Source organism: Mobula hypostoma, chromosome 10 (assembly GCF_963921235.1).
Source record: "Mobula hypostoma chromosome 10, sMobHyp1.1, whole genome shotgun sequence".
NCBI classification, from domain to species: domain Eukaryota; kingdom Metazoa; phylum Chordata; class Chondrichthyes; order Myliobatiformes; family Myliobatidae; genus Mobula; species Mobula hypostoma.
The window spans coordinates 35,452,407-35,524,495 of record NC_086106.1 but is presented as its reverse complement, the minus strand read 5'-3'; the positions used below and the strand labels follow the sequence as shown (position 1 = coordinate 35,524,495).

Here is a 72,089-nt window from a genome sequence, read left to right as displayed (position 1 = left end):
GTCGATGGAGGACAGGAACGCAGGTCAATGGTCGAGGGAGGACGGGAACGCAGGGCACTGGTTGAGGGAGGACAGGGTGCAGGGCACCGGTCGAGGGAGGACAGGGAGCAGGGCACCGGTCGAGGGAGGACAGGTAGCAGGGCCCTGGTCGAGGGAGGACAGGTACGCACGGCCCTGGTCCAGGGAGGCCAGGTAGCAGGGCCCTGGTCCAGGGAGGACAGGAACGCAGGGCCCTGGTCGAGGGAGGACAGGTAGCAGGGCCCTGGTCGAGGGAGAACAGATAGCAGGGCCCTGGTCGAGGTAGGACAGTTATGCAGGGCCCTGGTCGAGGGAGGACAGTTACGCAGGGCCCTGGTCGAGGGAGGACAGGAACGCAGAGCCCTGGTCGAGGGAGGAGAGGTAGCAGGGCCCTGGTCGAGGGAGGACAGGAACGCAGGTCACTGGTCGAGGAGGACAGGTATGCAGGGCCCTGGTCGATGGAGGACAGGAACGCAGGGCCCTGGTCGAGGGAGGAAAGGTATGCAGGGCCCTGGTCGAGGAAGGACAGGAACGCAGGGCACTGGTCGAGGGAGGACAGGTAGCAGGGCCCTGGTCGAGGGAGGACAGGTACGCAGGGCCCTGGTCGAGGGAGGACAGGTATGCAGGGCCCTGGTCGAGGGAGGAGAGGTACGCAGGGCCATGGTCGAGGGAGGACAGGAACGCAGGGCCCTGGTTGATGGAGGACAGGAACGCAGGGCCCTGGTTGATGGAGGACAGGAACACAGGGCCCTGGTCGATGGAGGACAGGAACGCAGGGCCCTGGTCGAGGGAGGACAGGTAGCAGGGCCATGGCCCAGGGAGGACAGGTAGCAGGGCCCTGGTCGAGGGAGGACAGGAACGCAGGGCACTGGTCGAGGGAGGACAGGAACGCAGGGCACTGGTCGAGGGAGGACAGGTAGCAGGGCACTGGTGGAGGGAGGACAGGTAGCAGGGCCCTGGTCGAGGGAGGACAGGTACGCACGGCCCTGGTCCAGGGTGGACAGGTAGCACGGCCCTGGTCGATGGAGGACAGGTAGCAGGGCCCTGGTCGAGGGAGGACAAGTACGCAGGGCATTGGTCGAGGGAGGACAGGTTGCAGGGCCCTGGTCGAGGGAGGACAGTTATGCAGGGCCCTGGTTGATGGAGGACAGGAACGCAGGGCCCTGGTCGATAGAGGACAGGAACGCAGGTCACTGGTCGAGGGAGGACAGGTAGCAGGGCCCTGGTCGAGGGAGGACAGGTAGCAAGGCACTGGTGGAGGGAGGACAGGTATGCAGGGCCCTGGTCGAGGGAGGACAGGTACGCACTGCCCTGGTCGAGGGAGGACAGGAACGCAGAGCCCTGGTCGAGGGAGGACAGGTACGCAGGGCCCTGGTCGAGGGAGGACAGGAACGCAGGGCCCTGGTTGATCAAGGACAGGAACGCAGGGCCCTGGTCGATAGAGGACAGGAACGCAGGGCCCTGGTCGAGGGAGGACAGGTAGCAGGGCACTGGTGGAGGGAGGACAGGTATGCAGGGCACTGGTGGAGGGAGGACAGGTATGCAGGGCCCTGGTCGAGGGAGGACAGGTATGCAGGGCACTGGTGGAGGGAGGACAGGTATGCAGGGCACTGGTGGAGGGAGGACAGGTATGCAGGGCCCTGGTTGATGGAGGACAGGAACGCAGGGCCCTGGTCGATAGAGGACAGGAACGCAGGTCACTGGTCGAGGGAGGACAGGAACGCAGGGCCCTGGTCGAGGGAGGACAGGAACGCAGGGCCCTGGTCGAGGGAGGGCAGGAACGCAGGGCCCTGGTCCAGGGAGGACAGTTACGCAGGGCCCTGGTTGATGGAGGACAGGAACGCAGGGCCCTGGTCGAGGGAGGACAGGTATCAGGGCCCTGGTCAAGGGAGGACAGGTAGCAGGGCCCTGGTCGAGGGAGGACAAGTACGCAGGGCCCTGGTCCAGGGAGGACAGTTACGCAGGGCACTGGTCGAGGGAGGATAGGAACGCAGGTCACTGGTCGAGGGAGGACAGGAACGCAGGGCACTGGTCGAGGGAGGACAGGTAGCAGGGCACTGGTCAAGGGAGGACAGGTAGCAGGGCCCTGGTCGAGGGAGGACAGGAACGCAGGTCACTGGTCGAGGGAGACAGGAACGCAGGGCCCTGGTCGAGGGAGACAGGAACGCAGGGCCCTGGTTGAGGGAGGACAGGAACGCAGGACCCTGGTTGAGGGAGGACAGGTATGCAGGGCCCTGGTTGAGGGAGGACAGGTACGCAGAGACATGCAACACAGACCGGGACCCCTCCAGGGGAGCAGGACTTGGGGCCGGGGTCTACACAGAGTCAAGACCCCTCCTAGGGAGCAAGACATAGGGCCGGGACTCGTACACAGAACAGAGAGAGACAGTTCCCAACATAAGGTAGCGGCAAACGGCCAGACCTACCTAGAGAAGGCGAGGACACAGAGTCTGTATAAAACAACGGTAGACGGTTCCGATCGTGCTCCGGCAGTTGAACTTGACAGCGGTGCAGGCGAATGTTGCACACAAGGGTTACAGGCGAGGCAAGGCTCCAGGGGAGGCAAGGATCCAGGTGAGGCAAGGCGAGGCAACGCTTCAGACACTGGTTGCAGGGCAAGACTTCAGAAGGAAAGGGCAGAGAAGGGATTCACACAGGGGGTTTGGACAGGATAATCCCGCAACTGAGACTGAACCAAGGAGCTATTTGTGTCGCCAGCCCAAAATGTGAGTCAGCTACCTCAATTAGAGCACCCAGCAGAAAAAGGGAAAACGAGAAAATCTAGAATAAGGAGTGATGGACCGGACCATGAACTGGAATCCGGACTTCACGGACTGGACCATGACAGTTACAGCTGTATAGAACTCTGGGCAGACTTCACTTGGAGTACTGTGCTCAGCTCTGGCCACCTCACTACAGGAAGGATGTGGAAACTATAGGAAGAGTGCAGAGGATATTTACAAAGATGTTGCCTGGATTGGGGAGCATGTCTTATGAGAATAGGTTGAGTGAACTCAGCCTTTTCTTCTTGGAGCGGCGAACAATAAGAGGTGACCTGATAGAGCTGTGTAAGTTGATGACAGGCATTGAACATGTGGATAGTCAAAGGCGTTTTCCCAGGGTTCAAATAGCTAACAGGAGAGGATACAGTTTCAAGTTGCTTAGAAGTAGGTATAGAGGAGATATCAGCGGTAACTTCTTTTATGCAGAGAGTGATGAGTGCGTGGAATAAACTGCCGGCGACGGTGGTGGAAGCAGATATGATAGAGTCTTTTAAGAAACTCCCACATAGGTACATGAAGCTTAGAAAAATAGAGAGCTATAGGAATCCTTGGGTAATTTCTAAAGTAAGTACATGCGCGACACAGAATTGTGGGCCAAAGGACCTTTATCGTGCTGTAGGTTTTCTATGTTTCTATGTTTCTTTGAAAGTGGCTTCACAGATTGATAAGGTGATTGAGAAGGGTTAAGGAATGCTTGCTTTATTAGTCAAGGCGTTGAGTTCAAAAGTTAAGAAGTAATGTTGGGACTTTATTTACATCTGAATAGGCCACATCTGGACTATTCAGACAGTTCTGGTTGCCCCACTATAGGAAGAATGTTGATGCTTTGGAGAGATTGCAGGAGAGGTTTAGCAGAATGCTGTCTTCCTGGGCATGTGTTATTATGAGCGGCTAGACAAACCTGAGTTGTGTTTTGTTGGAGCAGTGGAGTCTGAGTAGAGATCTGAAGGAGATTTACAAGTTTATGAAGCCATAGATAAAGTAGGTAGGGAGTATCTTTTTCTAGGGTGGAATTATTTAATACAAGAGGGCATGCTTTGAAGGTGAGAAGGGGTAGATTCAAAGGGGATGTGAGGGCTAAGTTTTTCTTTACTCAGAGTGGCAGATGCCTAGAATGTGCTACCCGGTATGGTGGTAAATGCAAATAGGCTTTAAAGAGACTTTTAGATGGGCATATGAATATGAGGAAGATAGAAACATATGGACATTGTGTAGGTGGGAGGGATTAGACTTGGTGGGGCGGGGTGTTGATTTACTGTTTAGCTGTTTGAGCACAATATTGTGGACCAAAAGGCCTTTTCCTGTGCTATGCTGTCCTATGTCTATATCGCTGAAATGCAGTGAATTTCAGTCATCTTGTAGGCAGAGCATATCTAGGTGTTTTACGCCATCTGTGAGGAATACAAGATTCAATTACATAAAGCCATACAGCACAGAAACAAGAGCATTGCCCAGCTAGTCCACACTGACTAACATTTGCATCTAACCTAATCTAGTCCACAGCTAGACCACATTTATCCAACAACACTGTAGGAGGCTGGAAAACAAATTGGAGGAGCTTTTGCTGACATAATCACATCATACATCAAAGTTGCTGGTGAACGCAGCAGGCCAGGCAGCTTCTCTAGGAAGAGGTACAGTCGACGTTTCAGGCCGAGACCCTTCATAGTCTTGACAAAGGGTCTCGGCCTGAAACGTCGACTGTACCTCTTCCTAGAGATGCTGCCTGGCCTGCTGCGTTCACCAGCAACTTTGATGTGTGTTGCCAGAATTTCCAGCATCTGCAGAATTCCTGTTGTTAATCACATCATAATTAGGCAGCTGTAGAGTGGAGGGGAGCAAATGTTGTGCCTCAGTTTAAGTAGGGCAGGAAAGAAAAACATGGGATACACTGGCAAGTCTACGTCCATCTCAGTAAGCTACTGGGGAGGATGTTGATATTCATACATATGGAAAGAGAGTTTGATTGGGGGTAGTTGGCAAAATTTTTTGCATGGGAGATTACACTTTTGATGATCTGATCAAGAAAATCGATGTTTAGGGCGGTAGACATGGTTTATGTGGACCTTTGATAATGTTTCACATGTAGACTGCTCTGTTACATTGAATTATATGGACTCCTTAGCTGGCTAATTGGATACACAATTGGCTTGATTGTAGAAAGCAGGGATCGATATAGAAAGGATTTTTCAATGGACTGAAGACCGATGATTAGTGGTATGCCTCCAGGGTCAGAGTTTAGCTCATTATTGTCATCAGTATCAACGATTTAGATCAGAATGTGCAAGTGGTTCTTAGTAAGTTTGCTGATGATACTGCAATAGGTTGTCAGTGAAGAAGATTATCAAAAATACAGGAGGAATCATGATAAACTGAGGAAATAAACCAAGGCATGGCAAATCGATTTTAATTTGGATAAGATGGCATTTCAGAAAATCATATTCAGCTGGGACTTTCACAGTGAATGCAGGGGCTGCAGAGTGTTGTAGTACCGAGGGCATTGGAGTATATGCTCAAGTGGAGTCACAGGTGGATAGAATGGTGAAGAAGGGTTTTCACATTCTGGCCCTCATATAGCAGGGCATTAAGTGTAAACGCAGGAAAGTCATGGAGCAGGCACTGGTACAGGGCACAGGTAAGGCTACACTGGGAGTAGGTATTCAGTTTTGGTTGCCCTGCTCCAGAAAAGCTGTCATTAAACTGCAAAAACCAGAGAGAGAGAGCGATTGGAGAGAGGGGGAGAGAGAGAGGGGGGTGCGAAATTGGAGAGAGAGAGAAAGATTGGAGAGAGAGAGAGAGAGAGAGAGAGAGAGATTGGAGAGAGAAGCAGTTAAGGGGAAGGAAAAGTTTTGTTTCAAGCTCAGCCAGGTCCTCAGACAGCATAGGCAACACATTCTTTGTTGATATACTGTAAGTCAGTTCCCAATATATCAGGAACTGTAGAACATATCACTGGCCAGCCTCCAAAATTTAATGTGACTCTCGAGTACAAGAAGTATAATGATGAGGAGCTATCTGAGATGGCTGCTCGTTTTAAACGAAGGTCTGGGGAATCACTGACCGAATGGTTCCTCTGCTTGTGGGATGATGGAGGTGCTAGTATAACCTTTTATCCTGAAGAACTAGCAAGGCTAGGGTCATTAACCTCGAATTCTCGTATTAATATTGATATTCTCGTATTTGGAGTATTGTGAGCAGTTTTGTTCACCAAATTACAGGAAAGATATTAATAAGATTGAAATAGTGCAGAGAAGGTTTACAAGGATGTTGCTGGGACTTGAGAAACTGAATTACAGAGAAAGGTCGAATAGGTTAGGACTTTATTCCCTGGAGCATAGAAGAATGAGGGGAGATTTAATAGAGGTATATAAAATTATGATGAGTATAGATAGAGTGAATGCAAGCAGGCTTTTTCCATTGAGGCAAGAGGAGAAAAAAACCAGAGGACATGGGTTAAGGGTGAAGGGGGAAAAGTTTAAAGGGAACATTAGAGGGGGCTTCTTCACACAGAGAGTGGTGGGAGTGCAGAATGAGCTTCTAGATGAAGTGGTAAATGCGGGCTCACTTTTAACATTTAAAAACTTGGACAGGTACATGGATGAGAGGTGTATGGAAGGATATGGTTCAGGTGCATGTCAGTGGGATGAGGCAGAAAAATGGTTCGGCACAGCCAAGAAGGGCCAAAAGGCCTGTTTCTGAGCTGTAATGTTCTATGGTTCTAGATTGGAGAAAGAGATTGGAGAGAGAGATTGGATAGAGAGAGAGAGGACAGATAGAGAAAGAGAGAAAGATTGGACAGATAGAGCAGATAGAGAGAGATAGAGAGAAAGAGAGAGAGAGAGAGAGAGAGAGAGAGAGAGAGGGAGGGAGAGAAATTAAAGAGGTATAGAGATAGAGAGAGATATAGAAAGATAAAACGAAAAATCGCGGTCGAAAAGACAGCCATTCGCGCGTTGGAAGCCAAATGGGTTTATTGTGTATTCGCTTGCCATCGGATCAGTTGCAAGAACGTGGCAAACATGAATGCTGCCGGGGGATCGGATGATGAATCAGTTGCATGTGCACTTGCCACATTCTCGCAGTCGATCTGATAAGGTTTAGAGTGAGATTTGATACGAAAATTAATGACAACTTTTTCTTCGTCCGTATATTGAATGAGCTGCCAGACGAAGCAGTTGAAGCTGGTACGTCAACATCATTGATAAGACAGGTGGCTGCATGAATATGAAAACATTAGAGTAATGTGAAACTGGCCTAAGCAAGTGGGGTGGGTGTAAATGGGCATAGTGATCGACATAGGCAAAACCGAAGAGCCTGTTTCCCTGTCCTTTGAATATGTGCCTCCATGAAAACAAGGGGAGAGAGGCGGCGGTAACGTCAAATATGATATGAGGCTGATATTGTTCACACAGAGAATGAAGAGTACTTGGAATTGAGTGCCCGAGAGAGTAATTGAAGCGCGGTCCTGATCATATTTAAGAGATATCTAAGCAAGAACTGAAATGTCTTAGTCATCGAAGGCCATAGCCTATTCAGTCCATGGTATGTGGGTATGTAGAGTACTAAAATTGTGGCGGATTAGCGCTCAGAGGTCGGTCTGTACGGCTCAATGATTATGTGACTACGACACTATAATTCTATTACCCTATAAAGTTAACTGTCAGGCTTACCCAACAGACTGTCTTTAGCCTTATGCGATTTTATTGAAGATGTTAGATCAAATAATAAATAATGTCCTGATTTGGCACATTGCAGCTTTCAGGTTTATTGATTTCAAATGTTTCAGGTATCACCCCCTCTTTTATTTCAAATTCCCACCACACAATCTGTGTCTTTCGTCCTTTTCCTGCCTGCAATTTCGCATTAAATTGGACTCCCATTTATTAGTCCTCCAATACAAAACTGCTTCCTGCTACCTCCGTCATCACTTTAGCTTATTCTCTCTCGCTGTCTCCTGTATTTCACCATTTCTCAAGCCTTCATAATGAGCTGTCTCTTCGATACTTCTATAATCACTCTTACAGCTCTGAGCTTCGCGGATCAATAATTGCAAACGACAATGTTGTCTCTACATATTGCTTCTAAATGTATTTTATAAGTAATTTTTTAACTGAAGACTGATAGGCAGACATCAATTATATGGACCCTTGGGGTAACTATACCAGCAAGATCTGGCGCTCCTGCTTCCTTAGGACGATGTGAAAGTAGCAAGCATCAAAGGATATGGAAGCTGGTCAAACTAATAGCTAGGGAGAAGATCATTCATGATTTGCGAGACGTTAGAACATACAGAGTCAATTCCTACTCTTCATGTATGTTTGCAAATGGGGACTTCTTTACAGACCAGTGATATACATAGTTTTACTCTTTTGAAGTTATGTTTCACAGCTTGATACTATTTGTAAATCTCTGAAGTAACCTCAGTAAGCAGACATTGCTACTGCATTATTATAACACACGGTGCTAAAACGTTATAGGACCATCAGACCATAAGACATAGGAGCAGAATTAGGCCATCTGGCTCATCGAGTCTGTTCCACCATTCAATCATGGCTGATCCTTTTTTTTCCAATATCCTCCTTAACCCCAGTTACTGGCCTTCTGCCCATAATGCTTGATGCCATGTCCAATCAACAATCTATCAATCTCTGTCTTAAATACACCCAACGTCCTGGTCTCCACAGCTGCATGTGGAAACGAATTCCACAAATTCACCACTCCTTGACTGAAGAAATTTCTCTGCATCTCTGTTTTGAAAGGGAACCCCTCTATTCAGATTTGTCCTAGATTTTCCCACCATGGGAAACATCCTTTCCACATCTACTCTGTCTAGGCCTTCCAACACTCGAACTGTTTCAATGAGATCCCCCCCTCATCCTTCTAAATTCCATCGAGTACAGACACAGAGCCATCAAACGTTCCTCGTGTGATAAAACTTTCATGCCTGGAATCATCCTTGTGAAACTCCTCTGAACCCTCTCCAATGCCAGGACATCTATTCCAAGATGAGAGAGCCAAACTGTTCTCAATACTCGAGGTGAAGCCTCACTAGTGCCTTATAAAGCCTCACTTTCACAACCTTGCTTCTGAATTCCAGACCTATTGAAATGAATGCTAGCTTGGCATTTGCCTTCCTCACCACCGACTCGACCTGCAAGTTACCCTTCAGGATGTTCTGCGCAAGGACTCTGAAGTCCGTCTGCATCTCAGATTCCTGCATTTCCACTCCCCCCCCCCCCTTTAGAAAATACAAATATATTCCATATTAAAACTGGGAAACATCGTCTTTTGGAATCATATAAAAGTGAAATTGATTGCATAATTTATTTAAACAATGCAATTAACCCTGATGCTAATATAAGCTCGCATGTTTTTTTCACGGCTGTGTCTACCATTGTGATGTCACCGAATATGCATGTGTAATGAGTTCAACTGTGAATAGTAACACTGCATAATTGTGTCTCCGGTGCTTTGACATCGGTTAAATAAGAATCCTTTTGAAATCGAGCAAGTGGTCTCGAGATTACTGATTACCGGAGAAAATGCATGCGCCGCCGAGAGGGCCGATCTACGCCTTTTACTACACTGCTCTTGCTGTTATTGCTATTCCAGGTGAGGTATTCCAGCGGGTTTTCTGCATTTTTATGAAGTTACAGTTCATACAAGTTGAAACAAATGTAAATGACGGAACTGAGTTGCACTGCCCTACAGCAATGCGCATAGCACATTCTCGAGTTCCGGGTATAGCACACCCTAATAAGCTTACACCCCAGTGATGTGCGTGCACATTAATCTTGAGAAAATTCCAGAATCCATTCACCCCCGGAGATTTAGCGATTGAAGTTTTAGGAACATTTGCATAATTTGCTTATTTTAGTCCTTTCAATGGAGAGGAATTTGAAAGCAATTGAGGATTTGATATAATAAAGATAGCCAGTTCACCTGTCGTGGGAATCAAGACAATGTTAGAAAAGTTAGTACATTTAGAAATAAACCTCATACGTGAAGAGATGGTTAGAAAGGAATTCTTCACGAAGTCGTCTAGAATTTTGGAAGCCACAATAGCTGTTATGGCGAGGCAAATTCCAAATCACTCCTCAACTGATTAATTTTTGATGATTAGCATCTCTCTCTCTCTCTCTTATATGTATCGTATACATACGGAGTTGAGTCACAGATCACTTTTTATGAAGTTCTGCGTGAAGCAGTCTCGAAAACCTGAGTGGCCGGTTTTGTTTAATGTTGATAATTGGACGTCCCTGGTAAGGCAGAATTTACGCCATTGCTAATTGTTCTGGCAAGGAGAATGTGGGTGGCCCTCTTAAACAGCAGCAGTCCATTATGTGTTAAGAAGTGTGTCCCTGGTTTAGACCTGCAATGAAGAATGTAAAATTAGTAAGTCCAAGAGGTGTGCAAATCGGAAGAGAAACTGAAAATGCTAATTTTCTCCATGTAGCTGTAGCCTTCTTGGTCGTCGTGGAACATGACTTTGGAGTATTCTCGGCAAGGAACTGCAATGGGTTTAATATGCGGCGGATGCTATCTCCACTGTGGTAATATACTCATAGTGGCAGATGGGAACTGGGTGGATATAATATTTAGGTGAAGAGATTCATCAGAATCCTGCCTGGCAGGGAGCGTTCCATTGATGAGGAGAGATTACAGAGGGTAGACCCGTCTTCCCTGGAGCATATGAGGTTAAGATGGGACATATATAAGGGTATAGGTAGTGCGGGAGCAATGGTGTGGCACTGATACGTGCATATTTTGGAAAGTTTTACGTTGCAAATCTCACATTACGCATATTAGCGCTGAGCCTGGTCAATGTTATTTCAGCGTTTGCTATCGTCAATGTAATCATGTTATGTATTGTTTCTATTTTAGCAACGTCAGCTGCATTTTTCACTGACTTTGTTAACTTATGTTATCAATTTTCTATTCCCTGCTACAATTACAATAACATATCGGAATTATGCATAATAAAAATATCAAGAATGAAGCGTGGCATTTTAACAGCGACGTTAGTTATTTCAGTGCCTACATTTGGATCTAACTTGTGTTGTGAAATCTTTAGAGAATTTCGGTCACTGTTTTACTTCTGCTGTGATTGATTTCTCTTACTCCTCATTTTTATTCACTCTCTCTCTTTCTCTCTCTCTCTCATAATATACAGTTAATTTCACGGCCATTCTGATCCTGTGCAGAGGAAAGTGTGGACTCTCAAGATGTATCACTCGGTACCTCGTAGCCATGGCGGTGACGGATCTTCTGGTTATCATCACTGCTGTTTTATTAAATCGGCTTCCTGGCATTTATTTTCCTGGCAGTTTCATGTTTATTACTCCCGTTTGCAGTGTCAGCATTACTTTAAACCATGTCACAAGGGACAGCTCCGTTTGGTTAACAGTCGCTTTTACCTTCGATCGATTTGTAGCCATCTGTTGCCAGAATCTGAAAACAAAATATTGCACCGAGAAAACGGCGGCATATGTTATAGGAACGGTCTGCACTGTGGGATGCGTGAAAAGCATACCTTGGTATTTTATGCACGTACCGATCTATGTTATTGACAATGTCCCATGGTATTGCAGAGAGAAGTTAGCCCGTTATACATCGCTTCTTTGGAAAATCTTTGATTGGTCCTCACATATCTTGACCCCTTGTCTCGCGTTTTTTCTTATTCTCTTATTGAACGTCCTAACAGCCAGGCATATTCTCGCAGCCAACAGGGCTCGCAGGAGACTCCGTGGGCAAAGTAATGGGGAGAATCACAAAGACCCAGAAATGGAGAGTAGAAAAAGGTCTATGATTTTGCTCTTTGCCATTTCCGGTAGTTTCATCTTGCTGTGGGTGACGTATCTTGCGCTATTCCTCTACAAGAAAATTACAGGCGATTTCCAAATCAAAGGCATTTTTGTAGAAAGTGCTAATATGCTCCTGCTTTTCAGTTACTGCACTAACACGTTTATTTATGCAGTAACTCAGAGCAAATTTAGGCAGCAGTTTATGACTCTGGTACATTGCCCACTGAAACTCCAACGTAAGTTGTAATGTTAACTTAAGGAGTAGTACTTCCATATTACAAAACCACACGTCTGCCTTGTGTTTAGCAAACCTCTTTTTTTTTCTTAAACATGACGAGCCTGTGCATCATGAAAATAAACAAGTTTATCACTTGTACCAATGACACACGGGAAAGTTTTTACATGCTATTATTAAAACGGAAATGAAACTGTTCAATTTGTATTACTGACTTAATCGTATGCAATCTATAATTCGATAATTCCACTGACGCTAATGAATGGCGGGTCGATATATCCTGTTGTAGATACTGGTTGGCAAGGATAGTTATGGAATTGATAGGGTGGATGAGATAAAATCGTTCTGGGACAGTGTGGGGGCATGGAAGGGAGCCAGCTGAAACAATGAAAGCAACGCCAGTGCGCACACTGCTCATCTAATCCGTGGAATATCTGCGAGTCGGGGCAGGTGGTGGAAGCGGTGCTTCGGATTTTTGAATTAAGCATCTGTAAGAATGGATTTCGGCAGAGCAATAACTGGAGGTGATCAAGTTCCACTCCAATCATAGTGCTCCTTGCATCATAGCAGGTTTATTTTTATCTCGGTTTTTCTAAGAACTGAGCATTAAGGCACATGTTTTACTGACAGTTTTATTGCATTTTTTTTATTTCTATAATCCAGTTTGCAAGTATTGAGTGGGTCCACAGAGAAATGGCATTAATGTTTTACATTCTTGATAACTTTTTATCGGAATTCTTCTGAATATTCATAAATCTGAAGTACTACCTGTAGTTTATTTTCAACTCTTTCCATGGAAACTGAAGGCAATTATGCTATAAGCATCCTTGAATCCCTGTCTACCTATGTTGCAACTTTCAGACATCCCTTGGTGCCTCTGTCAACAAAAATTCCCAGAACGCAATAGTCACTGTGTTCTGCATGTTCTAGCCTGATTTACCTTATTAAAATGCATCACTCCATACTTAACTGAGTTAAATCCCATTCCCTATTCATTTTCCCACTTTCCCAAATGATCCCGTCTAAAACTAGAAGACAGACCTAAGATGAGAGAGGAAAGACTTCATGATGACCCGAGCAGCAAACATTTCAAGCAAAGGCAGGAGCGTATGTGGAACGGGTTTACAGACGATTCTGGAGGCGGATGCAGTTACAATTTTAAGATGTGTTCGTTACATTATACTGGAAATATTTAGTGGGATATGAGCCCTATTTGATGGGATATGAGGCAAGTGCAGGCAGATAGGACGAGATCAATTAGGCAAGTTGCGTTGAAGAGCTTCCTTACATGTAGAATAACTCTGTAACTCTATAAACCAATGCTTAGATTCATTTTAAGTTGATTGAGTGAATGCTAAAAAAGTCTTAGTGAGTACTTAATGGGTACTTTGCTTCAGCATTTTACAAAGAAGACGACATAGAGGACAGGAGGTCATTGCTGAGTGCATGAGAATGTTAAGGTGCTTAGAGGTCAAGGAGGAGGAATTGTTGGGTCTCCTAATGAACATTAACGTGGCTACGTCCTCAGGGCATGATGGGTATTATCACAGGTTATTGAAGGAGGCAAGAGACAAGATTGCTGGGATCTTGAGCAGTATGTTAGTGTCCTCTATGGGCACAGGTGAGGGCTCGGGGGACTAACGAGTGGCTAATGTTGTACCTCTATTTCAAAAGGGAGCAAGGGAAAATGCTGGGAACTCTGACCGGTAAGTCTCACATCAGTTGTAGGGAAATTGCTGGAGAAAATTCTTAGGGATAGGATAAACGAAAAATTGGAACCCATGGCCTAATTCAGAAAAGGCAGCACATCATTGTTTGGTCAGATCAGGTCTTACCAACTTGATTGCGGTTTTGACAAGGTGACGAGAGAGATCAAAGATGATAAGGCACTGGATGTTGCTCCTTGGATTTTAGTAAGGGTTTGTCTGTGTCCCTCATGTGAGGCTAATCCTGAAGATTAGTATGCATGGGGTCCACGAGGATTTGGCTGTTTGTCTGGCACAGAGCACACAAAGGGTAGTGGTTGAAGGGACTTATTCAGGCAGGAGGTCTGTAATTCGTGCTGTTAACACAGATATCTGTGCTGGGACCTCTGCTGGATATAAATGACCTGGATGAAAATGTAGATAAGTGAGTTATGTTTATGGATGATACCAAGATAGGTGGAGTTGTGGATATTGTAGAAGACAGTGTAATATTATGCAATATAGATCCATTGCAGATATCAGCAGAGAACTGGCAGATGGAGTTTAACCCAAATAAATGTGAGCTGTTGCACCTTTGTTGGGAAAATGCAAGGAGACAGTGCACTGCTAATAGCAAAACAGTGTTGCTGAGCAGAGAGATCTTGGAGTCCAAGTTCATCGCTCCATGAAAGTGGCTCCACAGATCGATAAGGTGGTTCAGAATGTTATGGAATGTTTGCTTTATGAGTTGAGACATTGAGTTAGAAGGTCAAGAAGTAATGTTGGAGCTTGATTTACGTCTGATTAGGCCACGTCTGGAGTACTCATACAGTTCTGGGTGCCCCACTACCGGAAGGATGTTGAAGCTTTGGAGAGGGTGCAGAAGAGGTTTATTAGAATGCTGTCTTCATGGTCGTGTGTTATCATGAAAGTCTAGACAAATTTGGGTTGTGTGTGTTTTTTTTTGAAGCAGCAGAGGCTGAGTGGAGATCTGAAGGAGGTTTACAAGTTTATGAGAGGGATAGAAAAAATAGATAGGGAGTACCTTTTTCCAGGGTAGAAATATTTAATACAACAGTGTATGCATTGAAGGTGAGAAGGGGTATGTTCGAAAGGGATGCGAAGATTAAGTTTTTTTTTTACTCAGGGAATGGTGAATGCCTAGAATGTGCTGCCTAGTATGGTGGTAGAGGAAATACATCAGAGGTTTTTAAGGGACCTTTAGATAGGCACATGAATATGAGGAAGATGGAGGGATATGTACTTTATGTGGGTGGAAGAAATTAATTTTTGGGTGGGGGTTGATTTGGTGTTTAGCTGGTTCAGCACAATATTGTGGGCCAAAAGGCCTGTTCCTAGGCTATGCTGTCCTATGTCAATGTCAAATACAGTAAATTGCACTCACCCCAGTAGGCAGAGCAAATCTAGGTGTTATACGCAATGTGAGGAATACGAGATTCAATTACATACGGCACAGAAACAAGAGCTTCATTTAACATTTTCATCTAATCTAATCTAGTCCATGGTCTGAACAGCTTTTTCCAACACTGTAGAAGGCTGGAAAACAAATTGCAGGAGCCCCGGCTGACTTAATCACATCATAATTAGTTGGCCGTAGATTGGATGGTAGCAAATGCTGTGCCTCAATCTAAGTAGGGTGGGAAAGAAAAATATGGGATAGATCAGTAAGTTCAACATCTGTGGTAAGTAAGCTACTGGAGAGGATGCTCATATTCATACATCTGGAAGGAGAGTTTGATTGGGGGTAGTTGGCATAGTTTTATGCATGGGAAATTATGCCTTTCGATGATCTGATCAAGAAAATCTACGTTTAGAGTGGTAGACATGGTTGATGTGGACCTTTGATAATGTTTCATATGTAGACTGTTCTGTTACGTTGAATTACATGGACTCCTTGGCTGGCAAATTGGACACACAATTGGCTTGATGATAGAAAGCAGAGATTGATGGAGAAGGGATTTTTTGTCGACTGAAGACCTGTGACTGGTAGTATGCCTCAGGGCCCATTATTGTCATATGTATCAATAATTTGGATCAGAATGTACAAGTGGTTGCTAGCAAGTTTGCTGAGGATACTACAACATGCTGTCAGTGGAGAAGGTAATCAAAAATAGAGGAAGAATCATGATAAGCTGAGGAAGTGAACCAAGGCATGGCAAATACTTTATACTTTATTGTCTCCAAACAATTGATACTAGAATGTATAATCATCATAGCGATATTTGATTCTGTGCTTCCGCCCCCGGATTACAAATATTAAATATTAAAAATAGTAAAAATTAGTAAATATTAAAAAACAAGTTATAAATCATAAATAGAAAATAGAAAAATGGAAAGTAAGGTAGTGCAAAAACAACCGAGAGGCAGGTCCGGATATTTGGAGGGTATGGCCCAGATTCAGGTCAGGATCCATTCAGCAGTCTTATCACAGTTGGAAAGAAGCTGTTCCCAAATCTGGCCATATGAGTCTTCAAGCTCCTGAACCTTCTCCCGGAGGGAAAAGGGACGAAAAGTGTGTTGGCTGGGGGGGTCGTGTCCTTGATTATCCTGGCAGCACTGCACCGACAGTGTGCAGTGTAAAGTGAGACAAAGAACGGAAGATTGGTTTGTGTGATGTGCTGTGCCGTATTCACAATCTTCTACAGCTTCTTTTGGTCTTGGACAGGAAAACTTCCAAACCAGGTTGTGATGCACCCTAGAAGAATGCTTTCTACGGCGCATCTATAAAAATTACTGAGGGTTTTAGTGGACAGGCCAAATTTCTTTAGTTTTCTCAGGAAGTAAAGGCACTGGTGGACCTTCTTGGCAGTGAACTCTGCTTGGTTGGACCAAGTCAGGTCATTTGTGATAATGGACTTTTATTTGGATAAGACGGCATTTCAGAAAATCAATTTCAACTGGGACTTTCACAGTGAGTTCAGGGTCTGCAGAGTGTTGTAAAACAGAGGGTCTTGGCGTACATGCTCAAGGTTCATGAAATTGGAGTCACAGGTGGAAAGAATGCTGAAGAAGGCAGGGAAGTCATGGACCAGGCACTGGTACAGGGCACAGCTGAGGCTACACTTGGCGTGGGTATTCAGTTTTGGTTGCCCTGCTCCAGAAAAGATATTATTAAACAGCAAAGATTACAGAAAAGATTTGCAAGGATATTACTCAGACTTGAAAGACAAAGTTACAGGGAGAGGTTAGACAGTGTAGGATTTATTTCTCAGAGCATAGGAGACTGAGATTTGATCTCAAACAGCTGCATGAGACGCATAGAAGGAGTGAGGCTATAGGTTTAAGGTTTAGAGAGAAAAACTAAATAGAAACTTGAGGAGCAACTTTTTATTGGAAGTTTTTATACTTTTTATAGTATAACTATAACTTTTTAATAGGGTTCAAAGTTCAAGTCAAAGTGTATTTATTGTCAAGGTAGTGTGCAATATGAGATTTGTTTTCCTCACTGGCAGCCATGAAAGAAAACAACCATGGAATTAATCTGCTACTAATTGTGCTCCTCTGTTTGTTCAGTATGTCATGAAGGGGGTGAGAGGGATTGTCAATAATGCCCTGCAGCTTCTGCAGCATCCTCCTCTCAGACACAAAACCCATGGAATCCAATTCCACCCCAGAACAAAACCAGCCTTCCTGACTAACTTATCACTTAATCGTTATCTGACTCAAAAATGAATCCTGATAATGTGTCTTAGCCTGAAATACTGACTGCTTAACTTCTCCATAGATGCTGCTAGACTTCCCGAGTTCCTCCAGCAATCTGTTTGTGTTGCTCTAACAATTAGTGGCTAACATGGTACCAAAGTTCTTTATCTTGGTCTCCAAACTCCCTAACTCCCCACCTCTTTCCCACTTCAAGGTTCTCTTTAGCGGCTTACTCTGATGTATTATCTTCAGTGATAATGTTTCAAATTTTACTTGTTCACGTTCAGCAATTAGTGTTGCTGCTGCACAGCTCTGCTGACCCCCAATTCAACTTTAGTCTCAATTTCTGTCTGTGTAGATTTTGCTTATCTTTCTTCTTGCCATGTTTTTCCACCAACCCAATGCCAACACAAACAGTTTTCCAATTTCATCTCACACCCCAGAGGTGTGTTTATTGATTACTGGGCAAGTATAAGTTGCTCCAAGTTTGGGTGAGTTGCAAAAGAAAGATGCAAGGGAAGGGATGGAATTGGGCAAAAAAAATAGACTATTATGAAATAGGTAAGGGAATGAAAACGTTCTCAGCAAACACTTAAGCCACACACTGTAGCTCCTACTTATTTAATTTAATTTTTAATTTAGAGATAAGTACAGCAAGGATACAGGCCCTTCTGGCCATGCCATACAATTACATCCATATGACCAACTAACCTAATAATATGTAGGTCTTTGGAATTTTGGCGGACACCCACATGGCCACAAGGTCAACATGGTTAGAGGCAGCGGCAAGAACTGAACCCAGGCCACTGGCTTTGTAGTAGCGTTATGTTAACCACTATGCCACCGTGCCATCCAACAGAAAACTGGAGGGGGGGGGGTTGGATCTTGCAAGGTTTCAAAGAACTAAACAGCCTCCTGCACGATGAGAATTTTCTGATATACGGAATTTGCAATGAAACTGAGAAAAGAATATTTTAATGAGATGTTATTACTTGAAACTTCTACAGCACCACGTCTAATTTCCGCAAGTATTCTTTGAACTTCTGATAATGCTCACTATTTTCTACCTTTCGTATTAGTTAAACCAGATTGGACCTAGTCTGTACCTAGACTGTAGTATTAACACGAGAAATCCTGCAGATGCTGGAAATCCAAAAATGTTGTCTAGCCTGCTGAGGTCCTCAGTCATTTGTGTGCGTTACCTATTACATTAAGTTATTTTCCCTCTTACCTGTAAAATATCCCATAGACGGCGGGGCTTGCCATGGCCGTGTGACTACCCAGAATCTCTAGCATTCTTGAAGCTACCCAATCAGTAACCAAGGGAAATTAACGCGCATGCGCAGGATAGGTTTCACTCTGAGTTTGCGCAAGATGATCTTTGACGATGGACCGAGGAGAAGCAAAAGCTGGTAGGTGAATGCGGGCGCAGCGGGCAAAGGGAGCCGTGATCGGGCTGGGATATTTATAAATGCCTGGTGTCGGCGTTGGAATTCTAATGAAAACTTACTGTCAGACTGTTAGCTCCCCATTGACAACCTGATATTTCGAGTTGTTTGGTGGAAAAAACAGATACCGTCTGGGGGGCGGGGCGGGGGGAGAGAGATCGATAAAGGCGCGTGCGCAGTAATTGTGTGGCGTATGGACCGTCTTCAGGGTCATTTTGAACAAGGTCCTTGTGTCCGGTGTATGCAATTTTTTTCGAAATTCATAATTAGTAACCGTGGTACATAGAGAAGCTGTAGTTCAGAATCTGGTTGCATGTTGCTTAGCAGTTGGACAACTTTCTGGTGATCCAGGAAGAAGTATCGACCATATCGAATAGAGAGGGACTGTAATGCATGCGTGGCTGTCATAATAATGCAGAAAGGAGTGCGCGCTGCTTTGGTTTGCTAATGAAACATTTCCATCATCTTGACTGATGAGGAGGTTAGTCCTAGAGCAGAGAAGTGAGAGACAGTCAATGCTGCAAATTGGAATAAAATTATAAATAAGCTGCTGGAAAAACTCAGCAGTATAATCAAAAGGGTGATTGAAATCCACATCAGGACTGGGTGAGTAGAGGAAAGATAGCCAGTATATAGAACACCGAAGTTGGTGGGTAAAGGGGGAAACCAGATAAGTGAGCAATATTGCTCAGATGTAGCTGAGGGGGAGGAGCAGAGTTGGAAGGGATAGGGAAAGCAAATCAAAGAGGAAGGAACCCAGGTAGATGTGTATGTGTGTGATTAGGCAGGGGGAACCAGGTAGTGCTGGGTAAAAAGTTCAGATAGCAAGGTGATGAGAGATGGAAAGAGTGAACAAAGGCAAAGAGGCTTGTTGTATTGGTGACACACACAAAATGCTGGTGGAACGCAGCAAGCCAGGCAGCATCTATAGGAAGAAGTACAGTCGACGTTTCGGGCCGAGACCCATCGTCAGGACTGGTCCTGAAGGATATCGACCCAAAACGTCAACTGTAGTTCTTCCTATAGATGCTGCCTGGCCTGCTGCATTCCACCAGCATTTTGTGTGTATTGCTTGAATTTCCAGCATCTGCAGATTTTCTTGTGTTATATTGGTGAGTTCCCTGAAATTCAATGCTTGTGCCATTGAGTTGTAGGCTACCTAAATGGAAAATGAGTTACTATTCTTTAAATTTGCATTTGGCTGCAAGATGACTGCAGCAGGATGAGGATAGTGGCCAAGATGGATACAATTTATACCAAGAGGAAAAAGGCCTATGCCTGTGCTGTACTGTTCTGTGTTCTATAAATAATTGATTGCTAATTTAAGCAACACACATCAAAGTTGCTGGTGAACGCAGCAGGCCAGGCAGCATCTCTAGGAAGAGGTACAGTCGACGTTTCAGGCCGAGACCCTTCGTCAGGACTAACTGAAGGAAGAGCTGGTAAGAGATTTGAAAGGGGGAGGGGGAGATCCAAAATGGTAGGAGATGACTGGATGGGGAGGGATGGAGCCAAGAGCTGGACAATTGATTGGCAAAGGGGATATGAGAGGATCATGGGACAGGAGGCCCAGGGAGAAAGAAAAGGGGGAGGGGGGGAAACCCAGAGGATGGGCAAGGGGTATAGTGAGAGGGACAGAGGGAGAAAAAGGAGAGACAGGAAAAGAATGTGTATATAAATGACGGATGGGGTACGAGGGGGAGGTGGGGCATTAGCAGAAGTTCGAGAAGTCAATGTTCATGCCATCAGGTTGGAGGCTACCCAGACGGAATATAAGGTGTTGTTCCTCCAACCTGAGTGTGGCTTCATCTTTACAGTAGAGGAGGCCGTGGATAGACATATCAGAATGGGAATGAGAATTCCTCATGATTGCTAATTTAATTGGTTTGGCACAACATTGTGGGACAAAGGGCTTGTTCCTGTGCTGTACTGTTCTGTGTTCTAAAAAGCTGATGTTGGAATGGTCATGGAAGATTTTAATATGCAGGTAAATGGGAAAATCAGGTTGCTCCTGGATCCCCAAGAGAAGGTATGTGTAGAATGATTAGAAGCTAACATTTAGAGTAGCTTGTGGATGAGCCCACTAAGGAATGGGCAATTCTAGATTGGGTGTTGTGTAATGAACCAGATTTGATAAGGATAAAGGAATCCTTAGGAAGCAGTAGCCATAGTATGGTAGAATTTACCTTGCTGTTTTAGAGGGAGAAACGGAAATCAAATGTATCAGCATTACAGTGGAGTGAAATAAACTACAGAGGCAGGAGAAGAGCAGCTGGTCAAAGTTGATTTGGAGGGGGATACTAGCAGGGATAACGTCAGAACAACAATGGCTGGAGTTTCTGAGAGCAGCCTAGAAGGTGCAGGGTAAATTGCAGGTCGATTTGGTGGTGAGGAAGCAATTGCAATGTCAGCTTTCATTTTGACAGGATTAGAATATAAAAGCTAGGATGTAATGTTGAGGCTCTGGTGAGGCCTCATTTGGAGTATTTTAGGAAGATTTGGGTCCCTTGTGTAAGACATCCCAAAAAAAAAGCAGCATTCTAAAGGAAAAATGATGTAACCATGGCTGTCAAGGGATGTGAAAGACAGCATGAAAGCATGAGAGGGCATATAATGTAGCAAAAATTAGTGGGAACGCAGAGGATTGGGAAGCTTTTACAAGCCAATAGAAAACAACCTTTTAAACAAAAAAAGTAATAAAGAGAGAAATGATTAAATATGAACCTAAGCTACCAATAATATCAAGGAGAATACCAAAAGTTTTTTTTTCAGATATATGAAGAGTGAAAGGGGCAAGAGCTGGTATTGGACCACTGGAAAACGACACTGGAGCGGTAGACTGGGGGACAACGAGATGGCAAAATAACACCAGTGGAATGCCAGAAATTTAAGTATCAGGAGCAGAAGTGAGTGTAATTGCTATTACCAAGTGACAAGTGAAGTTTATTGTTATTTATCTACATGCATGTATCTAATGTATGTAAACATGTAATGTATATAGAATTGAGACAATGTTTCTTAGAACCAGCATGTAAAGCGCATAACACACGATAACTTAAGAATGTGGGGATAAAAATCTACAGACGAATCACATATTAATGCACTTTAGTTTGTTATTTATATTAAATATTATAACGTACAGAACAGATTAACCAGTGACACCAAGTACAGTGCAGTCAGGAGTTCAGAAACCTAATGGCCTGGGGGAAGAAACTGTTTCAGATCCTGACCGTCTTGTTTTTATGCATTGGAGTCTCCTGCCTGATAGTAGAAAATCAGAGGATGCTGGATAGATGGACGGGATCTTTAATAATACCAAGGGTCCTGCGTATGCAGCGCTCTTGATAACTGTCACCAATGGATGGTGGGGAGACCCCTATGATGATCTCAGCTGTTCTCACGGTCCTTTGTAGGGACTTCTGGTCCAATGTTCAACAGCTTCCATAGCAGGTGGAGATGCAACTTATCAGTACGCACTCAATAGTGCTCCTGTACAACACAGTTAAGACTGGCGGGGGGGGGCGGGGGTAGGAGCCTTGCTTAATCTTCTTAGGAGGTGATAGTAAGGGACCAGATGAGCTCATCTGTGATGTGAACTCCCAGGGACTTGGCGCACTTAACTCTCTTAACGGATGTATTCGCGGGGGGGGGAGGGGGTAGTTTGTCTGCACCTTCCTGAAGTCGACAATAATTTCCTTTGTCTTCACCACATTCAGGCTTAGTTTGTTCTTCTCCCATCAATCCACCAGCCAATCCAGTTTTTCTCTATACTCCATCTTGTCATTGTTCTTGAGAAGGCCAACCACTGTTGTCATCTGAAAGCCTGATGACACGGTTTGAGCGGGATCCTGCGATGCAGTCATGCATCAGCAGCGGGCTGAGCTCACGGCCTTGGGGAGCTCTGGTGCTCAGCGTAATGGGACAAGAGACGTTGCTGCCCACACGCACCGACTGTGGCCCCACTGTTAACAAATCCAGTATTCAATTGCAGAGTCAGGTGTTGAGACCCAGCAAGAACAGCTTCCCCACTAGTTAAAACAGCAGTCTGGCACGTGAGACTCCATTTTCCAGGTGGGACAGGACATAGTGGAGGGCAGAGGCTATTGCATCATCAGTGGATTGATTAGCAGGAGGTGCTTGGGAAGCTGTAAGATCTGAAGGTAGATAAGTAACCTAGACCAGATAGATTACACCCCAGGACATGGAAGAATGTAGCTGAAGAGGTTGAGGAGGCATTTCTGGAGGACCGGAAAATTGGGGACATCACTCCACGCCTTAAGGAAGAATAGCAGGAAATTATAGGCCAGTTAGCGTGGCTTCAGTAGTCACGTCTAGTGAAGAGCTTTAAAAACCCAGTCTCTATAAAAGAGGGGTACCGTCTAGCACAGGGGTCCCCAACCTTTTTTGCACTGCGGACCGGTTTAATATTGAGAATATTCATGCAGACCGGCCGACCCGGGGGGGGGGGGGGCGGGGGGGGGGAGGGTACGGTTGCCAACGGACAAGAGTAGCAGTCAAATACTTTGTGTTTACCCCGAGAAAGACTACAATGACCATGAAGCCCTGTGCGGGAACCAGTGCGCATGCGTGACTTGCACATGCCTGTACATGCCGATTTTTTTTCTACAAATCGTTTTCGGTGATTCTGTTCGGGGGGGAGGGGGCTGTTAATCACGACCGGAATATTGGTGATAAGTGGCTAATACACTCAATTTTCATTTCTAAAACGGTTTCTGTAACAAATTTAATATTAAACACACAGCGCACATTTTCCTTGCATGAATATAGTGATAAGTCAATTATCGGGGAGGACAAGGGAGATTGAAGTAAGTGTTGAACAAACTTCCAGTAGAAGTGGTAGAGGCAGGTTTGATATTGCCATTTAAAGAAAAAATGGATAGGTATATGGACAGGAAAGGAATGGAGGGTTATGGGCTGAGTGCAGGTCAGTGGGACTAGGTGAGAGTAGTGTTCAGCACGGACTAGAAGGGCAGAGATAGCCTGTTTCCGTGCTGTAATTGTTATATGGTTATATGAGTCACTTATAAGTCAATAGCATCATAACATTTTAAGTAACTTTTGGATATTAAACACACAGCGCATATTTTCCCCGTATGAACATATAAAATCATTGCAACACACCAATATCGCTGATCAGTGGGAGCCCTGGGCTTGTTCCCTGCAACAACACAGTGATGGGAGACAGCAATACTCGAAGGGGGTTCCCTATGTCCAGTCTATTCTGCAATTTAGTTTTTGTTGGATTCATTGCAGAGATATGTTGGAAATGGAAGCAACATTTTCAGTGCTTTCGTGGCTATCTCAGGATATTTAGCCTTGACTTTGATCTGGAATGCTGGCAGAGATGTTATATACTTTTCAGCCCGTTGTCATTTGCAAGCTCGAGGAGCTTTATCTCCTTCCCGCGCTGACATGGATGACGCACGGGTCATGATCTCGCGTGTGTTCAAGCTCAACAGAGGGCATGACAGGGAATGTGGAAAGGTGCAGCTGACTCATATCGTTTCCTCGCGGCCTGGTAGCACGTGCTTTGCGGCCCTGTACCGGTCCGCGGCCGGTGGTTGGGGACCACTGGTCTAGCAGAGCGGTAATCATGAAAGCAGTCATCATCGGAATAGTAGGGCTGTGGCTCGACAAGGCTTCAGCGAGAACAGGCGGAGGCAAGGTAAGTAGGGTAAGTTCATTGCTTATTTCCTATTTTTCTTTTCTGAACTGACTCTTGAGAGAATAGGGGGTATATCTGCAGAGCCAGTGTTCTGTTCTGTGTGTCAGATGTGGGATTCCCAGGAGACTCCCAACCTCCCCGATGGCCACATCTGCACCAAGTAGATGGAGATGCTCCTTGGAGACTGTGTTAAGGAACTGGAGCTGCAACTCAATGACTTTCAGCTGGTTAGTGATAAACAGGAGCTACAGGGAGATAGTCGCCCCAAGGCTACAGATAGATGGGTGTATGTCAGGAGAGGGAAGGGAGAACATCAGATAGTGGAGAGCACCCCTGTGACCAACCCCCTTAACAATAAGTACTCCATTTTGAGAATTGTTGGGGCAAATGACCTACCTGGGGAAACCAACAGCACCTGTGCCTCTGGCACTGAGTCTGGCCCTGTAGCTCAGAAGTGTAGGGAGCTGAATTGGATGGCAGTAGTAATAGGGGTCTCTATAGTTGGGGGAGACGATAGACGATTCTGTGGACGCATAAAGGAAACACTTATGGTAGTTTGCCTCCCAGGTTCCAGGGTCCGCGATGTTTCTGGACACCTCCACAATATCCTGAAAAGGGAGGGTGAGCAGCCAGAAATCGTGGTACATATTGGTACCAATGACATGGGTAGAAAAAGGGAGGAAGTCTTGAAATAAAATACAAGGAGGTAGGAAGGTGGCTGAGAAGCAGGACCACAGTGTAGCAATCTCAGGATTGCTGCCTGTGCCACGTGACAGTGAGAATCAGAATAAAATGAGATGGTAGATAATGCGTGGCTGCAGGGAGCAGGGATTCCGGTTTCTCGATAATTGGGTTCACTTCTCGGCCAGGTATGACCTGAACAGAAGAGACAGGTTGCACTTGAATCCAAGGAGGACCAATATTCTCGTGGGGAGGTTTACTAGAGCTGTTGGGAGTGGTTTAAACTAATATGGCAAGGAGATGGGAACCAGTGTGATAGAGCTGAGGATAAACCAGCAGGTTTACAAGTAGATGATGGGTGTAACATGAATGAAAAGAAAGACAAGCCAATGATTGGATACAAATGCAGACAGAGCAAAGAGATAAATTGTACCGCAAAGGCAAAATTCAAAAGGGCGAAGAATGCAGGACTGAAGGTGCTGTATTTAAATGCACGTAGCATTCAGAATAAGGTGGATGCACTCGTGGCACAATTACAGATTGGTCAGTATAATGTTGTGGGCATCACTGAGTCTTTGCTGAAAGAAGGCCATAATTGGGAGCTTAACATCAAAGGTTATACTTTGTATTGATAGGACAGGAAGGATGGCATAGGCAGTGGTGTGGCTCTGTTGTTAAGAAGTGAAGTTGCATCTTTAGTAAGAGGTAATATAAGGTCAGAAAATGTCAAATCTTTGTGGGTAGAGTTAAGAAACTGCAAGGGTATAGAAACCATTATGGGAATCGTATATAGGCTTGAAAATTGTAGCCAGGATGTGGGTTGAGATTGCAAAGGGAGCTGGAAAAGGCATGTAGTAAGGGTAATGACACAATTGTAATGGGGGACTTCAATATGTAAGGGGATTGAGAAAATCAGGTAGGTGTTGGATCGCAAGCCATCGAGATAGCTTTTGAAAGCAGCTTTTGCTTGAGCCTACTTGGGGAAAGGCTGTCTTAGATTCGATGTTGTATAATAACCAGATCTTATTAGGGAGCCCGTGGATGTTGTGTAATAACCAAATCTTATTAGGAGGCAATGATCATAATATGATTGAATTCGTACTGCAATTTGAGAGGGAGCAGCATAACTCACAAGTATCTATATTGCAATGGAATAAAGAGAATTACTGAAGTATGAGAGAGGAGCTTGCACAGGTGGATTCAAGGAGGATACTGACGGGGATGATGGCAGAGCAGAGGTGGCTGCTTCTGAGAGTAGTTCACAAGACGCAGGATAGATTTGTCCCACAGAAGAAGCTGTTCTCAAATGGCGAGGTAGGCAACCGTGGTTGATAGACAAGGTTATAAGAAGGGAAAAGATGAAATATGAGGGCAAACTAGACAATATTATAAAGCAGGATACTATAAGTTTTTTTTCAGTTACTGTACATAAAGAGTAAAAAGGGGGTGAGAGTTGGTATTGGACCACTGGAAAATGATGCTGGTGAGGTAGTAATGGTGGACAAAGAAATGGCAGATGAACTTAAATGAGTACTTTGCATCTGTCTTCACTGTTGAAGACACCCACAGTGTGCCAGAGGTCCAGGAGTGTCTGGGAGTAAGACTGTGAGCCATTGCCATTACAAAGGGCAACGGGCTAGGCAAGCTCAAAGGCCTTAAGGTGAATAAGTCACCTGGACCAGATGGACACATCCCAGAATCCTGAGAGAGGTTACTGAGGAGATCACGAATGCATCACTCGTGATCTTTCAAGAATCACTTGACTCTGGCATGGTCCTGGAGGGCTGGAGGGTTGCAAATCTCACTCTACTCTTTAAGTAGGGAAGCAAAAGGAAGGAAGTTACAGGCCAGTCAGCCCAACCTAGGCAGTTGGAAAAGTGGTGGAGTCTATTATTAAGGATGAGGTTTTGGGGTACCGGGGGACTAAAGATAAGATAAGTCAAAGTCAACATGAGTTCTGTAAAGGGAAATCTTGTCTGACAAATCTGTTAGCGTACTTCGAGGAAGTAACAAGCAGCGTGGAGAAAGGAGAGGCAGTGGATGTCATTTACTTGGATTTTGAGAAGGCATTTGATAAGGTGCCACACATGAGGCTGCTTAACAAGATAAAATCCTGTGGAATTACAGGAAAGATACTGGCATGGATAGAGGAATGGCTGCCAGGCAGGAGGCAGCAAGTGGGAGTAAAAGGGGCCTTTTCTGGTTGGTTGCCAGCGATTAGTGGTGTTTGTCAGGGCTCAGTATTGGGACAGCTGCTTTTCACATTGTTTGACAATGATTTAGATAATGGATTTAATGGCTTTGAGGCAAAGTTTGCAGATGATGTGAAGATAGGTGGAGGGTTAGGTAGTGCTAAGGAAGCAATGCGATTGCAGCAGGACTAGGACAAATTGGAAGAATGGGCAAAAAGTGGCAGATGGAATACAGTGTTGGTAAATATACAATATTGCCATTTGGTAAAAGGAACAGTACTGTGGACTATTATCTAAATCGGGAAGGTTCAATTATCAGAAGTGTAGAGGGACTTGGGAGTCCTTGTGCAAGACTCCTGGAAGGTTAATTTACATGTTAAGTCTGTGGTAAAGAAGTCAAATGCAATGCTGCCATTTATTTCAAGGGAAATAGAATATAAAAGCAAGGAGATGATGCTGAGGCTTTATAAGACCGCATTTGGAGTACTGTCAACAGTTTTAGGCCCCTCATCTCAGAAAAGATGTGTTGTCATTTGAGAGGATCCAGAGGAGATTCATGAGGAGGATCTCGGGAATGAAGGGGTTAACATATTAGGAGCATTTGGCAGCTTTGGGCCTGTACTTAGAAGAATGTGGGGTGGGTGGGGTGGGGGAATCTCATTGACACCTACCAAATGTTGGAGGGATGATATAGCCTGGATGTGGAGAGGATGTTTCCTATGGCGGGGTATCCAGAACTAGAGAGCACAGCCTGAAAATTGAGGGGTGAGCTTTTAGAGCAAAGCTAAGGATGATTTTGTTTTTAGCCAGAGAGTGGTGATTCTGTGGAATGCTCTGCCACAGACTGCAGTGGAGCCCAGGTCATTGGGTATATTTATAGTGGAAGTTGATAATTTCCTGATTGGTTAAAGCATCAAAGGATACATCAGGAAGGCAGGTGTATGGGGTTGGGTGGGATTCGGAATCTGTCATCATGGAATGGTGGAGCAGACTTGATGGGCTGAGTGGCCTAATTCTGCTCTTGTGTCTTAAGGTCTTATTTTCAGAGGAGTTGAATTTAAAAACAAGGATTTAATAATGCTGCGAATCATTTTAAGGCATTTCTCAAACCGCACTTAAGAATATTGTGAGCCGTTTTGGGCTCCTTTTCTAAGCAAAGGTGCTCTGGCATTGGAGAAGATCCAGAGGAGATGCACAAGAAGGAAACGGATGAGGTCCTCCGTGACTGCTTTGAATCGGTGGACTGGTTAGTATTCAAGGACTCAGCAGCTAACCTTGATGAGTATGCCTCAGCTGTCACGGATTTTATTTGGAAATGCACTGTGTGTCTCACAAGACGATCCGGGTATTCCCTAACGGGAAACCTTGGATGAATTATGAGGTCAAGTCCCTTTTAAAGGCTAGAGCTGCGGCTTTTATGTCCGGGGATACCAGTCACTACACGGAATCCAGACGTGAACTCCGGAAAGCCATTAAGGGCGCCAAGAGGCAATATCGAGCCAAGTTGGAAGCCCAGGCTAACCAAAGGGATGCCAGTAGACTATGGCAGGGTCTAAATGAGATCACTGGGCACAAAGAAACAGCTGGGAATATTAATAACTGTGGCGCTTCCCTTCCTGACGAATTTAACGTATTCTACGCAAGATTCGAACAGAAGAGGAGCATCCCACTCCCTCTGGATGAACCTGACCTGGTGGCATCAAGATTCATCGTCACCGAGGAGGACGTTAGAAGGGCCTTCCTGAAGATAAATCCAAGGAAGGCGATAGGCCCAGATGGCGTCCCGGGATGGGTTCTTCGGGCCTGTGCAAGCGAGCTAGCTGGAGTGTTTGCTGATATCTTCAACTGCTTCTTGCTTCAGTCTAAGACCCCTCGTGTCTTAAGAAGGCAACGTTAACCCCAGTGCCGAAGAAGAGGAAGGTGGCATGCCTGAATGACTATCGACCTGTGGCTCTCACATCAATTACTATGAAGTGTTTCGAGCGATTGGTTATGGCACACATTAACCACAGCCTTCCGGTCAACCTCGACGCTTTGCAATTGGCCCCAACAAGTCAACGGCAGATGCCATCTCTCTGGCCCTACATTCCTCCTTAGAACACCTGGAGAATAAAGACGCATACGTAAGGCTTGTTTTCATTGACTACAGCTCTGCCTTTAATACCATCATTCCAAATAAATTGATTCCTAAGCTCCGAAACCTGGGCCTTAGCACTCAGATCTGCAGCTGGATCTTCAACTTCCTCACAGACAGGACTCAGGCTGTAAAAATAGGAGACAAGCTCTCCTCTACAATCACTCTGAGCACCAGTGCCCCACAAGGCTGTATACTCAGCCCCCTGCTGTACTCACTGTACACCCATGATTGTGTGGCCAAGTTTCCATCAAACTCAATATACAAGTTTGCTGATGACACAATTGTAGGCCGTATCTCGGGTAATGATGAGTTTGAGTACAGAGAGGAAATTAAGAACCTGGTGGCATGGTGCGAAGACAATAATCTATCCCTCAACATCAGCAAAACAAAGGAATTGGTTGTTGACTTCAGAACGAGTTGCGGACCGCACAACCCAATTTACATCGGTGGTGCGCAAGTGGAACAGGTCAAAAGCTTTAAGTTCCTCGGGGTCAATATCACGAATGACCTGATTTGGTCCAACCAAGCAGAGTTCACTGCCAAGAAGGCCAACCAGCACCTTTACTTCCTGAGAAAACTAAAGAAATTTGGCCTGTCCCCTAAAAACCTCACTAATTTTTATAGATGCACTGTAGAAAGCATTCTTCTAGGGTGCATCACAACCTGGTATGGAAGTTGTCCTGTCCAAGACCGAAAGAAGCTGCAGAAGATCGTGAACACGGTGCAGCACATTACACAAACCAATCTTCCATCCGTGGACGCACTTTACACCGCACACAGTGGGAGCAGTGCTGCCAGGATAATCAAAGACACGACCCACCCAACCAACAGACTTTTCGTCCCTCTTCCCTCTGGGAGAAGGCTCAGGAGCTTGAAGAATCATACAGCCAGATTTGGGAACAGCTTCTTTCCAACTGTGATAAGACTGCTGAACGGATCCTGACCCGGATCTGGGCCGTACCCTCCAAATATCCGGACCTGCCGCTCGGTTTTTTTGCACTACCTTACTTCCCATTTTTCTATTTTCTATTTATGATTTATAATTTAATGTTTTAATATTTACTAATTTAACTTTTATTAATATTGTTAATATTTAATATTTGTAATCCAGGGAGTGTGAAGCGCAGAATCAAATATTGCTGTGATGATTGTACGTTCTAGTACCAATTGTTTGGTGACAATAAAGTATAAAGAATGATTCTGGGGAATGAAAGGGTTAATGTGGGGAGTGTTTGATGGCTCTAGATCTGTACTCAGTGGAATTTAGAAGAATGCGGGGTAATCACATTCAAACCTAATGGAAGGCCTAGATGGAGTGGATTTGGGGAAGATGTTTCCAGTCGTGGAGGTGTCTGGAACCAACCTCTGAATATAAGCATGACCTTTGCAGAGAATAGGAAGAATTTCTTCATCCAGAGGGTGGTGAATCTGTGGAATTCATTGCCACAGCTAGCTGTGGAAGCCAAGTAATTGAGTATATATTTAAAGCAGAGGTTGAAAGGATCTTGACAAGTTAAGAGTGTTAAAGGTGATGGAAAGAAGGCAGGAGACTGGGTATGAGAGGAATAATAACTCAGCCATGATTGAATGGTGGAGTAAACTCGATGGGCTGAATGGCCAATTTCCTCTCTGTTGGTCTTGTAGGACAAATAGGTCAATGACGGAATAGGAAACAGAGTAGAAGTGCCATTTTGGGTTGCATGTCACCTTCCCATCAACCCCCCCTCCCCCCAGCCCGCCCTAACACTGGTCTATCTATCATATACCAACCTCTGCCTCACCCCTCGCTCTCCTATCTTGCTCTGCTGTCTGCCTTTCCTCAACATCTTCACTGACAGATTTATTTCAAGAAACAGAGGAGTAAATTTTCAAAAGGGGACTGAGGCTTTACTGACATTTTGTTTTGCATTGGGTTGTCTATGAAAGAGGAAGAGCTGGTAAAATTTGAGCTCAGATATTCAAAGTGACCCAAGTTGTTGTTGTTTTTTTTTAGAGCTTCATTGAAATAATAGGTTTCTTGATAATGATTACTATGTTGAAATTTGTCACGCATCTGAAATTGTATTGATTGTGCAGGCAGCCATTTCGGTGATCGGAGACTGGCTAGGACTTAAAGGTTTTTGTGAACAGTATCAACAATTAGTGACTCTGATTTTAATCACTGGGTCACAGCTGTGAACAAACCCTGGCAAGGTAGCATGAAAGAAGGAATGGAGGGTGCAGGTATTAAGTTTCATGCAGAGTTGAGGAAAGGGGGATGATATAGGGGTGTACAATACTGAAGGAATGAGAGAGGTGGAAAAAGATTAATGTGCTGAAGTATCTTCCAGTGACAGCATTAACATGAGGATATTCTCTTGCAGGTTATATGAATGGGAGTAGCTGAGAACTGGAAATTCAATCTGACTGCACATCGAGATCTGGTAGCGCAATTCAGCAGGACATGAATATCACTGACAGTTGTGTGTGAGAAGAGATGTTTCCCATTTGTGAGTGTCAGAGTTTGAAAAGAGCTTTAACACAGCCTGGGGAAGTCCACCTTCCACAGCAGATATAAACTGCATTTTGTGTGATCAAAACAACAACTGAGCATCCAACCTGGAGCGTCACAAGGGTACCCGCTCCACGAGGAAACCGTGGAAGTGTGATGACTGTGGAAAGGGGTTCAGTTCTCCATCCCAGCTTGAAACTCATAAGCGTAGTCACACTGGAGAGAAGCCATTCACCTGCTTACTATGTGGAAAGGGGTTCACTTTATCCTCCAGTCTCCAATTACACCAGAGAGTACACACAAATGAGAGGCCCTTTAAATGTTCTGACTGTGGAAACTGCTTTAAAATCTCTGCAGATTTGATTAAACATCAGCTTGTTCACACTGATGAGAGACCTTTCAGTTGTTCTCACTGTGAGAAGAGGTTTAGGCAGTCGTCTCACCTTATTCAACACCAGCGAGTGCATACAGGAGAGAGGCCACTGACATGCTCTGTTTGTGGGAAGGGGTTTAGTTCTGCATCCAATCTTCGGACGCACCAGCGAATTCACACTGGAGAAAAAATGTTCTCCTGCTCCATATGTGAAAAGGGATTCACCCAATCATCCAACCTGCTGAGGCACCAGCAAGTTCACACTAAAGAAAGGCCATTCATGTGTTCTGTGTGTGGGAAGGGATTCACTCGGTCATCACACCTCCTGAGACATCAGCAAGTTCATGTAATTGCAGAGGTTTGATTCTGCTATGGAGAACACCTCCATTTATTTCTCGTTGTTGGTAACCCCATGTAACTGAATTTTACTGCCCTTTTTATCTGTCTGATAAATTAACTGAGGTGTATAGACATTGCTTAATTTACCAAGCTAAGAGAAAATAATTGATATCCACTGCTGGCTGCTGCATTTTAAGGCTTCTCTAGATCATTTTGGTTCTTCAACATTTGTTTACTCCTCCAACTCTCCTGGTTGCCCATTTTGATCTTGATAACCAAGTAAGTGAGTATTAATTCTCCTTTGGGAGCTATACAAAACTCACTGTTATTCACTTTCAGTTATCAAACACGTTAAGCAGTCCATGCCATTTCTCATGTTTAATAGGGTAAAATGTCATCAGTGCTAAAAATATGAAAAATTCTGCTCGGAAAATACACAGATCAGGTAGCGTCTGTGAGAAGACAAATAGGCTTAACATTTCAGAGTGAGATCTCTTCATCAGCATTCATTAGCATTCACCATTAATTGTGCATATCCTACCCCTATTGTACTACCCATAATGGACCACGTGTCAGAATTAAGTTCCATTTGTCATCTCTGGCCAGCTGTCTAGCTAATCTAAATCCTGTAGCCTTAGACAATCTTCTGAACTATCCATAATACCTCCAATTTCCAGGTCATTTGCAAACATAATAATTGTACCTCCTACATTCACCTCCAATTTGAAAAACTATGTCACAAAGCAAAGATCCAAACACCAAACCCTCTGGTACGTGACCAGTCACAGAGTAGCTTATTGGGGGAAAAACTCCGTTTGTCAATACCCACTGTCACCAAGATAATTTTGGATCTTAGATGCAAGGGAAACATGCTGGAAATATCAAGCAACATACATAAATTTCTGGAGGAATTCAGCGGGTCAGTCAGCATCTATGGAGGGAAATAATCAGGTGACACTTTGGGCTGAGACCCTTGCTTAAAAGGGGGTAGAAGCAGGAATAAGGAGATTGGGGGGAGGTTGATAGTGTTTGGATCTAATTAGCCAACTCATCTTGCATCCCAAGAGTTCCTTATGTATTAGGTAACTATGTAAGTGATACTTAAATCTCCTAAAAGTACTGTATAAAATTCAGACAGTAAACCACTTTATTCTGACCAACCTACCATGTGGGATCTTGTCAAATCCTCCAAGGTCATTGGAAATTTTTTAATCTTGAGGCTTTTTTCTTGCCATGCCTCAGGATTTTCTTTGGTTTATACATTGCGCTTGTATTCTGTCCTTTTAATTAATCACCTGAATTATCTCAGTAAATAAGTTGAACCACCCACGCTTTCTGCCATGACAGTCTTTTCCTCTTCAGTCCTGACGCAGGGTCTCAATCCAGAACATTAATGTTCACTTTTTGCCTCCACTGGTACTATTTGGCCCTGTGAATCCCTCCAGAATTCTGTTTTTATTTTGCTTCAGATTCCAGCATCTGTTGTCACTTTACAGCTTTGTCTTTTTTCTCTCTAATGTCAGATTAGTTTCTCAGAGTGGTCTTTCTCATAGCATTTGGTGTATATTTCAGCAGTAATTTTTGGCTCAATATTTCTCCCATAGGAATTGTATAAAATTTTGTAAAAATTGTTCTGGATCAGCCATCTTTGCCATCACCCTGTCTTCTGTTAAATGAAGAACAGTGTCAGGAGTAGACCATGGGTCCCTTTGAGCCTGCACCACCATTCATGAGGGTTGTTAAGACTATCTCCCAATGCAATTTTAAAGTTTCCTTCGTAGTTCAGTTTGTGTAAGTATAATTTTACTGCACTAAGGAGTGTTGCTACTCAGATATGTTTTATGTATTCTCTAGTTATATAAATGCAGTGTAATTCTAACCAGCCTGAATGAATAGTATACATTTTCTGTATGAACTCAGTTTATATCATAAGAGCTTGAGATGGTTGTTGAGCACTTTCTAAAGTCAGCATTCTGTCAGTTATGATTTGAGTAAGTTTTGGAGTACATAATCAGTGGAGGTGTTTTCCCAAGATCAATCAGAAGATGGTGGAAACAATCATGTCCAAACTCCTTAAGTACATTTGTTACAAAGAGGAATTGATTTATACATAAAGGAAAATGGAGCAACTGTGTAATGGTCAAGGAGCCGAGAAATCCCTTTACCTCTTTGCTGTTTTCACAGAGGCACAGTCAAGGATTCCCTGGAATAAGGTAAGTTAAACAAGTTATTACATCGCTGACCACAGAGCATTATCTACTTAGTGCAATCATACGTTTGCACCATTTTCTCAATAAATTGCTACATCTGAGGGTTTCTGGAATACATACTTGGCCAATGTCCAGAGTGCATGACTCATAAATTTCATTTTTACAATTTATCGGTTACGGTGAGAAGGTAGGTGAATCTAGTTGCGAGGGAGATAAATCAGCTAAGATGGAATGGTGGCACATCCTCAATGGGCCGAAAGGCGTAATTCTGTTCCTATTATTGCAATAGTCCTTATCACTAAAAGGTACTTTAAAAATGCCTATGGTCCGTCAGTGTGGGAGGTCCTGATTAGACAAACAATTATTTTCTTTCACTCAGAAGGCAAAGAGGTGATTGGAAGAGAAGCTTAGGGTGGGGAGAGGCCTTCAATTTTAACCTGATGCTATTTGTTACAGTTATCTATTGCAGACATTTTTCTCAAGCTCGGGCAGACATATATGTGAACTGCAGTGAAGTATAGTGTTATGGAAAGCAAACAAGAGGATATGACCTCCTCTTAAGCAGATCTGGTTCAAAGTCTTAAGCCCAGAAACATGATACAGAGCATGTGCAGGAAAGAAGATATTCCAGTACAGTAAAGCTATCTGTGTGTTTACTCTCATACCCTGAGAGATCAGTTTAAGACGATATTGTAACCACTCAAAGTGACTCACCTGAAGTCACTGAATAAAATGCTAATCAAAAAGCAATAAGCAATGTTGGAAGTCTGAAATACAATCAGTAAATTTTGAACTACTTGGCAAATACGACTGTAACAGCGGGAAGCAAATTAGTGAACTTTCCAATTCAATGATGCTTTGCATGAAAGATTGACTCAGTTTCTTTCTTTGAATTGATTGCTAATGATATTTTCAGAAAGTCTTAAATAAAATTCAATGTAAAAGCATAGTGTGTAAATTAAAGCTCATAGGATTGGATTATGCTGCAATGGATTGAAAATGACTCGTAGGAAAGAGAAAGTAGTAATAAGCATAGCTTCTTTAGGGTGAGTGTGATTAGTGCTTTGGTCCCAGCTATTCCAACAGATGTCAATAATTTCTTCAAAGTATGGCATTCATCACCGATCAGTGCTGAGGCTATTGCTTTCTTGGAGTGTTTAAGTCATAATTTAAAAGTGTTAATTATGTATTTAATATTTGAGTGATATTGTAAATATTGTTTAAGTATTCTTGTTTACATAATTCATTTCAGATCATATCTAAAAGTCTTGTCATTATGCTCCTATATCATATGTACGTGCCTGACTAAAGTTAAAAAAAAATATGAACTCAAGGACATGTTATCCATGGCTCCGTGTTTTTCTTTCAATTAGGTTTATGTTTTAGAATTACAAAATGTAACAGTTAACAGTTTGCGAACTATGAAGATCGTGATAAATTGAGGCAGGAAATGAACAGGCTGATGAAATGGACAAATGTGTGACAGATGAATGATAACACAGAAAAATATGAGGTGATACATTTTGAGGGGAAAAGTGAAGAGACTACATAGATTAAAGGGTAGATTTCTGAAGGGGGAACAGCCCCAGGGGACCCTGGGGGAAATGGTTGCACAGGTCTTTGAATATGGGAGGACATTTTGAAAATATTGTTAATAAGATGTACTCAGTTCTTGCCTTTATTAGTGGATGCATTGAGTGTATAAGCAGGGCAGTTGAACTGAATCTCGAAATGTTAATCAATCTTCACTGGAGAATTGTGTTCACTTTTAGTCCACTCAGTATAGAAAGAATGTAAAGCCATTAGGGAGGACCCAGAAATGAATTTCATGAATTGACAGATTAAAGGGGCTGAAAGTTGTTTTACTCCAGAAAAGAATGATGTTGAGAGCTTGATTTAAGTGTATAAAATGAAAATGAGTTAAATGAAGTGGATACAGGGAGGCTGTTGCTTTTAGGGTGGAGGTAAAAAAGCAAAGAGAATTGACAGTAATACGAGGAAAAATGTGCATTTTGTATTTGGAATCTGGATACACAGCCAACAGATGTGGTGAAAGCCGGTTCTATTTAGCTTTCAAGAAGGAATTTCTATTCGTGTATGGTGGAGAAAAAATTGCAAGACTATGCCAGAAGAGGCCAGTGAGAGGACATGAGTGGTGGAACTCTTGAATTCCTCTTGCTTTAGCAATGGGTTATGTTGCAGCCAATCTATCTTTCTATTTAATATGCCAACAATATACAGCTCAATGCAGTGGTGAGTTTTAAGTCTGCAAAGAAGCTTCAAGCTGAGTAATTTGGGCAAATGCGTGTCAGAAGTGTGGATAAGTCTAAAATAGAGCCTGCTTTGGTAGGATAGACAGAATATAATTATGACAAATGTTGATACAGAGTGATCTCTGCACCTTTTTCCAACAGTCACTGAAAGCAAAAGTACAGCAAGCATGTAAGAACGCAGATAGTATGTTAGTATTCATTACAATTTCGTACGTGTAAGAATGTCGTACCACAATTTACCTGGCGTGGAATTGAGTCTTAGTTAAAAGAATTATCTTTGCCATAAAGTGGCAAATATAATTCTTGACATATTTGCAATGACATTGATTCCTGGGGTGACATGACACTTGCATGAGGAAGGATTGGGTGATGTGGCACGTGCACACTAGAATTGCATTAAAAATATAAGAAATGACAGCAAGATTAGCCCATCGAACCCATCTAGTCTGAACTGGCATTCAATAAGTTCATGGCTGGACCTAACTTCACCTAACTGCCTTTACCTCATAACGCTTAGTTTTCCCCTACTATGCTAAAATCCGTGTCTTAAGTATATTTAATGAGGTAACCTCTACTATTTCACTGGGCAGGGAATTCCACAGATACACGACTCTGGGGGAAAAAGCAGTTTCTCCTCATTTCCATCCTGAATATATTTCTCTGAATCTTGAGGCTATGGTCCGAGTTCAAGTCTTGTTTACCAGAGGAAACATATTTCCTGCCTCTATCTTATTATTTTGTATGCTTGTATGAAAGACCCTTTCATCCTTCTGAATCCAAATGAGTATTCAGAACGTAATTGCATCGCCTCAGATATTTAATCTGTCAGTCTATTCCATAAAACGACCACCCTTTGTGAGAACGTGCAAATACGCAAACAACAGGAATTCTGCAGATGCTGGAAATTCAAGCAACACACATAAAAGTTGCTGGTGAACGCAGCAGGCCAGGCAGCATCTCTAGGAAGAGGTACAGTCGACGTTTCAGGCCGAGACCCTTCGTCAGGACTAACTGAAGGAAAAGTTAGTAAGAGATTTGGAAGGGGGAGGGGGAGATTCAAAATGATAGGAGAAGACAGGAGGGGGAGGGATGGAGCCAAGAGCTGGACATGTGATAGGCAAAAGGGAATACGAGAGGATCATGGGACAGGAGGTCCGGGAAGAAAGACGGGGCCGGGGGTGGGGGGGGGGGACCCAGAGGATGGGCAAGGGATATATTCAGAGGGACAGAGGGAGAAAAAGGAGAGTGAGAGAAAGAATGTGTGTATAAAAATAAGTAACAGATGGGGTACGAAAGGGAGGTGGGGCATTAGCGGAAGTTAGAGAAGTCGATGTTTATGCCATCAGGTTGGAGGCTACCCAAACGGAATATAAGGTGTTGTTCCTCCAACCTGAGTGTGGCTTCATCTTTACAGTAGAGGCCGTGTATAGACATGTCAGAATGGGAATGGGATATGGAATTAAAATGTGAGATCCTGCTTTCTCTGGCGGACAGAGCGTAGGTGTTCAGCAAAGCGGTCTCCCAGTCTGCGTTGGGTCTCGCCAATATATGAAAGACCACATCGGGAGGACCGGACGCAGTATATCACCCCAGCCGACTCACAGGTGAAGTGTTGCCTCACCTGGATGGACTGTTTGGGGCCCTGAATGGTGGTAAGGGAGGAAGTATAAGGGCATGTGTAGCACTTGTTCCGCTTACACGGATAAGTGCCAGGAGGGAGATCAGTGGGGAGGGATGGGGGGGACGAATGGACAAGGGAGTCGCGTAGGGAACGATCCCTGCGGAATGCGGGGGGGGGGGGGTAGGGAAAGACGTGCTTAGTGGTGGGATCCCGTTGGAGGCGGCGGAAGTTACGGAGAATAATATGTTGGACCCGGAGGCTGGTGGGGTGGTAGTTGAGGACCAGGGAACCCTATTCCTAGTGGGGTGACGGGAGGATGGAGTGAGAGCAGATGTACGTGAAATGGGGGAGATGTGTTTAAGAGCAGAGTTGATAGTGGAGGAAGGGAAGCCCCTTTCTTTGAAAAAGGAAGATATCTCCCTCGTCCTAGAATGAAAACCTCATCCTGAGAGCAGATGCGGCGGAGATTATTGAAGCCACACTCAGGTTGAAGGAACAACACCTTATATTCCGTCTGGGTAGCCTCCAACCTGATGGCATGAATATTGACTTCTCTAACTTCCGCTAATGCCCCACCTTCCCTTCGTACCCCATCTGTTACTTATTTTTATACACACATTCTTTCTCTCACTCTCCTTTTTCTCCCTCTGTCCCTCTGAATATACCCCTTGCCCATCCTCTGGGTCCCCCCGCCCCTTGTCTTTCTTCCCGGACCTCCTGTCCCATGATCCTTTCGTATCCCTTTTGCCTATCACCTGTCCAGCTCTTGGCTCCATCCCTCCCCCTCCTGTCTTCTCCTATCATTTTGGATCTCCCCCTCCCCCTCCAACTTTCAAATCCCTTACTCACTCTTCCTTCAGTTAGTCCTGACGAAGGGTCTCAGCCTGAAACGTCGACTGCACCTCTTCCTAGAGATGCTGCCTGGCCTGCTGCATTCACCAGCAACTTTTATGTGTGTTGCTTAAACAAATACTCTCTCATTTTAGACTCTCCTACCCGGGGGTGAGTGGGGGGTGAACTCTGTGAATATCTACTCTATATACAGTATAACTTTCTTATCAATCTGTACAAGGTCATACATCGGTGTCCTACCCTCCACTCAGATCAAACCCATTACATCTAATCCCTCCTTGTAACTAAAGCCCTCGATTCCAATCAACATTATGATGAATTACTTCCGCATTCATTACTTGCCTACAGAACTATGCACACTACTCCAAGACTGAAATAACCGACATTTTGATTAGCTGCAACATAAAATGACAAAGATTGTACTTAGTATTTCAGCCTACAAAAGCAAACAGACTAAATACCTTCTTCACTACCCGATCCATCTATCTCGCCCTTTTCAAGGAGCTCTGAAGCTGCACCACAAGATCGTTTTGTGCAGCAAGCATCCTAAAGTTTCTGTCATTTTCCCTCTATGCCTTGCCTAAATTTGATGCCGTAAATGAATTAATTCATATTTGCCAGGATTAAGGGTTTACTCTAGTGTGTTCGCACTCGCTCTGTCTTAGGTAGATGGAGTGCAGAAGCAGGTCTCCAGACCACTAGACACGTTTCCCAGCAAGTGCCGATCTGTACTAATGCCCAATTACCAGCATTTGGTCCATGGCGTTCTGTTTTGGAAATCCCAGTGTTCGCCTAGAACTGTCTTAAAAGTTAAATATCGCCCAATACAAAGAGGTAAAGACGGGAAGTGGCAGGCAACAGATGGGTCCAAGTAAGCGGGGATGATGGCCAGGTGGGGTGAAGAGAAGAGGTGGATACAATGATAAGAAGTTGGGAGATAATACTGGAGACAACGCTTGGCTTATGTGATGATCTACTCCTCTTCACCTGGATCTACCAATCACTTGCCTCATCACTTTTAACAACGATTTGCCTCCACAGATGCTGTCTGACCTCCCAAGTTTCTCCAATAGTTTGTTTTGCCTTGCCACCAGCTCCCACCATCTGCAGATGTATGTGTCTCTAGCAGGGCTACTTGTTCGTGTCCACCGAGCTCCCTGTGTTTCCTGCTCCCTACTTGTAACAACTCATGTCTTTACCCCAACCCGCCATGAAACAGTCCGTTCAGTCTTAACCTGCTGACAAACTCACTCAGGTTCTCCTCTTGTATATCTGCACAATCCAAAATTATTGGAATTAGTAGTCACATAAATATGGTGTAACACAGACCTCTGTTGGAGTACCATTGTGTGACAGTGCCACCTGCAACAACAAAAAAAAAATCACTCAGGCCAATAAAAAAGTGTAGTGTTTAGGAATGAACTGACGAATGTTTATCGTGGAACTGCATTGATTCGAAGAGAAGAAAGATTCTGTGTGCAAACCTGTTGTATTTCCTGCATTAAAATTGTAACTGCGTTTTAAAAAATACTTTACAGAACCCAGCTTCTATCAATTTGTTGTTGGATTATTCCCTTTACTGAGACTCTAATAACGAAGGCACAAAATGAAGGGTTGTTTTCACTTCATCTTAATCCACGGCTTCAGAGAGAATTGCATTTATTTGCCAAGTATAAACCATAAAGAGACAGTTGATATATAACACACAGCAAACACAGGAACATGCCGTTGGGCCCGCGATGCCTATGCCAAACATGATATCAAATTGACTTCATCTAGTCTGCTTAAATGTGATCCATATCCCACCCACCCGCCATTTCGTGCATATATTATCGCCACTATCAAGTATAGTTCCATCGCCATCCCCGGCAGCGTGTTCCAGCCACCTACCACTCTCTATACACAGAAGAAAAGCAAATTGTCTTGTAATCTTCTTTAAACTTTCTTCCCGAAATTTAAAGTTAAACCGTCTGGTATGTCGGTAAAGATTTTGACTATTTCTGCCATTTGTAGAATACAGGTCCCCCGTCAGCTTCTGACGCGCCTGTGAAAACAATTCTATTTCTCCTAACCTCTGGTGAACCTCTTCTGCACCCTCTCGAAATCCTCCACTCTTTCCTTAAATGGGACGACCAGAACTATGCACAATATTCCACGTGCGGTCTAACCAATGATTTAAATAAGGCAAAAATAATGCTTTATATTTCCCCCTTTCCCTATTTAACTAAATTATTTATTCGGATCCAGGGGTATTTTACCATAACGGTTACCTGCTCTCTGAATTTCCTCTGAGTCACTGCATAAATAAAAGTGTTCGTGCAGCAACTGAACATTTGAAGCATGTTAGCACTTTCTAGGAAAATAAATTTAGGGTCACTGAAGCCGTTGGTTTTATAATTAACTTGAAATCGTTCAATAAAGAACTGGACAACATAAGCCAACCATAGTAGGATGAAACTACCCGAAATAGCAAAGAGTAACACGATGGACTTTCTCCGACTCTCCATCTCGGGATCCTTTCGTGTCTCTCCAGTGTTCTGAACGCGGAGCCTCCTGCGGGCTCTGCTGGCCGCGAGAATGTGCCTGACGGTCAGAGCGTTAAGAAAAATTATGAGGAAGAATGGCAGACAGGGGGTTAATAGTCGGTCGATCCATTGAAAAGCTGCCCACATTGATGAGGTATATCGAATCTCCTTCAGTTTACAATACCAGGGGGTATTATTAATTACGTAGACCGGTGCGTGTAAGAAATACCAGGGGATGTCGATGAGGCAACCGAAGGCACAGATAGTTCCGATGACCAGCGCCGCCGTACTCTCGGTGCAGTATTTTGTTTTCAACTTCTGGCAACAGATGGCTACATATCGATCAAAGGTGAATGAGACTGTTAACCATACGGAACAGTCCCTGGCTGCATAGATTAGTGTGATGCTGAGACTGCAGACGGGAGTAATAGACAAGAAACTGCCGGGAAAATAAATGCCAGGAATCCGATTTAACAACACGGCCGTGACAATAACCAGCAGATCCGTCACCGCCATGGACTCCAGGTACCGAGTGATACATTTGGAGAGACCGCACCTTCCTCGCGACAGTATAGCAATCGCCACAATATTGACTGTGAAAGAGAAAAAGACGAATTACCAAATGCGCGCTCCAGCGACACAACGCATTGATTAGAATTATGTAACTGTACAATACCTTAACCCACTCGCCCATATATGTTGATCGACTAATGGATAATAGAGCAGTTATACAATAGTGGGGAGACAGTAAATAAGAATGAAATTTCTCTGTGGTCGCGAGTGCCAATTGGGTGCTGTATTTTCACCTGCCTGTTTTACTTCTCTCTCCATTTTATATGCTATTAATGTCATGAAAGTATATTCGGGGCAAAGATTTTAACAGGTGGACTATAACTTTCGCGCCAGTGAAAGAGACTAATTTCTGCCCCAACATCTTTTCAATATTCAAATGTGGTGATGGTTTAGGAATTATGACCAATTCCACAAATCGAGGTTGAGGAAGTGGACTGGAACATGATGAGCTAACATATTCGTCGGGAGTGAATATTACTGTGCAGAAACCAGTGGCAAATGGATTGGAAAGCACTGGTAAAAAGCTGAACGGTTGGAAAGATCGTAATATTGTTTGAGATCAGGCGACCTGTATTCATGCTGCTGAAAAGCGATCCTGAATACATTCTTTAAATAAGCTTATTGTTCCGATTGATTAGTAACACTTTGCTTTATAGCTTTCATTCAGTAATTCCGTTCCATCGCAGCATCCAGTTATATTCGCTATGTAGTGATCGCTTAGTGCGATTAGTTAAGATATAAAACGTTTCTGATCTTCAGCCGTGTATGAGGTGATTCCAAATCGAAATAATTTCTTTAATTCGCAGTTTAATACGGTAAGAATAAAAATGCTATTGCAGAAAATAACGGAATTGCAATTCTGTCTTACTTCCACGCCCTTTGGTAAACATACTTGCAAGGTTTCATGATCAAGTACAGTCCTACGCCTTTTATTCACAATACCAAGTATCATCTCCGTTTAAAAGAGAACATGCATTGATCGCTTGCTTTCCTATCTCTTTAATAATGCACTATATATTTTGTTGGATTTCATTATTTGTTTCACAGTCGCAAAACAGACTACGGAGACGGAAGCAAAATTCTCGAGCTGATCAGTTCTTAATTAACTCACGGCCACGGAAACCACAAGCCCACTCAACCACTTTTCTTCCACATACCTAAAGAGAACAGCAGAAAATATCCATAGAATTTGACTCAGCACTTTGTAATGTGCGGTACGGAGGTGGGTAGTGACTTCACTCGGAACGGTTCTGCTCGGATTTTAAAATTGACGCCTCCTCTTCTAGAATCCCAAGTACAGTTACCCGAACAAATGTGACATGAAATGCTTTTTAAAGTTCCTTGCCTACGGAACGCATCGCCACAAAGGTCAACAAAAATCTTCTCAAGTTTGGCTCTGATGCTGTCAAATCAGTTTTCTTTTTTTCAACCCTAGACTGAAGCGAGCATTTATAGAGAACGGCGACGTCTCTGAAGTACCCTACCTGGTATTGCGAAGGCTGCTAGGATAGTGTAGTAAACAGCATACACCAGGCCTCTGGGCGGGGAGTGCATTTTCGGTGAAAAGTGTCTTGTTGGCGTGTTATGCCAGCTACAAGTTGGCGTTCTGGTTATTTTGTACCTGTCGGGTAGTCCCCAAGTGACAAGTAAGTAGCTGACGTTAGTTACAGGCACTGAACACAGAGATTTCGTAATCTCAGAAATGATGCATGTTCCAATCTGCTAGCAATTAATTCAATGCGACTTAGTTTCGGCCTGGAGCAACATGAGCACAATGCTTCAAAACATGGTGGCGTTTAAACGTTAGGGAATATAGGAAAATATGTATAGTACGTTCAATGGTTTAAACTTTTTTTATGTGTTTTCAACCACAAACCAGCATAATTAGCACTTATTATCTGCCAGCTAAACTGGGCACGTGCCACTTTAATTGTATCAATGCAAAAGCAGGAAAAGAACAAGATAAAGTAGGAACGGTTGCAAAGTAAGTATGGGATCCGTAGATTACAAAGACGCACTATGTCCATCCGATCCCCCTTTCTGAAGTCGATCTACAAGTTATCATCAATTCAGAGAATAGGTTCTGCATTTATAGAACGTACAACAATGCAACATAGATATGGACCCTTCAGTCTACTGTATCTGCGCCAACCATGAGGCGACTGTACACTGAACCCATCAGTATGTATATGGTTGACATTCTTTTATTTCGCACTTCTTCACGTATCGGTCTAAATGCTGGCAAGTGTTGCTATCTATCCGTTTCCATCTCATCTTCTGTCAGGGTGGTCCAGGAACCTAGCAATCAATGTAAAAAAAAAGAAAAAAGAAAATTTATGTCTCTTTTATTAAACTTTCCCTCGTTCACTTCAATGTCATCTAGTACTCAACAGATCTATGCTGGGGAAACGGCTCAGACTATCCTATCTATGGCTCTTATAATTTAGCACCTCTATCAGATCGTCACTCATAAACAATAATAAAAAAATAAAAACAGTCAAAGTTTGTCCAGCTTCTCTCTGTAGCCAACACTCTCCAATCCAGACAACATCAAGATGAACTTAGTCTGTACACTGTGCAAAGCCTCCAGGCATTCTTACTGTGCTAATGATTACACAGGTGTTCCAAATGTGGCCCAACCAAAGTTTAATGCACCTGCAACATGACTTCCCAATTTCTATGTTTAGCGCCCCAACCAAAAAAGACAATTATGCGATACACGTACTTTACCAACCTATCCACCTGTGTTGCCATATGGGCTTGCACCCCAAGATACCTTTGTATATCAATGTTCTTAAGAGTCCTGCAATTTACCATATATTTTCCTTTTGCATTCATCCTCCCAAAGTCTATTAATGCACACTTACCTGGATGAAATTCCATTTGCCATTTCTTTGTTCAGATTTCCATTTGGTCTATATCCTGCTCTATCATTTGACGATCTTTATCACCATTTGTAATTTCACCATAAGACACAAGCACAAAACTAGGTCATTCGCCCATTGAATCTGCACCGCCATTCAATCCTGGCTGATTTATTTTCCCTCTCAACCACATTCTCCTGCCTCTCTCCGTAACCTCTGACACCCTTACTAATAAAGCACCACTTTCAATATACTCAACGACTTGAACTCCATAGCTGTATGCGGCAATGAATGAGGGCTGGGTGGAAGTTAGAAGTAAAGTCAATGACATTGACGAGCTCAGCATGGGTGCAGGAAGCAGCACCAATGTAGTCGTCAATGTATCGAAAGAAAAGTTGGGGAGCAGTACCAGAATAGGTTTGGAGCACAGACTATTCCACATAACCAATGAAGAGGCAGACATAGCTAGGGCCCATGCAAGTTCTCATAGCTACACCCTTGGTCTGAAGAAAGTGGGAAGAGCCAAAAGAGAAGTTATTAAGTGTGACCATCCTCAGCCACCAAACTCATAATTCCCACACCCCGTACCACTCGGTTTTACCTCCTCCCCAAGATCCACAAGCCTGACTGTCCCGGCAGACCCATAGTTTCTGCCTGCTCCTGTCCCACTGAACTTGTATCTGCCTACCTGGACTCCACTTTGTCACCCATAGTTCAGTCTCTCCTCATCTACATCCAGGATACATCCCATGCCCTCCACCTCTTCAATAACTTCCAGTTCCCCAGTCCCAAACGCTTCATTTTCACTATGGATGTCCAATCCCTATACACCTCCATTCCCCATGAAGAAGGCCTCAAAGCCCTCCGCTACTTTCTGGATAATGAACCTCACCAGTTCCCCACCACCGCTACCCTCCTCCAGTTGGCGGAACTGGTTGTCACACTCAATAACTTCTCTTTTGGCTCTTCCCACTTTCTTCAGACCAAGTGTGTAGCTATGGGAACTTGCATGGGCCCTAGCTATGCCTGCCTCTTCATTGGTTATGTGGAAAGTTTGTGCTCCAAACCTATTCTGGTACTGCTCCCGAACTTTTCCTTTGGTACATTGACGACTACATTGGTGCTGCTCCCTGCACCCATGCTGAGCTCATCAATTTCACCGACTTCACTTCTCCCAAGTTCCACCCAGCCCTCAAATTCACTTGGTCTATCTTGGACACTTCTCTCCCCTTTCTCGATCTCTCAGTCTCCATCTCTGGAGAGAGACTGTCTACTGACATCTTCTACAAGCCCACTGACACTCATAACTACCTCAACTATACCTCTTCCCACCCCGCCAGATGCAAAAATGCCATTCCCTATTCCCAGTTCCTCCATCTCTGCCGCATGTGCTCTGAGGATGAGGTTTTCCGTTCCAGGACATCTCAAATGTCCTCTTTCTTTAAGGATCGTGGTTTCCCTTCTGCTGTCATCAATGATGCCCTCACCCGCATCTCCTCCATTTCCCGCACTTCGGCTCTCACCCCATCCTCCCGCCACCACAACAGGGACAGAGTTCCCCTTGTCCTCACCCACCACTCCACTAGCCTCTGGATCCAACACATTATCCTCCGCAACTTCCACCACCTTCAACAAGACCCCACCACTAAGCACATCTTTCCCTCTCCACCTCTCTCTGCCTTCCACAGGGATTGGTCCCTCCGCAACTCCCTGCTCCACACGTCCCTCCCCACAGATCTCCCACCTGGCACTTATCCCTGTAAGCGCAAGTGCTACACCGGTCCCTACACCTCCTCTCTTGCCACCATTCAGGGCCCCAAACAGTCCTTCCAAGTGAGGCAACACTTCACTTGTGAGTCTGTTGGGGTCATCTATTGCATCCGGTGCTCCCGGTGAGGCCTCCTCTACATTGGTGAAACCCGATGCAGATTGGGGGACTGCTTTGTCGAGCACCTCCGCTCCATCCACCACAACAGACAGGATCTCCCAGTAGCCACCCACTTCAACTCTGCTTCCCATTCCCATTCAGATTTGTCCATACATGGCCTCCTCTACTGCCATGATGAGGCTAAACTCAGGTTGGAGGAGCAACACCTCATATACCGTCCAGGTAGTCTCCAGCCACTTGGCATGAACATAGAATTCTCCAACTTCCGGTAATTCCCTCCCCCTCCCTTCCCCTATCCCTATGTCACTCTGCCCCCTCACCCAGCTGCCTACCACCTCCCTCTTGGTTCGGCCTCCTTCTACTACCCATTGTATTTTCCCCTATTCTTTCTTCACCTTTCCTGCCTATCACCTCCCTGCCTTCCTTCCCCCACCCCTTTATCTTTCCCCTTACTGGTTTTTCACCTGGAACCTACCAGCCTTCTCCTTTCCACCCTCCCCCCACCTTCTTTAAAGGACCTCTGCCCCTTACCCCTACAGTCCTGACGAAGGGTTCTGGCCCGAAACGTTGACTGATCTTTTCCACGGATGCTGCCCGACCTGTTGAGTTCCTCCAGCATGTTGTGAGTGTTGCTTGGAAGTAACCACAGCATCTACATTATCCAACTGGAGAGAACACATATTTCACTTAGGGTATAAATGTCAATGTCATCTCTTAAAAGCTCTAAATTTTACTTTGCTTTACTTTATTGTTGCTGAACAATTGATACTAGAGCGTACAATCATCACAGCGATCTTTGATTCTGTGCTTCGTGCAGAAATCTCTTACTATCATTTCTTTCTAAACATTGTCTGTGTTGATGATCTAACCATTATTTTCTGTGTCGAGCTCCTAACCTTTCACATACATTCTCCAGGCGAGACAATGGTTGCAAGGCTCTGTATTAGCTGGTGCCACTCACTAACTCTCTTCCCCATCATTAGCAAATTAATTTCTCTTAAGTGTGTATCCAGCACCCTTTTAATTCTGCCTCCACCGACAGACAGTACATTCTAAACTCCTTCATGGGTGAGGGATAGAAGCTGGTCACATATTCTTGCCAGTCACATCCTAATTTATGACTTTCATACCAATAGAAACTATTCCACCCCTCCCTCCATTTATTCTTCATACAGTATTCAGATTTGAAGTGATAAGATCCAGTCAATGACCTTTCATGCGTGTTTAGTTAGAGAACAAATTAGTTTCTGGATTTAGTTGGGAATGTGGCAGGGGCACTATGGCACACACCAGAATTCTGGCCAGTGTGTGCATTTTCCATGAAATCTGTGTTATTTCAGCTTCACGCTATCAGGCGTTCTGACTGCTTCATTTTGGAGTGGTTGCTGAAGTCCTGAGGGAAAGCTAAATAGCATTAAATAGCCAATCAGCTGTCCAGCTCTTGGCTTCATCCCTCCCCCTCCTGTCTTCTCCTATCATTTCAGATCTCCCCCTCCCCCTCCCACTTTCAAATCTCTTACTATCCCTTCTTTCAGTTAGTCCTGACGAAGGGTCTCGGCCTGAAACGTCGACTGTACCTCTTCCTATAGATGCTGCCTGGCCTGCTGCATTCCACCAGAATGTTGTGTGTTTTGCTTGAATTTCCAGCATCTGCAGATTTTCTCGTGATAGCATTACCGCTGATGTTTTAGTTACAGTCGTTCAACAAATTTGTTTTGTAATGTCACAAATGACGTTAATTTTAGTGAAGAATTCATATAAAGTGATCTAATCTTTGATGAAATTATATTGATACCACGTTTCACCACTTGCTGCTGGATAATCGTTATGCCACTGAGGAAAGTTTGTCTCAGACGTTTATTGTTTTTACCTATTGCTGTCCAGCAAATTAATGCTTAACTTCCATCTGGATAACTCCTCATAACTCCTTCTGGATTATGACCCCAACATCAAACATCCAGTCATGATAACCCGGTCATGAACCTTACTCTCTTGGGAAAGCTTACTTTCATAACTTCCAGATTTAGAGTATCCTAGCCCTATGAAGATCCTTTCTATCTCGCACCCAAAGTCCACACACAGGATTGCCCCTACTGATGCATTGTTTAAGCTTCATTGCCATACAAAACTTATATGGCATTTGGGAGGCGGAACCAAATGCAAGACACAGACACTGATGTACTAGGAACAGGACTTGACTAGAGAGCTGGGACTAGAACACAGACCTGGCCGAGGATATTGGCTAGGCAAGCGGGACCAGAACAAGGAACTGGAAACTAGGAGCCTGGGTTTGGACTCCGAGCTAGAGACTGGAAAGGACCCAGAACCTGGGTCTTGACTCGGGCTCGGACTCCAGATCTAGGCGAGAAAAAGATGTGGCTACAGGATGTGGCATGGCTACAGGACTGGACATGAGACTCCTGGACAAGATGAGAGACTCCTGGACAAGACGAGAGAACACCAGCCCAGAATGAGGAATCTCCAGTACTGGGCTGAGCGAAGTACTCCTGGACTGGGTGAGGCACAAGGAGAGTACGAGGCAGATGGACAGGACAAGAATACAAAGCAGAGCCTTGGTCAAGGGAGACAGGAATGCAGAGCTTTGGTCGAGGGAGACAGGAATGCAGAGCCTTGGTCGAGGGAGACAGGAATGCAGAGCCTTGGTCTTGAGAGACAGGAACATGGAACATGGAGCTGGGACCCCCACCTTGGGAACAGGACATAGGGCCAGGACTCATACACAGAATGCTGAACATGGCAAGACGGTTCCCAAGACAAGGTAGTGGCAAACAGCCAGACCTGCCTAGCGAAGGCGTGGACACAGAGTCAGTTCCAAACACAAGGTAGTGGAAAATGGCCAGACTTACCTAGCAAAGGCGTGGACACGGAGACAGTTCCAAACAACGAAAGACAGTTCCTTATCTAGACACAGCAAGGTTCCAGTCTTGCTGCAGCGGTAGAGCTTGACAGTGATACAGGCGAGGTTGCAGGCAAGGCTTCAGGCAGAGGTTGCAGGCAAGGCTTCAGGAGGAAGATGAAGGGAAGGGAAGGGAACAGTCCAGCGTCTGGATAACGGCAAAGATAGCCTGGCTTACCCAATGGAGGCAAGGACAGGAAGGAACAGATCTAACTGCAGGGTAATGGCAAAGTCAGCCTGAATTACCCCACAGAGGCGATGGTGGGATACCAATGAGACGAACCAGCCACCACACTCGAACCCAGGGCCACTTATATTTCTAGCCCCAAGATGAGCATCAGGTGCCTATGATTAAGCCCAACTGAAACAAGGGACAGCAGGAAGACCCGGAGTCCGGAGTCCACGGACAGGACCATGAACCGGAATGCAGACTTCATGGATTGGACCATGACAGCAGATGCTGGAAATCCAAGCAACAGTAGAGGAGGCCATGGATTGATATATCTGAATGGGAAAGGGAAGTGGAATTTAAATGGGTGGCCATTAGGAGATCCCACGTCTTCTAGGGGATGGAGCATAGATACTTGGTGAAGCAGTCTCCCAATCTATCGCCTATCACCTTGTGATTCTCTATCCCCTCCTCAACTTTTCAAATCTATTCCTTATCTTTTTTTCTTCAGTCCTGCCGAAGGGTCTAGGCCTGAAATGTCGACTATACTCTGGCCTGCTGAGTTCCTCTAGCATTTTGTGTGTAATTAGTTCCTTCTGGTTTTCTAAGAGCTTTGGTGTTGCTTCAGGAAGCTATCCAGCAGCTTCTTGCCCTACTCTTGTGTTGAACCTGTCTTAGTCTCTGACTCTTCTCCTTATACTGTACATGCTCCCTTTCGGAGTCATCATTAGAAAGCATAAACTTGATTTCCACAGTCATGCAGGTGAGACACGTTTGTATATCTTGGTTAGCCTGAGGATGAATAAACTCTATCTTCTCTGTCTCCTGGCATGGCTGCAATAAACAAATAGATGAGCAGTTTTCTAAAATAAATTAAGATAAAACAGAAATATTTTTTGGTTTGTTCCAAAGCCAAAAGAGATAAACTTTTTGATAAACTTGGAAATTTGACTATCCTTATATAAAATCAGAAGTAACTACCCTAGGTGTTATCCTTGATTCAGATTTGAACCTTAAATCCCACATAAAGAGCAGCATTTCTATACTTAAGAAACATTTCTGACTTGTACTGATGCTAAAAACTAATTCATGTCTAGATTCATTACTGCAATGCACTTTTTAACTGGACTTCCAAAGCAATGTATTGGCAAACTTTAATTCATTCTGAATGCCACTGTGAGACTTTTATCAAAAAGCAGGATGAGGGACTATATCACCCCCGTGCTAGCTACTCTGCATTGGCTTCCTGTACCTTTTAGAATTGACTTTAAAGTTCTATTACTTGTTTCGAAAGCTCTTAGTGGTCTTATTTGTTTTGAAAGCTTTTTCAAAGCTCCTGGACCTGAGTACATCACAGAATTGTTTTTGTCTGAAATTCCGCTCAAGCTCTCAGGTCTTCTTCCACTGATCTCTCAAATTTAAACAATCTCCCTCAAAAGATAATTGGCAGGTCAGTTTTCTGAACTACACTCCTAAACTGTGGAATCTAATACTTAAAACTGTAAGGGATGCAGACACAGACTCTTTTAAACATCAGCTCAAAACATATTTATTTAACTTTGCTTTGAACTAATATCTTTTTGCCTTTAATTTTCAGGCTTATGAAAAGTGCACTGAAGATTAATTTAATATTATTATTATTATTCCTATTTGTTCTATCCTTGTTTCTAAATCTCCTCTCCGTTTACACTGTTCCAAAGAAAGCAATCATTGTCTATCTAATCTTTCCTCATAACTATACCTTTCCAGTCCAGGTAATATCCTCAACATTTTCATCCTTACTTTCTACAATGCAATCACACCTATGTAACATCATGGATAATGCTGTACTGACTTGTTGTAGGTAGTTCTCAGATAACCTCTGTGGGGCCTTCCCTAACAAAGGAAAACATCCATAGGATTTATCTGTTTCACTGTTTTTCTACTTGTGGACAAAATAACACAAGGACCTATCATGAGCACTCTCGGTTTTGATCAATAAGTTTATGGATGACATGAAATTAGAAGGTGTTGTTGATAGTGAAGACTGTAGGAAGATCTTGATCAATTAGGGAAGTGGGCTGAGGAATGGCAATGGATGTCAAGTGGTGATTTTGGAAAGACAAAACAGTGTACAATTTACACTATTGATGGTTGGGCATTAGAAAATATAATTGAACAGAAGGACCAAGCAGTGCATTGCTCATTGAATGCAGTTTCACACCAGACAGGATGGTTCAAAGTTCAATATAAAGTTATTATTGAAGTACTTATACATCATTGGATACAACCCTGACTTTCAATTTCTTGTGGTCATTCATAGTAAATACAAAGAAACACAAAAAAAAAATCCATAGAAGACCACACACAAGACAAACAAATTACCAACATGCAAAAGACAAGCTTTGAAAATACAAAATGAAAAAAGAAAAAAAAGATAATAATAAATAAATAAGCAATAAATATTGAGTCCATAGTTTGTGGGAACGGTTCAGTGTTGGAGTGTTTGGTGTTATTCCTTCTGGTTCAAGAGCCTGATTTTTGAGGGGTAATAACTGTTCCTCAACTTGGTAATGTGGGATTTGAGACTCAAGAAGTGGAGAGAGGCATTTAGTACAATAGCCTTCATCAATCAGAGCATAAAGTAGAGGTGTTGGGACATAATACTGCCATTGTACAAGTTGTTGCTGAGTCCGGGTTTGGAGTACTGTGCACAGAATTGTTTGGCCTATTATAGAAAAGGATGTGATTAAACTGGAAGAGTGTAGAGAAAGCTTACAAGGATTATATCAGAATTAGAATGCCTAAATTATCAGGAGAGGTTGGCCAAACTGGTGGAGGCTGGTAGTCACAATATTTGTAATGAGGAGAGCATGGGAAATGTAAAGCTACAGACCCAGCTCTAATAAATAGGAATAATATGAATGATTGTTGGTCAGGAGATGGCAGGCCAAGAGGGTCCATTTGCATTGCATGGAGAAGATTGCTATCAAAATATCCAATTTGGAAAGGCCCTCTCAAAAACAGAAAGATTGTGATACCTCTACAAGATGTGGATCAGAATCAGTCTTAATATCACTGGCATATGTTGTGAAATTTGTTGTTACATGGCAACAGTATATTTCAATACATATAATTAAAACCTGTAAATTATAGTAAATATATAAAGTTAAATTAAATAAATAATGCAAAAAAGTGGGGGGGGGGGGGGGAATGATGATGTACTGTTCATGGATTCAATGTCCATTCAGAAACCTGATGGCGGAGGGGAAGAAGCTAATCCTGAATCATTGAGTGTGTGCCTCCTCCTTAGTGGTAGCAATGAGAAGAGGGCAGTCCTCGAAGGTGGCTTGGCTGCTGAGGAGTCTAGTGCCCATGACAGAGCTGACTAAGTTCACAACTTTCTGCTGCTGATTTTGATCCTGCGCAGTGGTTCCTCCTTAATAGATGGTGATGCAGCCAGTTTGAATGCTGTCCATGGTACATCTACAGAAATTTGCAAGTGTCTGTGGTGACATACCAAATCTTCTCAAACTCATAATGAAATACAGACATTGTATGCTGGGCCTTGGATAGATCCTCAGAGCTGTTGACACCAAGGTACTTGAAATTGCTCACCCATTCTACGACTGATCTCTTGATGAGGATTGGTGTCTGTGTCATCATATTATTCTTTCTGAAGTCCACAATAAATTCTCTGGTCTTACTGATATTGAGTGCAATGTTGTTGCTATGATTTCACTCAATCAGCTGATGTATCTCACGCCTGTACACCTCGTCATCACTATCCGAAATTCTGCCAACAATAGATGTGTCATCAGTAAATTTATAGATGTCATTTGAGCTGTGCCTAGCTACACAGACATGGGTGTAGAGAGAGTGGGGCAATGGGCTAAGCACTCATTCTTAAGATGCACCAGTGTTGATTATCAGTGAGGTGGAGATGTTATTTCCAATCTGCACAGACTGTGGTCTTTCATTCAGTAAGCTGAGGATCTGTGACAATGAATTCCATAGATTCACCACTCTCTGACTAAAGAAATTCCTCATCATCTGTTCTAAATAGATGTCTCTCTATTCTGAAACTGTGTCTCTGTCCCTAGACACCACCACTATCGCAAACATCCTCTTCACGTTCACTCTATCTTGGCCTTTCAAATTCGATAGGTTTCAATGAGATCCCCTCTTATTCTTCCAAACTCTAAAGATTACAGACCCAAAGCCATCAAACATGCATCATAAATTAACTCTTTTGTTCCCAAATTTATTCTTGTGAAACACTTCTGGACCCTCTACAATGCCAGCACATCTTTTCTTAGATAAGGGGCCCAAAACTTTTCTTATTACTCCAGGTGTAGTCTGATAAATACCTTATAAAGCCTCAGCATTGCATCCTTGTTTTTATATCCTAGTCCTCTCAAAATGAATGCTCACATTACATTTGGCTTTCTTACCACCAACTCAAACTGCAAATTAACCTTTACGGAATCTTGTATGAGGGTTTTCAATTTCCTTTGCATTCTGATTTTTGAATTTTCTCTCTGTTTAGAAAATAGTCTACACCTTTATTCTTTCTACCAAAGTGCATGCCATACACTTCCCAACACTATATTCCATCTGTCATTTCTTTGTCCATTCTCTTAATGTGTCAATACTGGGATAGCAAACCGAGTTTTGGAGATTGGGGATGTTTATCAGTCATTTGTGGTTGAAATTTGGGGAAAGAATAGTGAAGTACAGATAAAAAAACGTTACAACCCTTGTGAAAGGTTAACACCCAATATATTGGAAAAGTGTGGTTGGAAATGGGAAAAATATTATGTGGTATGGGGATTTAAATGCTCACAGTTCTATGTGGGTTTGTAATGACACAAAGGTGAATGGGATGGTGGTGAAAGACTTCTTGGAAGCAAAGTTTTTCACATGCTTGAATGATGGTAAGAGTACAAGGTTAAATCTACTTAACAACACTGTTTCTGCTATAGATCTTACATTGGTATCCGAAGATATAGCAAGGGTGTATAACTGGGAAGTATATAATCATACAGCAGTGTGGAGTTATCATTTGCCCATTATCTGTACAATGGGAGTAGATGTGCAACAGAGGAAAGGGTCTCATATCTCCAGATGGAGTCCTAAAAAGGCAAATTGGAACATGTTTGATGACTTACATGAAAGTAGATTTCCTGGTCATCTGGTTTTGGTGGCTATCGAGTTGAATAATAATACCTTGTGCTTTGTAATTAATTCAATAGCTAAGGGATCACTTAACAGATTTTTGGGAGATAATAAAAGGAGAGCTGTTCCATGGTGGTTGGATGAATGTAAAAGAACTGTGAAGTAACATGATAAAGTTTTTAGGAAAGTTAGGCAGTGTTACTCTTATTCATTTTTCATACAATATAATAGAGCTCAAGCCATAGATAGAAATGTAGTGAGAATGAGAAAGGGTATTGGAGAACATACTGTGATAGCATTGGGAAAGAAATCCAAGTAGGGGATGTTTGGGGTAGGATACAGAAAATGTGGGAAGTTAGAAAACTTGAACATTACTGTTTTTTTATGGTGGGGAGAAGGTTGCAATTATTAACTCTGAGAAAGCAGATTTATTAGCAAAAACATTTGTAAGGTCAAAGTAAATAAAGGATAAGTGGTAACAGATTTCTTTGATGTCAAGAAAGCCTTGATTATGAATTTCCGTGCTCTCATTTGCTCTCAGTCCTCAAATCTAGTAAAACAGGTACTTCAAATTGTAGGCCAGACACTCTTCTTGAGATTTAGCATATGTTGAGGCTGCAGAGTTTAGGCTTGTGTATACATTTCATATGGGTTCCTACCCATGTTGGGTTTGAAGGAAATAAGGTGACAGACATTCTTGTCAAGCAATCACAGAATTTGGATATAAATGCAGTGGTGCCTTTGCATAAGATAAAAACCAGAATTAAAAAGTCACTGCGGCAACAAACTTGGGATAAGGAAAACAAAAGTTGGCACTTATATAAAATACAGGGGATGGTGGTAACTCAACTTACAGTGTATAAAAGGAGAGAAAAAAATATACCTACACGTTTATGTATTGGACATAATGAGGTTGAATAATTCCCTGTTCAGAAGTAAAATGCATGATACTGATATCTGTAAGGAGTGTAATTTTCAAGAAATAGTGCAGCATACATTGTTTGAATGCAGTTCCTATGAGGTGAAAGGATACATCCAATTGCTAAATTGAGATCATTGGGACAGATACAATTTAACATGAAAAGTTTATTAGGATTTCATTGCCATGATATCCCAGTGCATATTTGACTTTCTGAAAAGCACTAGACTTTTTGATATTTGAGGTTTTATTTTGGAGGTGGGAGCAGAATTAAGTACGTATACTTCCTGTCTCTTTGCTCCACACTCCAATTCAATAGGTGGCCATAATGCACCTTATATTGCTCTACCAACTACAATTAATGCTACAAAAAGAAGAAGAAGCCTTGGTCTCTTTTCTTTATCTTTCTGTTAGAGGCTCATCTTCAGACTGAGGTCATGACCAGTGCTAAAGAACTATTGGGAAAGTATGCTGCAGACACAGGAAGGCCCACTTGCATACTTACCTAAGTATCTGTTGTTGAATATTTAGTTTTGTAGTTGCTTAACTTGGGGAGACTTAATGAAGCACCTGCTGAGTTTAAAGTGTTACTGAATATTTAATGTTGTTATTTTGTGACTTAGAGTACCTTAGATGAGTACTTGTTTGACTTACATAAATGTTTGGTCAAGTGGTTTACTGTTTGTAAATAAATGGTTAATGTGTCTACTCGTAATCAGTGTCTTCTGTCCCACTCACGGAATCTGAGAAACTACTTCCCCATAACAACTTCCTCAGGGAGAACCTAATGGAGATATATAACAGGCTGAGGCATTCAGAATGGCGAGGGAGAGGATAGTTCCTTTTAAAGACCACTATACATGTGGAGATTGGTGAGATATTTAGTATTTCTTAATGTGAAGAAGATTAAGGAAGCCCAGCAGCTGAGGCAAATGGGTTGTGATGTCTTGGGCCACATACAAGTTACCAAAGACAAAGTACTAGTGGTCCTCAAGTACTTTAGATGACTGATGAAATGTTAGATTGCTTCTCTCTGATGGAGGCATTGAGAAAGGTTGAAGTTGATAGCATAAGAGTGGAGGATGTGCAGATGTTTTGTGCCATCTGCCTGTGTTTGACAAGTCTTACTCTCCTTCTAGCTAGCTGCTCTCAGAGGAAAGTGCACAAGTTTCTGGATTTTGATTACTCATTTGAATTTTTCATGTACTATTCTATGTGTTGTCCAGTCGCTGCTTGACATTTGTGAAATTTGTTCTTTTTTCACACATTGGGTGCTTATATTTTCTTGAACGGGTTCCATGGTATTTTTTTGTTCTGTGGCTCACTGTGGGAGGATGAATTTCAGAGCTGTACTTTGTATACACACTTTGATAGTAAATGTACTTTGAATCTTTGAACCCTGATCAGGCCCTGTCTATCCAAATACTTATATACCTAGTCCCTTCGAATACCTTCTAATAATGTATCCGCTGCTGACCACAGGCTCATCAGCCTATAATTTTAATACTTATTCTTAGAAATTTTTTTAGCTAACCTCTGGTCCTCTGACACCTCATTCATGGCAAATGATGTTTTAAATACCTCTACTAGGAATCCTGCCTTTTATGCAAAAGCCTACCATAAGGTCCAAAGGGAAACCTTGTCAGACCCTGGGGATTTATCCACCCTAATTTACCTCATCACAGCAAGCACCACTTCTAATCTGCATACAGTAAATGACCTTAGTTCTGTAGATTGTGTCCACCTCCTGAGTAAATATAGATGCACAAAATCCATTTAGCATCACCTCATCTCATTCAGCACCATGCATAGTTGACCACTGTAATGTTCAACTGGACCAATTTTGTCCTTTGTTATACTTTTGCTCTTAATATATCTGTAGAAACCTTTAGGATTCACTTTTTCTGCCAGAGCAACCTCTTGCCTTCTTTTAGCCTCCTTACTTCCCTCTTAAGTGTTCCTTTGCATTTCCCATACTCAGGTACATCATTTGTTCCTTGATGTCCATACCTTCTGATCCCCTTCTTAACCATGGTCTCAATATCTTTCAAAAACCAGGAATTTCACTTTTGATGGCCTCCAAATTACAAAGCAACCCTTTGCCAGTAAACAGCCTATTCTAATCCACACCTGCCATGTCATTTCTAATAACACCAAAATTGGCCTTTCTCCAAAGTAGAATCTCAACCTGAGGATCAGACCTATCCTCTTCCATAATTATCTTGAAACTAATGTAATTATGATTGCTTGATCTAAAGTGTTACCCTCCACATGCTGGTCGTCTGCCCTGTCTCTTTACTGAATAAGAGATCCAGTATCACACTCTCTAGCTGGGAACCTCCATATATTAGATACTTTCTTGCTCACATGAAAATCTTTATCACATTTGGATCTGTCTTCACTAAGGGGGACATAAATAATCTTCTGGAAATAGTAGGGGACAGAGCGTCCAGTGAGATGGAGGAACTGAGGGAAATACATGTTAGTAGGGAAGTGGTAGTAGGTAAATTGAAGGGATTAAAGGCAGATAAGTCCCCAGAGCCAGATGGTCTGCATCCCAGAGTGCTTAAGGAAGTAGCCCAAGAAATAGTGGATGCATTAGTGATAACTTTTCAAGACTCTTTAGATTCTGGACTAGTTCCTGAGGATTGGAGGGTGGCTAATGTAACCCCACTTTTTAAAAAAGGAGGGAGACAGAAACCGGGGAATTATAGACCGGTTAGCCTGACATCGGTGGTGGGGAAATTGCTAGAGTCAGTTATCAAAGATGTGATAACAGCACATTTGGAAAGCGGTGAAATCATCGGACCAAGTCAGAATGGATTTGTGAAAGTAATATCATGTCTGACGAATCTCATAGAATTTTTTGAGGATATAACTAGTAGAGTGGATAGGGGAGAACCAGTGGATGTGGTATATTTGGATTTTCAAAAGGCTTTTGACAAGGTCGCACACGGGAGATTAGTGTGCAAACTTAAACCACACGGTACTGGGGGTATGGTATTGATGTGGATAGAGAATTGGTTCGCAGACGGGAAGCAAAGAGTGCGAATAAACGGGACCTTTTCAGAATAGCAGGCAGTGACTAGCGGGGTACCTCAAGGCTCAGTGCTGGGACCCCAGTTGTTTACAATATATATTAATGACTTGGATGAGGGAATTCAGTGCAGCATCTCCAAGTTTGCGGATGACACGAAGCTGAGCAGCAGTGTTAGCTGTGAGGAGGATGCTAAAAGGATGCAGGGTGACTTGGATAGGTTAGGTGAGTGGGCAAATTCATGGCAGATGCAATTTAATGTGGATAAATGTGAGGTTATCCACTTTGGTGGCAAAAGCAGGAAAACAGATTATTATCTGAATGTGGCCGATTAGGAAAAGAGGAGGTGCAATGAGACCTGGGTGTCATTATATACCAGTCATTGAAAGTGGGCATGCAGGTACAGCAGGCGGTGAAAAAGGCAAATGGTATGCTGGCATTCATAGCAAGAGGATTTGAGTACAGGAGCAGGGAGGTACTACTGCAGTTGTACAAGGCCTTGGTGAGACCACACCTGGAGTATTGTGTGCAGTTTTGGTCCCCTAATCTGAGGAAAGACATCCTTACCATAGAGGAAGTACAAAGAAGGTTCACCAGATTGATTCCTGGGATGGCAGGACTTTCATATGATGAAAGACTGGATCGGCTAGGCTTATACTCATTGGAATTTAGTCGACTGAGGGGGGATCTTACTGAAACATATAAAATTCTAAAGGGATTGGACAGGGTAGATGCAGGAAGATTGTTCCCGATGTTGGGGAAGTCCAGAACGAGGGGTCACAGTTTGAGGATAAAGGGGAAGCCTTTTAGGACCGAGATTAGGAAAAACTTCTTCACACAGAGAGTGGTGAATCTGTGGAATTCTCTGCCACAGGAAACAGTTGAGGCCAGTTTATTGGCTATATTTAAGAGGGAGTTAGATATGGCCCTTGTGGCTAAGGGGATCAGGGGGTATGGGGGGAATGCTGGTACAGGGTCCTGAGTTGGATGATCAACCATGATCGTACTGAATGGCGGTGCAGGCTCGAAGGGCCGAATGGCCTACTCCTGCACCTATTTTCTATGTTTCTATGTTTCTATCCAATCCTGTCACAGTATTGGAGCACCAGTCAACATGGAAGGTTAAAATTACCTTCTACACACAACCTTATTTTTCTTGTAACTGCCTGCTATATCCCTCCGCACACCTGCTCCTCTAAATCCCATATATTGGGTGGGATATAATATAATCCCTTTAATTTTGTCATCCACTTCTTATTGCTCAATCCCACCCATATAGTCTCAGTAGGTAAGCCTTTCTGTCTGTCTTGTCTGAGTACTGCCCTGACGGCAATGCCACCTCTCCCCCTTTAATCCCTTCCACTTTATCATGCTTAAAATAATGGAATATTGAGCTGTCATTCCCACCCCTTTTGCAAACAAGTCTCACTTGGCAACAATGTCATAATTCCATGTGCTGATCCATACCCTAAGCTCATCAGTCTTAACTATTCCTTACATTGTAGGAGAGAAGACTCAGAACATTACGCTTGCCATATTCTACATTTCAAATCCTATATTCATATGTTGGGTTAATAACATCTTTCCCCACAATCATTCTTTTTGCTCTAGCAGTCTGGTTCGCAGACCCCTGCAACTGAAGTTTCAACAGCACAGAGAAACACTAGCAATCTTCCAATAAGGATATTAGTCCCCCTCCAGGTCATGCAAATCACCCCATCTGCGCAGGTCTCATCGACCCTGTAGGAAAACCAAATGATCCAAAAATCTGAGAGCCTCTCTCCTGCACTATCTCCTTAGACATGTGCTAAACCAGCCTTTCTCTACCTTTTTGCCCTGGAGAAACTCTTGAAATAATCCTCAGGTCTCAGGGAACCCCTGCATAAAAAATATTAATTCTACAGCTCCTGGTATATTAGCATCATTATCAGATTAGATTAGATTCAACGTTATTGTCATTGTGCCGAGTACAAATATAAAGCCAATGAAATGCATTTAGCATCTGACCAGAAATGTAAAGAATAGTGTTATTTACAAAATAACTGCAAATAAAAAAGTGCTACAGCACACAAATATAGAAGTACTGAGACAGTACAATACGGATGCAATACTGCAGAGCGCTGTGATGAGAGGTTCAGCAGTGTCACAGCCTCAGGGAGGAAGCTCTTCCAGTGCCTGCTAGTGCGGGAGTGGAGGCTCCTGTAGTGCCTACTCATTAAGTTGTAATTATGATAATCCAAAAATAATTGTCAATGCTCTTTTGAGCAGAGAGTGAATTTTTAGCCAACCTTTCCTGAAAAAAACAGGTAGTTAAGCTTAGCTTACTTTCTTAAAATAAATCTCTTTCTTTTCCTTTCATAAATTTTAAAAACTCATAAGAAAAACATAATAAATTTCTGTTAAATAACTTGATTAAGCCAAAATGGGATTTAATTTTTCTGAAGGTAGGCTCAGTAGATTTAATTTCAATAAATGTTGTAAATTGATTTTAATTCATGAACATTTATTGACAATCTTGAACAGTAAAGTTACTAAAAACCATAAGCCAAAGCAATATGAATAAAAATATAGCCTAAGACAACATTTTAAACAAGGCTTTGAAAAAAGATTTTCTTACTAAGTGACATGATCAGGGTGAAATATAGGCCTAGCATGTGAAACCTGTGCTTGTTTTTTTGCTGCACAAATACTCAATTCGGGATCAAACTTGAGATAAGCATGCACAGTCTTCACCTTCAATTGAAATGAGATGATATCTATCCTTTCTTTAGATGCTTGTTAAACAAGTAAAAGCTTGTTCACACATGTAAGAAGTTAAAAACTGCAGCAGAGTGTTCATTTCTTTCCTATGAATTGCAGGATACTCTTCTTACACAGAAATCCAGAAAGTCCAAGGGTATGTCAGTAAATCTCATCTTGAGTGCATGATCAGACTGCATCTTACAACTTACTTCCTCTTCTGCAATAAAGGAACAGCAGTTATAATGGGTGACTTCAATCTACATGTAGACTGGGTGAACCAAATTGGTAAACGTGCTGAGGAAGAGGATTTCTTGGAATGTATGTGGGATGGTTTTTTGAACCAACATGTTGAGGAACCAACTGGAGAGCAGGCTATTCTGGACTGGGTTTTGAGCAATGAGGAAGGGTTAATTAGCGATCTTGTCGTGAGAGGCCCCTTGGGTAAGAGTGACCATAATATGGTGGAATTCTTCATTAAGATGGAGAGTGACATAGTTAATTCAGAAACAAAGGTTCTGAACTTAAAGAGGGGTAACTTTGAAGGTATGAGACGTGAATTAGCTAAGATAGACTGGCAAATGACACTTAAAGGATTGACGGTTGATATGCAATGGCAAGCATTTAAAGGTTGCATGGATGAACTACAACAATTGTTCATCCCAGTTTGGCAAAAGAATAAATCAAGGAAGGTAGTGCACCCGTGGCTGACAAGAGAAATTAGGGATAGTATCAATTCCAAAGAAGTAGCATACAATTAGCCAGAGAAAGTGGCTCACCTGAGGACTGGGAGAAATTCAGAGTTCAGCAGAGGAGGGCAAAGGGCTTAGTTAGGAAGGGGGAAAAAGATTATGAGAGAAAACTGGCGGGGAACATAAAAACGGACTGTAAAAGCTTTTATAGATATGTAAAAAGGAAAAGACTGGTAAAGACAAATGTAGGTCCCCTGCAGACAGAAACAGGTGAATTGATTATGGGGAGTAAGGACATGGCAGACCAATTGAATAATTACTTTGGTTCTGTCTTCACTAAGGAGGACATAAATAATCTTCCAGAAATAGTAAGGGACAGAGGGTCCAGTGAGATGGAGGAACTGAGTGAAATACATGTTAGTAGGGAAGTGGTGTTAGGTAAATTGAAGGGATTGAAGGCAGATAAATCCCCAGGGCCAGATGGTCTGCATCCTAGAGTGCTTAAGGAAGTAGCCCAAGAAATAGTGGATGCATTAGTGATAATTTTTCAAAACTCATTAGATTCTGGACTAGTTCCTGAGGATTGGAGGGTGGCTAATGTAACCCCACTTTTTAAAAAAGGAGGGAGAGAGAAACCGGGGAATTATAGACTGGTTAGCCTAACGTCGGTGGTGGGGAAACTGCTGGAGTCAGTTATCAAGGATGTGATAACAGCACATTTGGAAAGCGGTGAAATGATCGGACAAAGTCAGCATGGATTTGTGAAAGGAAAATCATGTCTGACGAATCTCATAGAGTTTTTTGAGGATGTAACTAGTAGAGTGGTAGGGGAGAACCAGTGGATGTGGTATATTTGGATTTTCAAAAGGCTTTTGACAAGGTCCCACACAGGAGATTAGTGTGCAAACTTAAAGCACACGGTATTGGGGGTAAGGTATTGGTGTGGGTGAAGAATTGGTTACCAGACAGGAAGTGAAGAGTGGGAATAAACGGGACCTTTTCAGAATGGCAGGCGGTGACTAGTGGGGTACCGCAAGGCTCAGTGCTGGGACCCCAGTTGTTTACAATATATATTAATGACTTGGATGAGGGAATTAAACGCAGCATCTCCAAGTTTGCGGATGACACGAAGCTGGGTGGCAGTGTTAGCAGTGAGGAGGATGCTAAGAGGATGCAGGGTGACTTGGATAGGTTGGGTGAGTGGGCAAACTCATGGCAGATGCAATTTAATGTGGATAAATGTGAAGTTATCCACTTTGGTGGCAAAAATAGGAAAACAGATTATTATCTGAATGGTGGCCGATTAGGAAAAGGGGACGTGCAACGAGACCTGGGCGTCATTATACACCAGTCATTAAAAGTGGGCATGCAGGTACAGCAGGCGGTGAAAAAGGCAAATGGTATGCTGGCATTTATAGCGAGAGGATTCGAGTACAGGAGCAGGGAGGTACTACTGCAGTTGTACAAGGCCTTGGTGAGACCACACTTGGAGTATTGTGTGCAGTTTTGGTCCCCTAATCTGAGGAAAGACATCTTTGCCACAGAGGGAGTACAAAGAAGGTTCACCAGATTGATTCCTGGGATGGCAGGACTTTCATATGAAGAAAGACTGGATGAACTGGGCTTGTACTCGTTGGAATTTAGAAGATTGAGGGGGGATCTGATTGAAACATATAAGATCCTAAAGGGATTGGACAGGCTAGATGCAGGAAGATTGTTCCCGATGTTGGGGAAGTCCAGAACGAGGGGTCACAGTTTGAGGATAGAGGGGAAGCCTTTTAGGACCGAGATTAGGAAAAACTTCTTCACACAGAGAGTGGTGAATCTGTGGAATTCTCTGCCACAGGAAACTGTTGAGGCCAGTTCATTGGCTATGTTTAAGAGGGAGTTAGATATGGCCCTTGTGGCTACAGGGGTCAGGGGGTATGGAGGGAAGGCTGGGGCGGGGTTCTGAGTTGGATGATCAGCCATGATCATAATAAATGGCGGTGCAGGCTCGAAGGGCCGAATGGCCTACTCCTGCACCTATTTTCGATGTTTCTATGTTTCTATGTTTCTCTCAAGGTCAATTTCTCAGGCTGAACAGAAGAGTCAGAGAAAGGGTCCTTCACACAGTAATACACCTGTGTTGAAGGAAAGGAAAAATACTGTTCTGTTTTATTCTGCAGTTCTTCCAGATGGCTTTCAATAAGAGTTGACACTTTTTGATCCTTCCTCACCCTCAAGCCCAAGCAGAAATATTTCAAGATATCCTTTTGCAACATGATTTTCCCAAAGATTCAGTTTCCTTTTAAATCTAAGAATTTTGTCACTTGAAGTCAAAACATTCTCTCCAGGGCCTTGCAGATACTTGTTCAACTGGTTCATATGACGAAAAATGTCTGCTAAGTGGGCTAGTTACCACAGCCATTCTTCATCTTCAAAGCACTCAGCAAAATCTGTCCTACTATTTTCTTAAAAGTACTCCTGCAATTCACCTTTCAGTTCAAGCACCCTTTTGAGATCTCTTCTTCTGCTAAGCTACCAGATGTGTGTATGTAGTAGAAGATTAGTGTGCTCTTTGTCTAGGTTTTCACACAGTTTTTTTTGAACATTCTCGGGTGAACTGATCTTTTTTAATAAAGTTTAACATTTTTGGAGCACCAGTCAGAACTTCTTTCATTTTATCTCCAAGAGTTTTTGACATTAGCGCTTCTCTATGAAGAACGCAGTGTGTTGTGACAACATCAGGATTTTTTACAAGAGAAACAAAACCTCTCATGGAGTCAACCATTGGTTGGGCACCATCAGTACAGATGCCAACACAAATCTTTTGTTTCCAGATATGAAGACAAAACATTAAATATATCTTGGCCTTTGCATGTTTTGGGCAGCTCTTTACAACAGAAAGTTTTCTTGAATTTAACATCATTTACAAATCTTACAAATGCTACAACATGGCATTTATTGGTGAAATCTGTTGACTCATTAATCTGGATAGAGAAGCTGTCGTTTTTCAGTTTATCACACAAAACCTCTTCAGCATCCTGTGACATGTCATCAATACATCAACTTATCGTACTGTTTGAGAGTGGCTGCCTTCTCACCAGAACGAAAACCATGCAAGAGCCCATTCTCAAGCCACCATATGTGGATGAGTGTGCTCATTTCACGCACAGGCTACAGTCATAGTTTGCCAAGGTTGCAAGGTCAGTCTGAAGAAAACAATAATCCTCCATCCCAAACCTCCTCATGATGTTTACCACAGACCTCGGATTATCATTGATGACCACCCTGTCACCACAGTTGAGCAGTTCACCTGCTTGGACAGTGTCATCTCCAACAACGCTATGGCGGTAACGGACATTGACAATCAACTCACCAAAATTAGCAGTGCCTTCAGACATCTCCAGAAATATGTGGGAAGAACCACCAGCTGCATCTGTCCACAAAAATCCAGGTACACAGGGCTGCCATCATCACAACCCTGCTATATGGTTCTGATGTCTGGGTCTCCTTCCACAAGCAAATCATTTTCCTCAAGCACTTCCATCAGCACTGCCTCTGCTCCATCATGGGTATTAGCTGGCAGGATCACATCTCCAATAACGTTGAAGAGAGATTGTGGTGCCCCACGCAAGAGGCGCAAAGACCATCTTAAGCAGTAGCTGTCTCGGACAAATATCAAGGTCAACGAGTGGCAGCAGCTGGCTTGTGACAGAGACCTGCTGGATAAATCGGTTCCACAGCGCAGCCAAGAATTTTGGAGAATCCAGAAGAGCAACTGCTGAAGAGAAGAGGAAATGCAAGAAGGATCCTTCTACCCAAGTGCCCACGGCCTAGCTGTTCCCATGTCCCTACTGCTCCAGAGTCTGCAGATCCAGAATTGGCCACTACAGCCACCAATGATCATGCCATTGCTGCTGAGGTCGTGTCTTTCTTCCTGATCTTCGCAAGCGAAGAATCAGCCATTATCACTGAGCATGAAACCTTCTCAATTTCTCATGCTGCAACTTGTCCTAGTATTTTACTCACTATAATTTTACATGCTGTCTTTATTAGGTTCTCACCAACTAAGTGACTTTTCCTTTTCTGGGTAATAAGTTCTGCTGGTAAATTGCTTGTTTCCTGTACTTTCTTACTGACTGTGACTAAATTAATAAAAACTTTACTCTGTTTGGAGATTCCAATAGCCGTTTAAAAATAATCAGTACTTTCATCAGTCATATGGCTGTAATTTGTAGTTAGGTGTCTTTTCAACTTTACTGGAGCCTTTGCTGCATTGGTAACTTGTTTGCCACAGACTGGACACAGTGGAATAGGACATCTTGGATCATCAGCTCATGTAAAACCCATTGAGAAATAGCATTCAATGTAAAGATTGAATTTTTTGTGTCCATTGTTGCATTGGTGCAGTGAAATGACTCAGAAGACCGCAATTCAAAAAGCACCACATTGAACTGCACAGGGTTTAATAAAATATAAAAATGGGTGAGTCTATTCAATGCTTGGAAAGCACACCATGCTCATCATTGGCCTACTGTCCTCTCCTCTGTGCAATACAACACTCACCAATTATCAACGGCCTCCACTATCTCACGTCAAGAGCTGAGAATGGACTCAACCAAGCAAACACTATCCTATTGTGCACTGCCATACTGGGCTGAGAGACCTCAAACAATATTTCTAACAGGTCTGCCCAGTCACTGTCCACCACTGCGAGTGCAGGCATCGTGCGTTGTGCGTTCAAAAAAACAATGTTTCTTTTTTTTTAATCACGATCTCTCGTGGAACCCTGGTTGAGAAAGCCTGGCTGAAACTGTATTATCTTCCTTTTCCTGGTCTCACTACCATGTTACATGAATATCAAAACTGAAATGACATAACTGGAGGTCCTGTCCTTTAACTCAGAACCTGACACCCTGAATTCACTTAGCAGGACGTCACCACCTTTCCGGCCTATGTCATTGGTCTTATTGCCTATATAGATAATCTTAAATATTTGATACCCTAACAGCTCACTTCCACACTTCCCCAACCAGTGAGCATAAGGTATATGGTGATCACTGCTTACTTACAAGAAAGATTAATTGGCAAAATGGTTAAAATCTATTCTCACATAGCAACATGATCTAAGCTGAAACATGCCAATTGGGACGCATATGGTTCACATCTTTATAACAGTGCAAATTTCTAATAGTTGCTAAAACAAATCTTAGCTACTTAGTACCTTTGTCATCTTTATTCAAATTTTTTTTTTAAATTTCAGAATTCATTACAACATTTGCTTTGAAAAAGAACTGGTGAAAAAATTGTTTAAAGTTATCATGGGGTGGATCTTATTGTCAAAAAAAAAGTATTGTTTTAGCAATTCAAATCATGCAGTGTGGATTAACACGTTGTGCAAATTTTCAACCAATACATAAAATGTTTCAGAACTCTGTAAAAAGCCCTGAGTGGGTTAAGCAAAATAATGTAGTGTTATTTCATTCAAATATCCAGACACTTCAGAGTCATCTGAATGATAAAGGCAGAGTTCAATTTTGGTTCTCTTATTCAAGAGTGAAGACATTCAAGATATTCTATTCACAAGTCTCTTGGGAGAAAGATACCATCAGCATTTTGATAATCCACGATGTTCTACTCCTATGCATCTACTTCCAAGTAACTTCATTCAAGTAATTGTCATAAAGCTTTAGTCCTGCAAGCGCAGGATGAGAAAAACATTTCATCTCAGTACACTGTCCCATTGTAGGCTCTGTTTGAAGTATGCGCAGAAAGCACTTCATATATCAAGATGCACTTGAGCAAGCAATGTTGTTTCCTTTCAAGGATACTCATGAACTGTAAAAAGGCCATGAAGAGCACTAGCCTGAACATTAGTCAGCCTGGATAGAGTCATGCAGTAGCTGGTGTCCTGCAAATGGGCCTTGTGCAACTTTTGCTTGTGTATAATTTTGGAATACGTTACTGTACTCTGCCACTGAGATGTATTGGGTGGCAAGTGTCTTCCTGCATTTCCTCCTTGCACTTGTCAACAGGGAGAATGGCTTTGGGAGTATGTACACTCTCTGAATTTGTGTCTGGAACATATAAAGAAAAAGCTACCATTCTCAATTCATAGTCATAGTCATAGTTATAGTCATAGTCATAGTCATAGTCATACTTTATTGATCCCGGGGGAAATTGGTTTTCGTTACAGTTGCACCATAAATAGTAAAAAGTAATAGAACCATAAATAGTTAAATAGTAATATGTAAATTATGCCAGTAAATTATGAAATAAGTCCAGGACCAGCCTATCGGCACAGGGTGTCTGACCCTCCAAGGGAGGAGTTGTAAAGTTTGATGGCCACAGGCAGGAATGACTTCCTATGCATTGTGACAAGAATACACATAAAATTAAGATGTTTGCTGGCTGGGTTAGCATCAGTGACATCAGCAAGTGGTCTGCCACCTGTCCTCAGGGGAAGGAGAGATAAGGAACAATGGAGCAGCGTCTGGAGATGTGTAATGAAGGGACGGGGGAGAGAGAGCTGTCTGGAGCGGCTCCGCCTTTGAACCCTGAACTGTTTGAAGTGATGGACAAGTGATACCCCAGCAGGGGGATAAAAAGGGACAGGTTCGCTAAGGCAGGACACACACACCACCCGAGGTAACGAGACCTGGAAGCGGTGCGCCTCTCACAAGTCGGTGGGAAGTATCAGACAACGGCCAGGGTGGAAAGGTACGATCAGCGGGAACCCGGTGTGTGTCCGCCCTTGCCTGGGTGCCGGGTTCACTGCAGAGGATCGACCGCATCTGGAGGAGGGGTCACAGTCGGTGACCTCAGGTGACATCACCAAGGACCTGCCCAAAAGCTGCTTCTGAGCCATATCGCCGGTCTGTGAGTGAAGCCGTGTCTGAATGATCAGTTGCTCCTGTTCTCTCTCTCTCTCCCCCCACGTTGTCCATCGCCATGGCAACGATTACTGTGAACTGAACTACTAAACGGGACTGAACTTTGAGTCACTTTGAAATTTGGTCATTTACCCCCTAGACAACGATAGAGCTTAATTGATGCTGTTATCTTAATTCTGTGCACATGTGTGTTTATCATCGCTGAACTGTTGCATTTATTATCCTTTCGATTACTGTGTTGCTTGTTTCTTTAATAAAACTTTCTTAGTTCTAGTACTCCAGACTCCAACTGAGTGATCCATTTCTGCTGGTTTGGCAACCCAGTTACGGGGTACGTAACAGCATTCAACAAAATACTATAAAAGTAGATATGATCTTTTATTCCACATAATTCTTCATCTTGTTTTTTTCATTTAAATATCTATTATACTCAATGCTATTGAAATGTCAAGTTCAATATTACTGAGATACCTTTAATATCTATATTAGTATCCCCATCTGCTAAATTTCTTCAAAGTAAAGTCTTGTCAATTCAATAATCCACCTGGAATGTTTCCTCTTACAATGTGAAGACTCTGCCAGTTGGAGGAATTTATTGTGGAACTTAAAAAGATTGAATTCCATTGGGCCAAATCATTATTCAGGATGCTGATCACAGAACAAATATAACTGAGATAAAAGGATGCAGCAAGGAAGCTGGAATAATGCAGTGTTAACTTGGGTTAATTAAATCAACTTTTCTTGAAGGGGCAATGGATTTATTCTTAATTAGGATCAAAACACTTGATAACTTATTGGCAATAGTCCTGGAGTAGGAGGCTGTAATGAGAATTGATGTCAAATGCAATCTATTAACTTGACAAAATTGTTAACAGGTAAAAAGGATCTAGTGCTTTCCCAACGTATATGATGAATAAACTTTTCTTGGGCTTCCAGCCGGTATCAATTTTAACCGATGTGTCGAAGAAAATCTCTGCCATTTTCATCAGGGATGATGCCTAGGCATATGTAGTCTGGTGGTATTTATACTCCGTCGTCCATCCCTCCTGGTTGGGTAGTCCTCATCCAATCAGGTTTCCGCTGTCCCACCTTGTTAAACTCGTTCACCTTTGGCAGTAGTGGACCTGTTGATATGGCCCCATTCACTAGAAGACAACAGGGCTGACAATTCACTTTGATGTCCAGAGTGGGCCTAATGTAATGGATTCAATCCCTAATCAAAGCATGAGTAGCTTGTTGTAGAATGCGCTTAGCCACCAGAGAAACCACCATGGAATGCAGCTTCATGAACTTAGGGATGATGTCCTTGTCCTAGCATCTCAGAAGGAAGGCTAAAGAATGTGTTCTAAAAATCTACATCACTTGAGGAATAAACACCTAAGATACTTGTTGACAAACTCATTCTGTTTAGAAGTATAGAAAGTGGTGGATTACTGACCAATAGTGGATATTTGTGGAGTTTATTGACAAAGTTATAGTTTCTGTATTTATTGTGCACTCTGGGTAAGCTGGCTTTAGATCAAGTGAGAGTAAGTGGAATCAAAGACCTTGTTATGCTCCAACCTGATAATTTTGGGAGAAGGTCAAAATGTGTAGAGGGGTGGAAGATTAATGTCAGTGTTCAGTTACAAAGACTTTTCCTACTTCAAACCTCAGATGTGGAATCAATGTATATTCTACGCTATTCCCACCGTATCAAACTAGCTATTTAGTACATCCTAAACACAACTTTCTGCAGATGTTGGAAACACACAATAATAACAAAATAGAGGTCGATCAGCATCGATGGATGGGAATAAACAGTTGACATTTTGGATAGAGAACCCACAGGACTGGAGAGGAAGGGGGAAGAAGCCAGAATAAGAGCTAGAGGCAGGGGAAGGAGTACGAGCAGGAAGGTGACAGGTGAAGGATAATGCAAGTGGGTAGGGTAGGGGCATTGTGAAAAGCTGGGAAATGATAGGTTGAAGAAGGAATATGATGAGTGTGGGGAGTGGGCCATGGGAAAGGGAAGGAGGGGAACCAAGGAGAGGAGATAGACAGGGGAGGAGAAGAGACTGGGTAAGAGGGGTACTAGAATGGAGAATGGAGGAGGGAAAGGGGAATAAATTACCCTAAATTAGAGAAATTAATGTTCATGGCATCAGATTGCAAACTTAGCTAGATGGCATATGAGGTGATCCTCCTCAAACCTGTGAGTGGCATCATAGAAGGCCTGTGTTGTTTGTGTGCATTTAGCA

At 43.2% G+C, this 72,089-nt stretch overlaps 1 protein-coding gene and 1 long non-coding RNA gene across 3 annotated transcripts; one reads left to right on the top strand and one right to left on the bottom strand.

The window, feature by feature from the left end:
• The first annotated feature begins 18,556 nt into the window (after window positions 1-18,556).
• Window positions 18,557-36,076, top strand: LOC134352834 (uncharacterized). Of its 2 annotated transcripts, none has more exons than XR_010019476.1 (3): window positions 18,557-18,600; window positions 21,409-21,542; window positions 31,696-36,076. It is a non-coding gene; the product is annotated as an uncharacterized LOC134352834 (long non-coding RNA). The 2 variants fall into 2 exon arrangements; XR_010019477.1 differs by having other exon boundaries at window positions 18,563-18,600; window positions 21,397-21,542.
• Window positions 36,077-41,707: 5,631 nt separating this feature from the next.
• Window positions 41,708-44,143, bottom strand: LOC134353279 (probable G-protein coupled receptor 139). Its single transcript, XM_063061310.1, has 2 exons — window positions 44,074-44,143; window positions 41,708-42,609 (listed from the first exon to the last, which is right to left on the bottom strand). Exons 1-2 carry the CDS (start codon window positions 44,141-44,143, stop codon window positions 41,708-41,710), a joined length of 972 nt encoding a protein of 323 aa, XP_062917380.1.
• Window positions 44,144-72,089: the final 27,946 nt, after the last annotated feature.

Coding starts and splice junctions, on each gene's coding strand:
- LOC134353279 (XM_063061310.1), bottom strand. CDS start 44,143: ATGCACTCCCCGCCCAGAGGCCTGGTGTATGCTGTTTACTACACTATC. Junction 42,610..44,073: donor AGCAGCCTTCGCAATACCAG/GTAGGGTACTTC, acceptor TCTCTTTCACAG/TCAATATTGTGGCGATTGCT.